Source organism: Tiliqua scincoides, chromosome 2, assembly GCF_035046505.1.
Source record: "Tiliqua scincoides isolate rTilSci1 chromosome 2, rTilSci1.hap2, whole genome shotgun sequence".
NCBI classification, from domain to species: Eukaryota; Metazoa; Chordata; class Lepidosauria; order Squamata; family Scincidae; genus Tiliqua; species Tiliqua scincoides.
This window is the reverse complement of record NC_089822.1, coordinates 212,321,402-212,393,490: the sequence shown is the minus strand read 5'-3', so window position 1 is coordinate 212,393,490 and position 72,089 is coordinate 212,321,402. Positions and strand designations below refer to the sequence as shown.

Sequence of the window (72,089 nt, the reverse complement as noted above, 5' to 3'; positions counted from 1 at the left end):
AGGTTTTTGTGCCTTCAACATCTCTTTGTGATTTTGCCTCTCTGCTTTTTGGTTCCCATTGATAACGCATGTGCTTAAGGAACTAATACAAGATAGGACAGACACAGCACAACCTTCCATAATGTACTGTGGGTGGGTGCATGGGTCCTCAGGTAGCGATCCTTGTAAATCTTTTTATTGATTGATTGAGTTTTTCAACCATGATGCGATTTATGCCTGGGAAGTGTTGGGAACGAGGCATTACTAGTGCTGTGCAGGTCCCAATCAGATGGAAGCTGTGACTTTGCGACAGTGGCAATGCATGCATTTATCTTGGAACAGACCCTTAATTATTATTAGAACTGCTGAAATGACAACCTATGTTTATTTAATAGCGATTCAGCAAAGCTCACTAGAATTTTGTCTAGGTTCATTTACAGCAGTGTCTGCCAAGCCATTCTGCATGAGCATAATGTCGATATTAAACACCATTTACTAAAGCTAAACTGAGTTTCCCATGAGTCAGGGCACCCAGCTCTCAAGACCTATACTTTTTATTAGTGGCTTTAGGCAAACTGAATGTCCCTCTGTTTCTTGCATTCACGGTTTATTTGAAGTCTCAGCCAGATTTGGCATTTGTACAAAAACACTAGAGTATGGTGGGGGTTAGGAGTAACATTGTTGCGACAGCCCATTAAGTTTTAGTTCTGCAAACTTTCCTGATTAATGTACCATGGAGGATGTTCTTGTTCCTCTGGCTATGGCTTTTGTCAATTACACTGTTCCCTAAAGCATAGATCCTACCCACCCCCTGCCCCAGAGTCAAGCAGTAATCTCAACAGGAACCATCCAGTACCCCTTGTGCCAAATTCATGTAGCTCTCTCTAGAGGAAGAATATCTGACTTTACACACTTCCCTTGCTGGATAAGCACTTACTACTATTTAATTCACTTGTAATGGAGATTGAAACAGCAACAACAAAAAATGAGAAAATGAAATGCAAAGACAAAAAGCAGATTAACAAAAAGCAACAAAAAGCACCTTGATCTGAACAGCTTACTCTCGTGGGTAGCATTCTAAGAAAATAAGAGGACTGTTTGCTTTTTTTTTTTAATTGTATGTGTATGTTCATTTTGGTGCTAATTGGGGTCTCTCTGAATGTTTAATGTACTGATCTAACAAGGGACATTTTCAATTAAATGTATCCGAAGATCTAGGCACAAATGAGCAGTATAACTTTCTTCCAAATTCTGCCACCTTGCTCAGTTTGACAGTTACGTTCAATAACATGAAGCATCTCAGAGAAAGATAATTAACACTGCAATATAAAAACCTTTGGGAAACATGCTTTGAAAAGGCAAGACTGATTCAAACATTGTGTTGTATTGTGACTGGGTTTAAAAGAAGAACACAGTAAAGAAAAATCTTCACTCAGTAGGGTTTTCACACTTGCTTTCTCCATAAGGAATCTCCGAACACACAGACCTGGCTTTATCACATTCTAGGTAATCTAGAAACTCAGAGAACTTTCACACAGTAACTTGTAATGGAGCGTGGAAGTGGTGGGTTCAGGGATTCCTTCAAATGGGGAAGAAAGCTTCATCGTGTACCCACATGATATTCTGCACACATGATAAAATCTCCCGAGATCAGTGTTTCCTAAATTGTGAGTCCTGACAATGTGCGGTGACAATCACAACCTCATGCTGAATGTTCAGTTGCAAAGCCTTGATGGGAGCCCCAGAGGCCACTTTCTGATTGGGCCAGGTCTGCGACACACTCCATTGCCCTTTGTGGTTCCCAGAATGCCACCTGGAAGTGACTAGAAGTCACTGAAGCAACCAGGAAATAAGCCAGAAGTCACTTCTGCAAACTAGAAGTAGCTTCCAGTCACTTCTGCAAGGCATTCTGGGATTCACAGAGACCAATGGAATGGGTTGCAGGCCTGGTGCAATGCAGAAGTGGCCTCTGGGGATTCCCAGAGTCTTTACAACTGAGCATTGTGCATGGGGTTGCAGCCCACTGCAGAAGATGAGGTAGGTTTTGGTGGGCAACGTTTGGTGAGCTGCTCCAGTATGCAGGCCAAACCAACAGAAAGGGATGATAGAGACTTGTTCTGAGTTGTCTATAGACTGCCTTTGCCTTCTGCTCCCCACATTCACATTTAACTTCTTAGGATAAGGTTGCCAGTTCTCCAGGATTCTCTGGGAGTCTCCCAGAGTCAGCAGCTCCTTCCAGGAGACCAATGAGAGCAAATGAGAAGACAGTCAAACTCTCAAGTACCAAGCTGTCCTGCAACTCAGTCTTGAGTCTTTCCTGTATGTCTCAACTGCAGGTAGAGGCAGGGGAAGCAGGGGCATCACCACAATCTGTGCACTTGCACCTCTACCCCAGCACATGGAATAATGAACAGAGAGGGAAGACAGGGCAAGAGAGATGGTTGGCAAACTTCAGTCTCGAAAGACTATGGTATAAGCCTACAGCACCCAGTATTCCCAGGCGGTCTCCCATCCAAGTACTAACCAGGCCTGACCCTGCTTAGCTTCCGAGATCAGACAAGATCAGGCATGTGCAGGGTAACAGTTGCAAGAGAGATGCTGAAGCGGGAAATATGGTGAGAGAGTTTATCATTGGCTCAGAGGTAAGGGGACTTACACTCACAGAAAAAGTTGAGAGAAAGCTTTCAATTCTTGGAAAGTGATGGCAATTGAAAACAATGTATAAACTGATGTAGCTCCCTGCAGCCGCAGACTCAAGAATGCACTGAAGCTGCATCCCCCTCGCGTCTCATTACTGTGCCCCCAAACCTACTATTCCCGAAAGGGTGAGGAATGGGTGGGGAGGTCCTGGGTACAATGGGGTGGATATCAGCAACAGTAACTTGCGTCAATATCCTGTTTTTCTCCATCCCTCCCTCTTACTCACCTTGGACCTGTGCCAGTGAAATAGCTGAGGCAGATCTGAAGTGACCCATTAGGTGAATAGAGTCTTACTCCTGGGGAAGGGAACAAATGTTCCCTCAAAGCAGCAGGTGCTTTCTTAAATGATCCTAGGTAATTGGCAATAATTGTTCCCTTACCTGTGGGAGGCCTCTGTGACTGCCCCTCCCCCCCACAATGCAGCACATGTTCCAGTGGAGCAGTAGCATCTGTGGGGGGGGGGATTTAGTTAGGATTGGGCTTCCTGTCTGAAATAGGTTTTCTTTGCAGTTTCCTATTGCTGATGACAGCTAGTTCAGAGGATACTAGGCATGCTTAAGTTCCACGGAAGGCAGTCATAATCACACCTGATCAAACGCATGTTTATTTCAAAGTAACTAAAATGTTGAAGTTATGTATTTGTGTGTCTGTATGATGGATACAGGCAGTTCTCAATTAACAAGGTCTTGATTTGCCTGTTGTCAAAATAGTGCGATTTGCAAATTAGTACTGGAAATCTAATTGAGTGCTAGCGAGCAGCCTCTTAGATGCTGTCAGATTCCTGCAAAAGGGGGGGGGGTCTCCTCTAAAGGCAGAAAATAAAAATAGAGAAAGAAAATGCGTCCATAGAACTGCTGCTTATTTTCTTACTGGCTTCAGCATTGCTTTCTCAGCCATCACCGCTAGCAGCCATAACCACTCCCAGTAGTCTCCCTTCTCAACCCTGTTAATATGCAACTTTTCTTCCAAAACCTTTTGCAGTTTAGAACTTACACACAGTGTCAGTAACAGGACTGCTTATTGAGTGAAGAAATCATGAATTGTGGCCCAACGAATCAAGGATTGCCATCTGCTGAACCTTGAGTGCTACCCTTCTTGTGAACTGTGATGCCTTCTTAATATTTTGACTAATTACTGTGGTCATTCAGTCAGGAAAATTCATTCGACAGAGTGCAGTGAACTGAAGGAACCTAGAAATAATTCCCCAGCAGAACCTGACACTTCTATTTAACTCTAGAGAGATATTTATTGGTGTACTCACTGAAGATTTTTGTCAAAGCACCACAGAGTCACTCTTTAGGATGATAACATACCACTTCAGATAGATGAAGCGACATTTAATCACCCCCTGCATACAAACCTCTGGGGTATGACCATGAAATTGTGCTTATAAAAATCAATAGCACAGTTGCCTGGCAACCAAGTGTGGTGCAAGCAAAAACAAAACAGTGATGAAGCAGCTTTTCAGGAATTTTTGTGGACTCAACCTATTCTTCTTTGTCTCATAAAACCAGTTCTGTGCTCTGAATGGTGTGTTCTGTGGCTGAAAAATAACCTTTGTCTTTTCAGTACTGCCCTTGAAAAATATAGTCACTTCATTGGTTTTTGATAGTATTTTTTCACTGAAATGGAATGAGCTATATCTTAACCGTTTAAAGTAGCTTGTAGTCACCTGGGAGCACTGCAAAAATCTGGAGAAGAGCAGGTCCCCTTCTTAAGAACATAAGAACAGCCCCACTGGCTCAGGCCATAGGCCCATTTAGTCCAGCTTCTATACTCTATACTTCCCTGTATCTCACAGCGGCCCACCAAATGCCCCACGGAGCACACCAGATAACAAGAGATCTGCATCCTGGTGCCCTCCCTTGCATTTGGCATTGTCACATAGCCCATTTCTAAATGGCTTAGAAAGGTTTCACCTCAGGAAGGTTTAACCTCAGGAGGCTTCACAAACACATCATGGCTTGTAACCCGTAATGGATTTTTCATCCATAAATTTGTCCAATTCCCTTTTAAAGCCATCCAGGCCAGATGCCATCACCAAATCCTGTGGCAAGGAGTTCCACAGACCAACCACAAGCTGAGTAAAGAAATATTTTCTTTTGTCTGTCCTAACTCTCCCAACACTCAATTTTAGTAGATGTCCCCTAGTTCTGGTGTTATGTGAGAGTGTAAAGACCGTCTCTCTATCCACTTTATCTTTCCCATGCATCATTTTGTATGTCTCAATCATGTTCCCCCTCAGGCGTCTCTTTTCTAGGCTGAAGAGGCCCAAACGCTGTAGCCTTTACTCATAAGGAAGGTGCCCCAGCCCCGTAATCATCTTAGTCGCTCTCTTTTGCACCTTTTCCATTTCCAATATGTCCTTTTTGAGATGTAGTGACCAGAACTGGACACAATACTCCAGGTGTGGCCTTACCATCGATTTGTACAACAGCATTATTATATTAGCTGTTTTGCTCTCAATACCTTTTCTAATGATCCCCAGCACAGAATTGGCCTTCTTTACCGCTGCCGTACACTGGGTCAACACTTTCATCGACCTGTCGACCACCACCCCAAGATCTCTCTCCTGATCTGTCACAGACAGCTCAGAACCCATCAGCCTATATGTGAAGTTTTGATTTTTTGCCCCAATGTGCATGACTTTACACTTATTTACATTGAAAATTACTTACTTATGTTCTTATTTTCACGTCTCTGCCCGCTTCTGCTCAATGGCCGTTTTTCATCCATTTTCGGCAAACGTCTAGCCAGCCTGTCTCACAAACAGCAGATATGGTGCTAAACCTATATCTAGCTTATACCACTTGAGACTGCTGGTGGGAGTGGGTGACATATGATGAAATGTTTCTCACATACAAATAAAGATGAAATACATACATGTTATACATAAGTCAAGGAAAAAATGATGTCACTGACATAAAATATTCTATATGTCTGCGGTTTTCAAACTCTCCAGGAGTTTGAAACCCGCAGTAAGTCTTTGTGGGGGTGGGGAGGGGAGGCAGAAGGGGCAGGGGTGTGATCGCCCCACTCTCCCTTTCCCTGACCTGGGGAGCCCTGCATGAGCGCCTGCACACAGGGATGGCTGCTGCAGGAACTGGAGGGTGCACCCCTGTCCCTGCAGCCCCGTCAGGAGGGAAAGCAGAGCTGTGCTTCCGGTTTAGCGGAGCAGGGCGTGATTGCTCCGCTTTCACTTTCCCTGACCTGGGGAGCCCTGCCGAAGGTTGCGCAGGGCTCCCTGCACCCCTGGGAGGCTGCAGGAGGCTTGGGCAAGTGCACCCAAGCCCCTGTAGCCCTCCTGAGCAGTGCTGCCTTCCCCCTGTCTCCTGCCTGCCCCCGTCCCTTAAGGGGGCAGAGGCCAGGACCCACAGGCTGGGGCGTCGCGACGCCCCAGTTTGAATACCACCGCTATATGTACTGGGATGTGGGGTTTTTTGTTTTTTTAAATAGAGGCGCATGCAAGCATGTGAGCCCACCTGTAGTCTGAAGGGGTTCTGTTCCGCCCCAGATTTGTTTACAACAGTGTTTCTCAAACTGTGGGTTGGGGCCCACTAGGTGGGTCATGAGCCAATTTCAGGTGGGTGCCCATTCACTTCAATATTTTTTTAAATATTAGACTGGATGCTCCCATGGTATGTGACTGCATTTGCGGACATGTACTGTACTGACCTGTACTTTTAACAAACTACTCTGTATATTCTTTTAACAATGATAGTAAATGGGACTTAATCCTGGGTAGGATTGCAGCCTAGGATTGTTACAAAACTTTCCTGCTTTATGATGCCACTTCCAGTTATGACATCACTTCCGCTGGGTCCTGACTGAGGGCCCAATCCTATCCAATTTTCCAGTGCTGGTGCAGTTGTGCCAATGGGGCATGTACTGCATCCTGTCGTGGGGAGGCAATCACAGAGGCCTCCTTAAGGTATGGAAACATTTGTTGCCTTGCCTTGAAGCTGTATTGCGGCTGCACCGGTGCTGGAAAATTGGATAGGATTCTCTGATTCTCATTCTAAAAAGTGGGTCCCTGTGCTAAATGTGTGAGAATCACTCGTTTAAAAGGCTTGGGTGCTGCCTTTCCTTTTAAAAATTAAAATTGCCCACAACAGTTCAAAATCAATAAAAAATACACAATAGATCATTATTGTTATTTTATACCTATATTTTAATTTAAATGGTTTGATTTATTTTAAATTGTGTTTTATTATGTTGTATATCCTTATGAGCTATGGCATAAAAGCAGCATAAAAATATTGAACTAAAGAAATGAAATACAATAAAAACCAGGAATACAAAAGACATTAAAATACAGTGCGTATAAAAGAGCAGAATAAAAATGGGGAACAGTTTATGTGGGGGAAACCATTCTTTGTTTGCTGTTTGCAAGAACAAGGCTAAGCCCTTCCATTCCTAGCTTCAAGCCACCTTTTGCCATGGTGACCTTCGCACCTGAACCAGTCTCCTTGTGTGATCAAGCCATTTTCTTTTCACCTCAAACTGGCCTTCTTCACCAAATTCTTTCTGAACTCAGTAGAATTCACAGTGAGGGGGCCCATCTTCATTATTCTTCTATTTCCCTTTGTCCCCAACTTCTCTTGGGATTATCATTTAAAAGGCATCCGTAAAGGAAATGCACAAGATCCCTTGGGGAAATAGGGTGTGGTGTCAACAGTGGCCGCTTGTCCTGGCAGGCAAGCATGGGGTTAAAACCTAGGCTTTGAGCAGTGGGTGTGCTCCACAGCTGCAGCCACTAGAGGCAGCCAGGTCATTATAGGGATAAAAGCAGCACCTGGATAAAAGAAGGTGGATGTAGAAGGAAGGAAGTGGGCAGGCTGAGGGCTCAATCCCATCCAACTTTCCAGCCCTGGTGCAGCTGCAATGCAGCCCCTAGGGAACATTTGGTCCCTCACCTTGTGAAGGCCTCCATAACTACCATCCCACCACAGGATGCAGCAAAACCCCATTGGCACAGCTACATCAGGGCTGGAAAGTTGGATAGGATTTGGCCCTGAGAGAGCAGCAGCTTGGAGGAAAGAGGCTGGACTGACTAAGTGTATTGAATAAATGGAGACTGGTGTGTGGTTGCCATGCCCAGGGACTGTTCAGAACCAAGGTATTGCTGCAGTGGCTGGAGAAGCTGCTGCTGGGAGAGTGGAAGGTGGAGGAACTCTACAGGTTGAACAGGTGAGTTACCCTAGTATTGGGGTCCAGCAGCGTATTCTGCAGAAATAGGGCTAGTTTGAGTGAAGAGAGCAACAAATGAGCTTAAAGTGGGCATAAGTTCTCTAGACCACATTTGGAATGGGAATTTGGCAAAACAGCATCTGAACAGGATCTGTGCAGTTTCTGTGCTCTGTATAGCAGTGAAGGCTTTCGGATGTTCAAATGCATGATATCAGCTGGACTGCAGTGTTGCTAGAAGGAAGTGAATCTACCAAACAGACAAGAAGTGGACACAAAAATGGGATGCAGGGTGACCTCAGATGGGTCACCCCAGAGGTGATGCCACCATTGGCCTTTTGGACTTAAATTGAAAAGAAAATAAGTAGGGCACAAAGGAAAAACCAGACACAGTGAATAGCCATAGTGTGTGGCTATTCACCCATCTGGCAGAAAGATAACATGCCTGGACACTTGTAGAGTGCAAAAGTCCTGGGTGGGCTGTTGGATGAAGAGGAGGAGAATACAAAATTAAAAGCAGATCTCCCACTGTAGGGTAGGGTTAAAGGTAGGTTCTGAAAAATGGTGAAGACCACTTTGTTAGTTTTGGCAGTTCTTGTCCTAGAGAGCAGAAGTAGTTTAGTTTATTAATGATTTTATTTGGTTCACTGGTTACTGTTCACTGATTTGGTATGTGTTATAAAGAAATATATAAATTATATAAAGAAACTTCTGTTATAAAGATATATATAAATAGTACAGTATTTATTAAAATGCCCTTTATTTATATTTTCTTCTTCAAATGGCCTAAAGATTTCCTTTGCTTTAGGAATGGAAATCAATGGAAATGCAACTAACATTCTGCAAATGTATCATATATATATAGGAAACACATTCCACTTTCCTTAAGTGATGCTTAACTGTAAATGCAATGTTTCAGAAACAAAGCTCACTTTGGATAGCTGAAGTCAATTGCATAAACCTTAAACTACAATTTTTTTGTTTTGTTTTTGGTGACTTGCACCTCTAGAAATGTTCCTGCATATATTCTATTTAAAGGCAGATAATGGGATTTCTGAGTATGACTAAAGGACGCTTGCTTACAAAACAAATTAGTTTCTGGTTTTTCTGACAAACCCTCATCTATATTGTCTTCTTCCTCTCAGGCTTGCGGCCACATTCAGTACCCCAGCATGCTCATGACTCACAAACAGCTCACCAAATTACTTTGTTCTATTTGACAATCAAAGTAATAAGCATACAACTATGTGATTAAACTTAACAAGTGGCTGCTTAGATTCTTACAAACATGGTAGATGCATGAGAGTTTAGAAAGCCTATTGCACTGTTATGAGAATGTTTAATGCAGTGTATGGAAAGCTCCGAATAGATGTTGGAAGTGTAAAAGACAAGAAGGAGCATAGACTTTTTAAAAGAATGCAATAGACTTTTAAAAAGATTAACAGCATGCAGTCTCAAGTTCTTACATAGGCCTCTACTTCTGAAAAAAGACCCTACTGTGGCTGAGAGATCAACATTATCTCAGAATTAAAGCACAAGCTGCTGAACTAATGTTCCTCATAAGCAAGAACATTCATTCCTTCAGGGGCATCTTCCAGTCCCGTAGGGAAGATGTGACCTTATTTCCATTTCTCATCCATTTGCTTTCAGGATGTCTTCAGGATGGGGAGAAAAGTTCCTGTAGGAGAGCATAGAAATATCACAATGCTCACAAGGTCTTATTCATCTAGGCCTTCTTCCGTGATGATACATAACGGAGACATTGGTCCTAAAATGACAGCACTTTGCCAGTGCTTGCAAGATACCCCAGCACCCTATTTTCCCTCAGTGTGGTGCCGAATTGCTGCACTAATAGAGACAAAGAAATGCAGTAACAAGTACACAGAACACCTGCAAATGCCATAGCAACTATCATGTGACTGTCATGTTACCCATAATCCACTGAGCAGCTATGTGCAGAAAGCCTCAATTGCATGCACCGATAGCATGAACACATGGTTGCTAACCTATTCCCATTCCTTCCTACCCTGTTTTCAACCAGTGTGCCATGGCACACTGGTGTGCTGCAAAGGGTCTCCAGGTGTGCTGTGGGAAACTGGGGGAGGGTAATTTATTATTAGGGCCATTGGGGGATGCTAGCCTTCACCAGCAGCATGGTGTGCCTTGTCAATTATCAAAAAGCTGATGGTGTGCCTTGACAATTTTAGCACCTTGTCAGTGTGCCCTGAGATGAAAAAAGGTTGAAAATGGCTGCTCCAGCCATTGTAAGGGGACAATGGCTTTTTTCTCTCTGTGATGTTATCACCTCTGATCACTAGGTATTGGCCTAGTGATTAGTAATATTTTACAAGTTTCCAGAAATCATAATTCAGTTACTGCTCCTGCTAGAGACTGCTAGAGAGAAGGCTAGAGTTGCCTTTGCAACTGGGGTTTCATTGCAATGTAAAATGCCCAGCATGTTCATTTTTATAACCAGAGGCATGGCCTGTGAAGTTGGACATGGATCACTCTCAAAGCTGCCTACCTCTGATCGGTGGATTGAGGGGCTGTAGACTAATGGCCTAAGACTGCAATCCAATACATATGTCTGCAGAAGCAAGGTTTGTTAAACTCAATAGAGATCTTTATGAGTAGACATGCAGGGGATTCTGCTGTCTGAAGCACAGCCCGATCCTATGATGCCAAAACTAGCATTCTAGCAGCACAGCCCAACCTATGGTGTCGCAAAATGTGAAAGTGACACCAATCGGATAGCAACAGTGTGCCTGGAGCCCAGTGCTGGCTGTGGGCAGTGAGTGGGAAGGACTGTGAGTGTAATTCAGCAGGGAGGGGGGAAGAACCAGGGCAGGGAGGAGGCAGAAGGGGGTGGACCTAGAGGCAGTGGCACACACCCAAACATATCCCCTCCATTTCAAACTTCCCTGCCCCTTTTCTTCGACAGTCGCCACCAAAATAGGTGACATACATTCAAGGAAACCCATAAATGACCCCAAAGCTTACATGTAAGCAAATAATTTTTGCTTATCTCCTGTTAGTCTTTGGGTCCCCCCAACCACCACTGGATGAACTGCACACCTTTTTGGCATGGCTGTACATGTGCTGGTGGCAGGGGATAGGATTGAAGCCACAGAAAATATGTTCCAGACAAATCAAAATTTACTCTCCTGGTTCATGTTGCATTTTAAACTTTTGAAAATGTGATGGCAGTAAGAGAGGCTGATCAATACAGTAGCCACAATGAAAGGTTACTTTGCTGGGGGTCACATCATTGTGTCACATCCTTACTGTGTACTGGAGGACTACAATGTCCATGTAAGTGTCCAAGTACATGGTAATCATCTCAGCTGCATCAGCTCCAAGAGGCTGAAGTGCAATCCACGTTTGCAGTGCGTACTGGAAGATACAGTGGTGCTATGGTATCTTCCTCCTGTTGTGATACATGTGAGTTTTCTTTTTCTTTTTTAACCAATGGCTCTGATGGCCACTATTTCTTTTGCAAAAAAAAAAGTCTTGCAGTCTTGACAGTTGGCATGCATTATGAAAAAATTTCATGTTCCTCAACATTACTGTACCTCAAAATTACTTTAAATTTTGTGTTCAGGCAGCACACAAACCTTCATCGTTAGCGAATGATTCATGGACCGCTTCTTGGTATCTGCCCAAATTTCAAGGGATTTTATAGAGGCAAGGACTTACCTAGAGCTTGCCACCATGTTTTGGCAACTGATGTGTAAATGAGAAGTTTGACACTGTGTTACTTCACAGTTTTCACAAAATGCCCTTCAGCTGGAATATAATCTTCATTGCAAATGAAAAAGGCTACAGTGACCCCAATCATATATAGCATATTTCCTGAATGGGTCTTCAGCGATTCTGCCATTGATGCACAAACATTTGACATTCACACTCTGAACTAAATTCCTACCATATTTTCATAAACCTAGACAAGGTGCAGTAGCAGTTCTAGTTCCTGTAGACACTGAATAATAAGAACAAATATTGAACTACAAATAAGGAAGAAACAATTTCAGATAGACATCCCAATAGTAAAATGTTCCAATGCCCAGATCAATGACATGGGCCATACATGGTTGCTGGGAGCCCTGGAACAAAGCCCTACACTTTGGCACCCTTTAATGTCACATTGAATGCTATTACTGCCACCAGTACTGGCAATTAATGGCTCACGCTGGCTAGGTGAGCCCTATGATGGGCACGCACAAGGCATTCAGCCAGTGCCCAACCGATTGCAGACCAGTATTAACACAGGCCAGCACACATTTTGCTTCCTTAAACGTTACACCAATTCCTGGGTATATTTGGGGTGCCAATTCTAAAAATGGCATCCGTTTTGCCCTATCACGTCTAGTTTTGAAGACGCGGCATAGCCTCTTTAGTGAATGGTTCAAGCAGCTTCCTCATGAGGAAGACTACACCATGGCTTCCTCATGAGGAAGCTGCTTGAACCATTCACTAATGAGGCTATACTATAACTCCAAAACTAGATGTGATAGGGCAAAACGCACCCCAAATTCACATCAAACCACCATAAAGTTTGGGAAAAACTTTTCTGACCCTCAATTTTGTAGGCCTGTGTAATTAAGAATGGTGCCAAATTAGATGCAAAGTGCCTTGCCAATAACTGCAGCCTGCCCCATCCCAATTGGGATTGAAAAGCAGAGATTTTGGAGGCAAGTAACACCAAAGTACTGTCTAAGTTTATTTTACTTCTTTTGGACCATAACTGAAGTGCCCTAAATTTGATTCTCTTACAAGGTCCAGTTGCCTGCCCATAGACTTTGTCTGCGGCTGTTTGCTGCCAGAGATTTTTTTTCCCATTTCTCCTCTTCCCACAAGTGTGGGGTGCTACATCAGCTTCGCTGAGTCAAGATTTGGCAATACCCACATCATCTGATATCAGTCCAAACTCACCTTATTCATAGCGTTCTCATCTGCTGCTCTTCCAATCCTACCCTAATTTCACCATGGTCTGGTCTCTGTCTTCTCTCAGAGCACTGCTTTGGAAGTTAAGCTGAAATCACCCCGTATCAGTGGTGTGCGCCAGCAACAAGGGATTCTGCCAGTGCCAATTACCTTTTCATGGCTGCAAGTGTGACTCTTTCCCCTGAAAAAAACACACTGCTGAGTGTATGCCCATCCAAATATTAGTGGTGAAATGTTCAGATTTAAATATGAACTGTGCATTTAGCAGAATTTGGGTGGATTTTGGATATTTCAGTTCCATTCTTAATATGTCAAACAATCTGTTCTCCATGAATTTCTAAACTGTGCAGGAGTAGATTTGAAATCAGGGTGAGTAGATTTTTTGATTTGAGAGTACCGAATTTGACCACATTGAGGCACAGAATTGTATGGAGGGCTGTAATGCATATTTCTTAAAATCTATATATAGCATCAATTTCCTCCTGAAAAGAAGGTATTGTATTTTGCACATAACAATACACATAAAAATAACAAATTAAATAATGATAAAAATCAGCAATCAATTAAACAAGCCATCAAATACAATTGAGCAAAGTTGAGGATATGAACTGAAAAGCTGAGGAATGGGGAGACCTGCAGAGAAGTCTGCAAGTCCCCTGCGCCCTCCAGATGGCTAGTACTAACCCCCAGATACAAAGCTCCTTGGTTGTGGTACTGCTGTCGCTGCGCCCCACCCCTGCTAATAATTACAGGGCTCCCAACTTCTGAGTGGAACCGCAGGTATAGGCGCAGTTATGGGTAAAACAAAAAAGTTTCATATTACACTTCAAAAGCACATTTTAATAGTTTATATACTGACAAATCTTGCATATTGGTCTAGATGTGAACTTCCAAAGTTCCTACAAATAAACTTCCTTCCACATGCAATGCAGTTAGGATGTAGCCCATTGTCTCAAAATGTGGAAGACATCGTTCAAACTTTGTTTTACACCATAACAGCCATTTTAAATCTTCTGTTTGATTAAAGGATGTCACTAAAGCCACTTCACATAATGTATAATATAACCTTTATTTTTTTCTAAGCTCTTGGAAAGTTACATAACAACCGTGCTTTAGTTAGGACACCATTTATAGACATTTAAAATGCTTCTTAATTTATAAATATTTTACATTTGGTCCATAGAACAAGTTGCAATTTTCTAAATTATACTGTACTCTTTTTTTTAAAACAGGCTCTATATATATTTTAGAATATGTATATATTACATATATATTTTTATATAGAGATAAATTTGCTTGGTGTTTAGAGAATTCATTATTGCAAAAGCATATATGATCATATAATTTTTGTCTTTTAAAGGGCAAATACTACAAAAAGATACAGCTATTCACAGTTTACACACAGTAGTTCTACAACACTATTTTTGTGCTATATATGATAAGTTTGTACAGAGTTTTGCTAAAGAGCAAACCTGTCAAACATCTGTCTCAATTGTTTTACAATCAAACATTGAATACTGCGTTTTTCTTAGAACAACATGGGACTTGATTACATAAACAATAAAGAGAACGTTTGAGTGTGTATCTTAAGTCTAATGAAATTCACAAGTATAATGTATATGAAGCATGTGAAGTATGACATGTTTTCTTTTTTCTAAACCCTGAAAATCTACAGGACATTTGGATTTATTTGTGAGTTCATCAATAGACATTTATAATGTATAACAGATTTCTGAATATTTTACAGTTGACCTACTGTATGAAACAGTTTAGAACCTACTAAACAATACTCTTTTATTAGATTTTTACCTGTTAGGTTGAAATATATGTATATATATATTTTCTACAATAATGTGCTTGACATTCTGAGAATAATACCTTATTGCAAGAACAGATGTTTGTCACCTTCAGACAAAAACAACAAAAAAACCAACGTTCACAGTTAACATGTTGTTCACAGAGTAGTTCTACATAGAATGTGTGCTATCTAACATTGTACGCTGCACAAGGTTTTGCTCAAAAGCATGTTTCATTGCACAGTTCTGTCACAGTCATTTGAAATCAAACATCAAATACTTCTCTTATGATTCTCACTGTCTCATAGCTGCCAAACAAGAGTTGTTGTTGTGGACTCTTTGCCATTTTCTGCACAGGAAAAAACCCATTGGCTTTAGACACCTGTGTGAAAAATGCCTACTAGAGCCCAGAGTGGACTTATTTATGGCAAGACCTATTCCTTACATCTCCATCATCACCATGAAACACACATACTAAAAAATCCCATAAAAATAAAATTCTGTCTTCAAAGTGCTTGATAATATGCTTACTAATCAAAGTAATTGTTGATAGACCTTCAACAGGCTAATTTTAAAGCCCTAAATTATATTCAGTGGGAAACAATTTGATATTTAAGCAATTTGTTTGGTTTTTTTTAGGTGGTAAAATATCACACCTGTCAGTGGCGCAGTGTAACACGAAGCACAACCTGGCTGAAATAAAAGGTAATTTGTACAGCTTCAAAAATACCAAAACTTTTGGGAGAGGCTTGAAATAAGTTTGTATCCAATTTTATAGAAAAAAATTCCCAGAATTTTGAAAGATGCTTCCTTTGAAAATATTCTAAAAGATATATCACTACAAAATAATGTAACATAGTGAATTCTAGAGGCCCAAAACAGATAAGAGCTAGGTAGTGTTGCAATTTAGTTTGTGCTTTATTTCTAGAAATAGCTTGCTAATGAATGATTTAATATACTGCTGTATGTAAGGAGATTTTCAAGAAACTTATAAAAACCAACTCAGGAATAAAGTTGGGCAGTATTTTGAGGGCAGTATCTTCATTGTAAATTTTCTTTGTAAAAAATACTTTGCTGGTATATACAAAACAGCTTTCCAATTTAACTGTTCTCAGAAATAACAGTCGGGATTTAAACTGTAAGAAATATTAATAAACTACTAAAAACCAGCTGCACAAGACTTCAGATTGTTGCATTAAAAGGTAGATTAAAAATGGCCAACGTGTGGTGCTTATAAATTCCAAAGGTATTCAGCTCTTACTGAGAGAGAATAAAAATGTTAACAGTCTATGGATCGCCAGGAAACACAAAACATCTAAGCCCACAAAATGGTTTGATCGTACCCACATTGCTTTCCTTTTAGTGGTGATGGTCTTTTGTGCCACTAGAGGTAGGTAATTTTATTCTCAGACATAAATTTGTGGTCTTGTTCAACCATGTTTATTTTGTGTATGCTTCCCCCACCCTCCAGAGGAAGGTTTGTATCATTTAAATGATCCAGATTTATATATATGCTTCTTTGTTTGCAGAGTTGCTCTGCTGGGCTTGTTCAGGTCCATTTTCAGGATGAGTAATGTCTTCACTTGGCTGAATCATTACTTGGATTCGCTGCAGTAAGGAAAAAAAGAGAGAAATATAATCACTTCAACATTGTAAGGTTAAAATATATTCAGCTTATATTAAAACTTACTCTGAACTGTACCCATGTAGAGGTAGTCTCTGGGTACAAACTCTTTCCATGAATGGAAGGAAAGTTCTGCTCCTGTAATAGGTAGTTCTATTCACTGGTAATTGATTAATCCAGTATTTCTCAAACTGTGGGTTAGGACTTACTAGGTGGGTCACTAGTCTCTTTCAGTTGGGTCACATAGCACCTAGCTCAGCCACACTGAAAATACAGAGCTGAAATTACAGGGTGCAGAGCTGCTGGGCAGGGCGGGCTCCCAGTGGGAGAGAGGCCTGGTGCTTTGCCCTGAATTGGTGGGCAGATGGGACACTGGAAAAGGAGGAGGCCTGTGTGGTTGGAAAGGGATCCAGTCTGTGTTCTACTTGGACTTCTGAGCTGGAATGTTTGGATTCCAAGCTATGCAAAATAACAGCACGAGTGCACCATGCAGCGGGACCTTTGGCTGATAGCTTAAGTTTGAAGCCTAAATTGATGCTGTCACTTCCAGCCATGATATTACTTCCAGGCTAATGACATCACTTCTGGTGGGTCCCATCAGATTGTCATTTGAAAAAGTGCATTCGAAAAAGTTCCCAGTGCTAAAAAGTTTGAGAACCACTGAGTTAATCAACAGGAAGCAGAGCATATGAATAATAGGCAATTGTCACAGTGGAGGTAGGTAAGGGTTGGTGTTCCAAGAATCTGCATTGGAATCAGTGCTTTTAACTTGTTTATTAATGAGGTGGAGTTAGGGGTACATAGCAAAGTGGCCAAGTTTGTAGATGACAGCAGGCTATTCAGGAATGTAAAAACCAAACCAGATTGTGAAGTGCTCCAAAAGAAACATTCCAAATTCAGTGAATGGGCAACTGAATGAAAAACATGGTTCAATGTGAATGTCAATAAGGGCGCAATCCTAACCAACTTTCCAGCACTGACATAGCTGTGCCAATGTGGCATGCACTGCACCCTGCAGTGGAGAGAGAGTCAAGGAAGCCTCCTCAAGGTAAGGGCATGTTTGTTAACTTACCTTGGGGCTGCATTTTGGATAGATCAATGCTGAAAAGTTGGTTAGGATTGCACCCTAAATGTAATACACACTGGTGGATTCTGAGCTGTCAGCAACAAACCTGGAAAGAGAACTTGAGGTTGTGCAATGAAAGCATTGATTCAGTATGCAGCAGCTGTGAAGAAGGCAAATTCCATACTAGGAGTTATTAGGAAAGGGATTGTAATAAGACTGCTATTAAGCTTGTGCCCCTATACAGATCTGTGGTATTTGGAATATTGTGTATAGCTCTTAACACATCTCGAACAATCTTGTAGAGCTGGAAAAAGTGCAAAAGAGGGCAACTAAAATAGCAGAGGGGCTGGAGCACTTTCCTTAAAAAAGGAAAAGCTACAAGATTTAGGGTGTTCTCTTGGGGGGGGAGGCGATTAAAGGGGATGCAACTGAGGCTTAAACAGTTGTGCATGGTTTGGAGAGAGAGACACAAAGGGTCACCTGCTGAAACTGTGGGTGGAAGATTTATGTAAAAAGTGGTACATCTTCACACAGCTCATAATTAATTTGTATAATTGGTTGCCACAAGATCTAACATTGGCCACTAGCTTAAATGGCTCTAAAATGAGATGGACACATTCATGAAAGACACGTTCATGAGGGCCAGATCTATCAGTAGTTACTAGTCGTAACAGCTATGTGCAACCTCTGGGTTCAGTGACAGTATGCTTCTGAATACTAGTTTCAGGGGACTAAAGAGGTGCAATGGTGGAAGAGGGCAGTTTGCCTTCTCTCCTGTTTGAGGGCTTCCCGGAGGCAGCTAGTGGGCCACATTCAGAACTAGAGAGACCTTTTGTTTGCTTTGCCTTTCTTATATTCTTATGACGTTATCACCAGTGGTACACTTACCACTGGCTAAAAAGCACGGTCCTATACCTTCTTTTAGGAAAAAACTATCTTACAATTACAAGAATATGGTTTTTAAAATTATATAAAAAAAACAACAAACTTTAAAGGTGCCCAAATTACTTATACTGTATAGTTACAACACTTGGGAAAAGTCTATAACAATCACCTCTTCACAGATACCTATAGAATTCACTTTTGGAAAAGATGGATATTCTATCAGAGCAAAATGAACTTTTCTAAAATTGAGCTCAAGAAGATTCATGTTGCTAATTATATATAAAACTGGGTATGCCAAATAGGATTTTTATATGATGGGGAGGGGCGTATTCGCAGATCCTCTACACACAGTTTCACTGATCTGCAGTTTCACAGATGTGGTGTCTCCCGTGTCTTCCAGTGTACCCTCTGGAGGCTACTCTGAGCCCTGCAGAGACTGCATGAGTCCACCTGCGGCCTCTGTGGGTTTCAGAATGGCCGTTTAGGCCAAAAAAAGCTACTTCTGGTTTTTTGTAAAACTGGATGCGACGTTTTTATGCCTTTAAAAGGCATTAGGAGGGCTGGGGCAGCCCTCAGTGGAGAAGCCCTCAGGCCCCATAAATTATGGGAAGAGGCTCACGCAGGGACCATATTACTGTGGCTAAGATATATCCTATACCAAGGATGTCCAACTATTTTCATACAGCAGGCTAAATAGTATTCGTGGCACCTGCTACGGCAGCCATTTTCAACCACTATGCCATGGCATATTGGTGTGCCGCAAATGGTCTGTAGGTGTGCCCCAGGAGTTTGGAGAAAGGTCATATATTAATAGGGCCATTGGGGATGTGAGGCCTCCATCAGCAGTATGGTGTGCCTTACCAATGGTCAAAAAACTGATGGTGTGCCTTGACCATTTTAGCACTCAGTGTGCCTTGAGATGAAAACGGTTGAAAATCACTGTGCTAAGGGCTGGAAGTGATGTCATTAACCGATTTCTGCCCAGCCCACGTTTGATCCCTGTTGCATATATGCTACATTGGGAAGAAGTGGCTTAAGCAGGAATTGACATCATTAAGCAGGTTATGACAAGAAATAAGCACATTTTTCTCACTTAGAAACTCATTAGCTGCAAATGACACTTGAGAAAATATGCAAATCTTGGCCCTATTTTCAAGATATGGAAAGCCCAATGATTATGAGGGCCACCCTTTTGCTTTTGCTGAGGTGACACATCGCAGCTCAGCTGCCAAGAGGTGATCTGCAAAGTGATGCCTCAGTAGAAACAGAGTTGCTGAAAGGGCAGCCTCTTGTGATAATTGGACTGGTCCCAGTGCCTTGGCAGCTTCTGCCTTTCTCATCCCCTTGGTCTGCTTCTTCCACCATACCGTTCCTCAGCTTCTTCCATCTCTCTTTCCCCAGTGCCTCACCTGAAGCAGTGCTGCTGAAAGGGTAGTCTGCATTATCACTGGGCTCTCCCACCACTGCCTTTTCAGCAGTGCCTCTTCTGATGGTGCTTCACTTTGCTGCTCAGCAGCTGAGAGCACCTGACTTTGGTGATGGGAGAGCTAATTATCATGGGGGCTGGATAAAGTGCTTCTGAGGGCCATATCCAGCCCACAGACCTTGTGTTTGATACTCCTGTCTTTTACTTTAATGTTGTAACTAAAGAAGCAACAATCACTGGTACCTGCTAAAATTGGAATGTGTGGTACCCATAAATATAGTTTACCTGTTTTAAGGAGCCTTTTAAGGTAAGGAACATGTATGCCATGTAACCTGGGATCAGCACCATAGATGATAGAGCCATAAACCAGCCAACACCTTGGCCCCATTTTGGGAATACATAATTGCCCAGGGTGAGAGGAGTCATTTGCACTGCACTGAAGATAAAGACACCCTGAAAAAGTATGATAAAAGAGTTAGGTACCGTCTATAAAAATAACTGGCGGTTTCCCAAAACTGGCTCACTTGCTCGCACAGGAAAATGAAGAGACATTTTCAGACATTTTCATTTCATCATTTTTCAGACATTTTCAGATTATAGTTCTGCTTTTAATACCATTCTACCTAGTAGGCTGTTTTTTAAAATGACTAGTTTGGGCATACAGCAAGTCTGTGGATAAAGGACTTTTTGACAAATAGGCCACAGTCAGTTAGGATGGGCTCTTATCATTTTTCTACTCTATTAAATACAGGAGCTCCCCAAGGCTGAGGCCCTTCCTTTATTCCCTGTATACACATGATTGTACCCATCACATAACACCAATGAAATTATAAAATTTGCAGATGATACTACAGTGGTGGGGCTCGTTAGTGGGAATAATGAGACTGCTTATAGGAAGGAGGTACAGGAGTTGTTATTGTGGTGCAAAGAAAATAATCTCTCACTTAACATTAAAAAAAAACAAACTTATAATTGACTTCCGGAAAAAGAAGGATGTATACACACCATTATATATAAATGGTGAGGAGGTGGAGAGAGTTGCTAGTTTCAAGTTCCTAGGTATTTACATCACGGAGGACCTCTCATGGACTTTTAACACCAACATGTTGATTAAAAAAGGCACAAAAGCGGTTATATTTTCTGAGAAAACTTGGGAAGTTAAATCTGTCACAGTAGCTGCTTGTGTCCTATTATCATTGCACCACTGAGAATGTCTTAATTTATATCTTGGTGTGGTACGGAAACCACTCTGCAGGGGACAAAAAAGTTCTGCAGAGAATTATTAAGATTGCACAGAACAGCATCAAACTTCATCTGCCAGCTTCGGAGGACATCTTTACATCTTGCTATCTGCAGAAGTCACGCAGTATTCTTAGAGATCCCTTCCATCCAGCTCATAAGTTTTTTGAACTGTTGCCTTTGGGTAGACGATACAGAACTATTAGAGCATGCACCACACAATCCTTGAACAGTTTTTATCCCACAGCTGTAATAATGTTGAATAAGGAACTTAAAATTACTACCAAAGAGGCAATATAGTTTTCATGCTCCTGGCAATATGGTCTTGTTTGTTGTTGGCAACCTTCAGTCTCGAAAGACTATGGTATCGTGCTCTGGATGGTTGTTCTGGCACAGCGTCTAGTGTGGCTGAAAAGGCCGATTCGGGAGTGACAATCCCTTCCACATTGGGAGCAAGTGCAGTCTGTCCCTGGTCTGTCTCCCTGGCTGTGGGCCTTCCTTCTTTGCCTCTTTGCCTCGGTCTGTTGGCCAAGTGTTTCTTCAAACTGGGATAGGCCATGCTGCACAGCCTGCCTCCAAGCGAGTCACTCAGAGGCCAGGGTTTCCCACCTGTTGAGGTCCACTCCTAAGGCCTTCAGATCCCTCTTGCAGATGTATCACAGCTGTGGTCTACCTGTAGGGCACTTTCCTTGCACGAGTTCTCCGTAGAGGAGATCCTTTGGGATCCGGCCATCATCCATTCTCACGACATGACCGAGCCAACACAGGCGTCTCTGTTTCAGCAGTGCATACATGCTAGGGATTCCAGCTTGTTCCAGGACTGTGTTGTTTGGAACTTTGTCCTGCCAGGTGATGCTGAGGATGCGTCGGAGGCAGCGCATGTGGAATGCGTTCAGTTTTCACAACAGGAGAGGAAACTGAACGCATCTTGTCTTGTCTTGTCTGAACGCATGGTCTTGTTTATATTGTTTTTATATTATGATGCATGTTGTATAGAATGTGTGGGTGAGTGTGCGGAGTGTGACTGTTGTGATTGTTGTATATAGTTATTTATGCTTGTATCTCAAAAGTGCATCAATTTCGTTGTGCTGTAGCACAATGACAATAATGTAACTACTACTCCTACTAGTACTATTACTACTCTCGTTTTCTATTTACCATTTTTTCATAGCATATTATATGTAATACTGCAGTTGGTGATCCTGTACTTATCGGTTTGGCCACACAACAGAACTACCCATAGACAAGGTAGTGTTCTCTGCCTTCTTGCTAGGTATGTCAAAATATATTTGCTTGTAACAAAAAAAAGAGAAAAGAACTGCAAAAATAGCCAATGAACGCAGAATATCTTCAGTTGTCTCCAGGAGTCATGAAATATAGACAGAGGACATACTATAAGATTTTGTTGTTTTATTTTTATCTTGATTTTCCCCCTCCACGGTTCTTCCTCCAGTCTGTCCTTGCAATGCTCCCATAATTTGGGTTAAACTGAGGGAATTTTGCTGGGGTGATTTATCATCAGATCCTTTTCAGCAGATGCAGGTGAAATAGTGAAATAGTGAAAATGTTAAAAACACCTCAACTATCATCAGAGATAGACTGGAGGACCACCAACAAACTGAAGCTCAGTTGAAACAAGATATTAATTTTGGTATGTAGCTCATCCAATTTGGGAAGTTGCATTCAGCCTATTGCACTCCCTTTAAAGCTTTTGCAATCCAAGTGTGCTTTCAGAATTGTTTTGTCTTTACTCACCAGGAGATGGTAAAAAATATTTTTCTTACCTTTTCCAGGCCTATCAGGCCCATAGAATGCATCATGCACTTCCTTTGCACAGCAACAGGCTATAGCATGGCAGGATATACAACTGGGCTGTTAGACTTTGGAATAGATGCTTTGGCCAAGTCCTCCATCTTCACAAGATCCCACTCATCTGCCTGCTCCCCCCTTTCACTGCACTCACTTTGTTCTCTGCCTTCCCCCTTCTTCTACCTTCATCTTTCAAAACTGAGTGTATGCTGTTGCCATGACATTCTTGCCCTTCTCATTCTGCCCCTTCTATCCTTCCAGTGAACTGGAAGGAGAGACGATAGGAGCATATACTAACTAGCCAACAATAGGTGGGAAAAGAAAACTGTGGCCATTCATCCACCCACCAAGCTCATGAAAGTGGGTCCCATGTAGCAGGCTGGGGGATGAGATAAGTCCGAGCTCTTGATAAGTCAAAAAGCACTTTATTTTTTTTTAATATTATGACAAATATATTTTTTCTTACTGCCACAATGATTGGAGTAAAGAAAGACCAGCAGAGCTTCCACCAGATGCATGGTCGGTACCCAACCATCTCCTGGATATTGTCATAAAATCTGTTTACACCTAAAAAGCAGAGAGATAAAAATAAATTAATGTGGTTGAAGTGAATTGTCTGTCTGTCTGTCTGTCTGTCTGTCTGTCAGAGAACATAGGCCTTCCAGAAAAACTCTCAAAGCTCTTATCATTACTATTTATTACAGTATTGTTGTATTGCCTCACTCATAAAAGTTTGGACACCCCTGGGTTAGAGGAATGGGGCATGGCGAAACAGATTCAACATTGCGGACAGCAACTGTTACCCTGCACATGCCCAATCTTGTCTGATCTTGGAAGCTAAGCAGGGTCAGGCCTGGTTAGTACTTGGATGGGAGACCGCCTGGGAATACCAGGTGCTGTAGGCTTATACCATGGTCTTTCGAGACTGAAGGTTGCCAACCATTGCGGACAGAGTGCAATTTTTCTAGGAACAAAAAAGCAGGGGAATACTATCTGGGTCCAACACCAGTAATAATCTTATGCAGAAAAAAAAAGTCATCTGAAAAGGCCAATAAAGCATAGAAAAGCCACATCAGTACGCTAAACAAAAAGCTTTTCTGGAATGAGAATTTGAAGTAGAATCATCAATTTGATTCTTTAGTATAATACTTCAACAAAAAGGTAAAGAAAACAAAAAAGTCAATAATGGAGCCACTAGAATTTAAGAGACTTATTAAAGGTCTTCTGGAATCAGTATGAAAATACTTTTTTGAAAAACATTTAGGTAATTACAATATGTATTAGCTACTCTGCATCTGAACAGCGACCACAGAATCTTTACAATTTCCTTCTTTGTCTGTAGAACAACTGCCCAGCAGCCCATTATAATTATCTGTACTGCAATCTTGGTGAAAAATTAAGCTGCTTAAATCTCATTAACTTCAGTGGAACTTACGTAATTGGTTTTCAGGATGGCGGTCACAGCTTCATTTCTTTCTAAATATCATTATATCATACAGTTTAGGATTGGGTTATTAAAATGCAAATTCATGTGCCAAATCATTCCACTTTAGCAGCTACAAAATTGCATTAGGGCTACTCAATTCTACGGCAGCCTCTGTGTCGGGCCCCACAGCGACATGGAGCTTAGGATCTGGTGGAGCTGGGCTCCACCAGTCCTGCCACCCTCCCCTGCCTCCCCCCACCCAGGAACACCTCCTGCCACACCCCCACCTACATCTCCACTGCCCAGGGGTTCAGACGACCACGGGGCGGCAGAGCACCGGCGTACCACTGGCACTTGGCCAGTGCTAAGGGCTCACAAACATGCTTTATGGCACATTTGCAACAGTGCATCCTGGTGGTGAGCTGGCACGCACTGTTTAAGATTGGGCCCTTAGAAGTTAACACTTAAAAAAAATCTTCCCTTTCGATGCCTGAGACAGCCCAAAATTCTTTTACAGCAATGCATGTGACAATAGCTTATAAAGAATAATGTGAAAATTGCAGAAATGTACTATTCTAATTTTTGGCAAATGGGTTATTAACCCCCTTCTTTGGTGAATAATTTCGATGGTTTTATTTTCAAAAATAAAGACAATAGCAAAACATCACTTACCATAGCACCAGGATATGGATATACACTCAAAGAACACAAGAAACAAGAGACTCATTCCACTTGCAGAGTAATAGTCGAAAAGTTTGAACACATAGAGTCCACCCTATAATGTATAAACATGAGCTCCGTTCATATTGTCTTATGTATGACCTTTTCCATTTCAGTGTAGTTTTATTACTAGAAAAGTAGTTAGGACCTATGAGCAATCATTAACCATTGGTCCAACTGTAATTTTTGGGGCCACAATAGTGAAATACTGAAATTATTATTAGGAAATATAGCTACTACACATTGCTGGGCATTCTGCATATAACCCCCACCCCCCAAATTCCTGCTGTCAGCTCTAATTCTAAATGAACAAAAAGTCTTGGGCAAAAAAACATGCATTTTGATCTTACAAATTGGCAACATAGAATTTTGGGAACTGTGGAAGGAATGGATGAAGAAGGAAAATTATAACAATATAGTAAGTGGCTCAGGAGTGATTACTCATTCTGGGACATGTACATCAGGAAAAGTCATTTACATGTACATCAGGATTAGTCATTCTGGGACATGTACATTCTTTTCTTTAAGGAAAAGAATGTTATGAAGCTTGCAGAAATGTTGCCCCTTCAACAAAAGTATATTTACATTATTTTTTAAGCACCATCATGTCTTTTTCGATTATACAATATCTGACCAACCAATAGACTGACAGATATCACATGCTATGACCTATACAGATCTTGATTTCAGTAAATTCATGAAAGTCATGCACCGCTTAACAGACTGCAAATATGACGGTGGTCAAAGCACAATAAAGATGCTCTTAATGAGGCAATTGCTTCTCCCATAGCCTGCAGCAGAGTGTCTGTTTACACAAGAGAGAGGCTCTTAATGCAAAGAAGATACAATCTATCTCCAGTAGCTTGTGCAGCCAGCTAGTGTCTGGCAGGGAGTGTCTGTTTATACAACAAAGGCAATAGATTGGACTGAATGTTCATTTAATGACCTGATCGCATAACAATTGGGATCAGGGAACATATCCCTGTTAAGCAGCGCCTGCTCATATGCATTATACTAATCCCATATCTTTTAGAGGATGTTGACGTTTAAAGGTTTAAGTAAAGCTGAAATCTCTCCTCTGAAATTCACAGACATGCAAGAGAATTCTTACTTCTCGGTTCAGTTTGGTAGAAAATGTAGCTATAACAACTTAAAGCCCTGATGTACGACTTACCTGAGTAATATTAGACAGTCCTATCAGATAGGAAATAACACAAACAATGGCAATGAAAATTTCTCTTCGACTGCGTAACAACTTTGGAAATTCATCCACCAGAGCTGTTATGAATCCTTCAACAGTACAGAACTGAAAGTGAAATTAGAAGTAACAAACAAAATAAACCAACAACATTTGTTTCTGTCGCCAAGGCTTTCAGCTTTTCATGTGCATGCAGATGAAATACGCCTCACCAAGTTAAAAAAAGATGTCTGACACATACAACAACAACAACAACAACAACAACAGTATTTATATACCGCTTTTCAACAAAAAGTTCACAAAGCGTTTACTTGGATAAGATTAACATTAGATAAGTAATGGTGTAACTCCTGTATACTGATCCTGCAATCAGAGTAAGGCACAGGTTGTTTATTTCTAGGACAATGTTCATTAATATATCAGAACACATTTTCCCTGCTAACTAGGCATACTCTTAGTAAAGTTAGCAAACTGGACAAAGTGGCACTTCCTCTTATATTTAGTGGGGGAAGAATAGCTGCCCTTCACTGTAGCACAATGTCGTCTAGTGGCTGTTTGCTGCTGTTCTTCTGAATTTTTTATATTGAGAACCCTTTTTGGGATAGGGAGTTCTCTATCTAGAGAGTTGGGATTTAGTTATTTAATTTTATCTGTAAACCACTGTGAGCTTTTTGTTGAAAAGAGATATATAAATATTCTTAATTTAAAAACTGGAAAGACATGATCTTTATCTAGTATGATGTGGGGCAGGTCTCTGATATAATAATTAAATTTACTCCTGATGATCCAACTTCAGTTTAGAAACATAAGATGTCCTAATGATTTAGAGCCTCATGTGAAACTGATGCCTTTGCAAGCATGTTTAAAACTGCGTGCATGTTAAAACTGGCTTTTGGGACCAATAGAACAGCTTGAACGACTCCAGCAAGTCTTTTTTTGGAAGCTTTTAGCCTTACCCCCATGTATAGCCCCTGAAGTTACACGGTTGGAATTGGGAGTTCCAAAGATTTCAACCTTGATTTGGCTACTATTGGATTTAAATACAGACTTAGAATTGCTGAAAATTTTCCTATTTTCACAAAACTAGCAGCACAAGAACACTTCTGGGTAAAATGGAACAACAACATTAATATGAAAACATGTGAGCTGGGCCTACAGTCACTAGAAAAATTCAGTGGAAGAAGCCATTTACTGCTTGTTGAAAAGCTATTAATTCAAGATTGGGATTGACTTCTAAGGGAGGCTGAGCGTAAACGCTCCCCTTCTTATTTCAGAATTAAATTTCCCACTAAATTTTCTTTACCCATTTATTTTTATGTACTGACGGTTCCCAAATTGAGGTGTGCTTATATGATTGCATGATGCAGTGCTTTACCAACGGCACAAATGAAGGGTCGTTTTCAAAGGATTCCTCCTGAGCAGCGTTATTGTGATTGTCCCTTAACTGAATTAGACACCCTGGTGCATATCTTTTTCCAATGCCCAAAATATACAGCAGGGAGAGATCGATTCTTAAAGAAATGGATACATAATTTTTCTATGTTTTCAGAGTCTTTAAGACTGAAATTACTGTTAAGTAGTCTTTGCAAAGAGTGTGTTGTGGATGTAGCCAAATTTTGTTTCTATGTGATTTTATACTCTGGTTTTAAGATTTAGATAAATAGGTGTATGGCTTATGTGCTGATCAACCTAATAAACTTGAACTTGAACTTCAGTTTTTTCTTTAGGGCCAAACAGTTCATTGAATATGGGGATGTGGCGCTGCAAGCTGTCTCTCCATGCTGAGCAAGTGATCACTGCTTTGCAGTCAGAAGTACTTAGCATACTGTGTTCTGCCATCACAGTTTGAATGTTTGCACCCTATACCCACATTTCTGGCAGCTACTGGAGGCAGTGTTAATGGTAGCAATTAATGGTGAGCATTTCAACATGTTACAGCTGGGATGAGCATCATATGTCATAGAGAAGCCATATTCAGTAGCTTCACTGTGGTGAAAGAGGGGTGAAAACATTTCACAGTGATTGGTAGATGAAACAGTTGGAGAGGACAACAAAAATGAAAGAATTCTGAAGTCCTTAGACCAGTGGCTCCCAAACATTTTAGCATCAGCCACCTAAAAAAAGTTTCACTTTTCCAATTGCTCAAGCCTCGGTGGCTATAAAATGATTTGGGGCAGCAGTGCTCCCCACCACCCAAGTAGCAAGTTGTTTAACTCTTGATGCACAAAGACTAATCTGCTGTCAGTTTCACAAACCACCAAAAATTGGGTCATGACCCACTGGTCTTCATAAATGACCTGGAGACAGGGTTGAGCAGTGAAGTGGCTAAGTTTGCAGACGACACCAAACTTTTCCGAGTGGTAAAGACCAGAAGTGATTGTGAGGAGCTCCAGAAGGATCTCTCCAGACTGGCAGAATGGGCAGCAAAATGGCAGATGCGCTTCAATGTCAGTAAGTGTAAAGTCATGCACATTGGGGCAAAAAATCAAAACTTTAGATATAGGCTGATGGGTTCTGAGCTGTCTGTGACAGATCAGGAGAGAGATCTTGGGGTGGTGGTGGACAGGTCGATGAAAGTGTCGACCCAATGTGCGGTGGCAGTGAAGAAGGCCAATTCTATGCTTGGGATCATTAGGAAGGGTATTGAGAACAAAACGGTTAGTATTATAATGCCGTTGTACAAATCTATGGTAAGGCCACACCTAGAGTATTGTGTCCAGTTCTGGTCGCCGCATCTCAAAAAAGACATAGTGGAAATGGAAAAGGTGCAAAAGAGAGCGACTAAGATGATTACGGGGCTGGGGCACCTTCCTTATGAGGAAAGGCTACGGCGTTTGGGCCTCTTCAGCCTAGAAAAAAGACGCTTGAGGGGGGACATGATTGAGACATACAAAATTATGCAGGGGATGGACAGAGTGGATAGGGAGATGCTCTTTACACTCTCACATAATACCAGAACCAGGGGACATCCACTAAAATTGAGTGTTGGTCGGGTTAGGGCAGACAAAAGAAAATATTTCTTTACTCAGCGCGTGGTCGGTCTGTGGAACTCCTTGCCACAGGATGTGGTGCTGGCGTCTAGCCTAGACGCCTTTAAAAGGGGATTGGACGAGTTTCTGGAGGAAAAATCCATTATGGGGTACAAGCCATGATGTGTATGCGCAACCTCCTGATTTTAGGAATGGGTTAAGTCAGAATGCCAGATGTAGGGGAGAGCACCAGGATGAGGTCTCTTGTTATCTGGTGTGCTCCCTGGGGCATTTGGTGGGCCGCTGTGAGATACAGGAAGCTGGACTAGATGGGCCTATGGCCTGATCCAGTGGGGCTGTTCTTATGTTCTTATGTTCTTATGGTAGGCCAAAGACCCACAGTTTGGGAACTGCTGCCTTAGACATATCTACATAGTTTGTAAAAATATTGGTGTTCTTTTCTCCACAGTTTCAGGAAGCTAAAGCCTTACTCAGTTGAGGATATTTTTGACTCAATTAAATTCACAGCAGTTTCTTCAGAATGAATTATTAATGTTGTTTTTAAAGAATTTCAGGCATCATGAAAGAAGTAATGTTCTTTTGTTCCTTTTGAGTTCCATTATGAAATTTTGTGGTAGTTTCTGATAAATTGCACATGTAATATCAAAACTAAATTGGCTTTAAAGAATCAGGTTTGTTTGCACTGATTATTTTTTTATCTGGCTTTCTGTTCTTAATGAGTTAAGGGGCTTTGGAAGAAGTGCTTGTTTTATTTGAACACTGTCTCAGTGATGTAAGTTAGAACTATGATTTGCCCAAGGCCACCCTGTGAATTGTGTAGCTGAACTGTTATATGAATTTGGGTCTCTGGCCTCTATATCTAGCCATGATGCCATCTCCTATATCTATGCCATCTCCTCAGTGGCATAAATAAGGGGGTGCAGAGGGGTAGCAATTGCATGGGACAACGTTTTAGGGGGGAACAAGCTGAGCTTGGCACTAGTGGCCCAAATTGTGAAAACCTTGATAGCATACAAATAATGCTATCATGTTATATATCATTAGAAAGGTAATCTAATGCAAAATGCAATGAAACAAGCTGCATTGGGATATCTGTATTCTATCTAAAGTTATGGCCATATCTAAAGATATAGCCAGTTATGGCCTATCTAAAGTTAACCAGAAAATGAAAACACAACTGCCTTGTGGAACAAAAGTGGATTTCTTTAACTTAAAACTGACCGATGAGACTGATTCTTCTGAGAGCTAATGAGATGTTATTATGATATAGCATGGAACCAATAAGGTGTTAATATAAGTCAGCTCTCATTTCCATGTATCATAATATAGTTACCCCTACTAACTGGGTAAAGAGTAATTTTTTAAAAGTGGTGCTCCTTTTATGTTTATCAGGGGAGAATAACCATCTCTCTTCACCGCAGCACAGTGTCTCTAACCAATAAGGGGCACACTTTTTATTTATTTACTTAATTAAATTTTATTTTGTTATGGAGGAAGAGCTACAAAATCATCTTTGACCCCAGGTAGTAGATAAATGCCTTAGCTATGCCACTAGCTAGGGGAAGGTGGCAGAACAAGTGGGTGGTGAGCTGCTGGGGCGGAGGAGACAGATTATCCCCAATTTTCACTTTTTTTAAAACCCAGGCATGATGTCACTTTTGGTTGTGACATTACTTCCAGGGCCCCTTTAATGTACAATAAAATCAATATCATGATAGTCACTGGACAGGTTTTTTTTATTACTATAAAGTTGTCATTCCATGAAACAGGATAACAGCCTGCAGTCCATTTGAAGTAAATACAAATAAGTATTTTGAAAGGGATGCTTCACTTGAAAGAATGCATCTGCTTAGCATTTAGAAATGCTATATTAAAGGAGCACAACAGGAAAATGTCTTGTAATTTTTTATGCTTAATTCAGCATTTTCAGTACTACATCTCTGAGCAATTTTCTCTGATGACCAATGTCGGGGGTGAACTTAGGTTGATGCAAGTAGAAGCATTAATCCTATTCTCAGTGTGGCTGAGAAAAGGGACTGCAAAAACTTGTTTTTATAAACCAAAAACAGAACTATCAACATGAGATCAAGTGAGAGGGCAGCATTTTACTGAATCGCACATAAAATTGATGCAAACACATTTTAGGCAATGAAATTATGAATACCATCATGTACAGGCTAATTGGTACTGCAATCCTGTCATTGGCAAGGATCCAAGGACAGGGAGAAGTGCTTTTGTTTGCCTTTCTATGTACAGAAGAACTTTAAGACCTGTTCACTGCCTTCCCTCTGTACCCTGGTTAACCTGCTACAACTAATGGATTTAGGTGTAGGTGAATAAGGGCCCAGTCCTATCCATAAGAACAGCCCCACTGGATCAGGCCATAGGCCCATCTAGTCCAGCTTCCTGTATCTCACCATGGCGCACCAAATGGCTCAGGGAGTGCACACGCTGAGTAAAGAAATATTTTGTCTTGTCTGTACTAACTCTCCCAACACTCAATTTTAGTGGATGTCCCCTGGTTCTGGTGTTATGTAAGAGTGTAAAGAGCATCTCCCTATCCACTCTGTCCATCCCCTGCATAATTTTGTATGTCTCAATCATGTCCCCCCTCAGGCGTCTCTTTTCTAGACTGGGCTGAAGAGGCCCAAACACCATAGCCTTTCCTCATAAGAAAGGTGCCCCAGCCCCGTAATCATCTTAGTCGCTCTCTTTTGCACCTTTTCCATTTCCACTATGTCTTTTTTGAGATGCGGCGACTAGAACTGGACACAATACTCCAGGTGTGGCCTTACCATAGATTTGTACAACGGCATTATAATACTAGCTGTTTTGTTCTCAATACCCTTCTTAATGATCCCAAGCATAGAATTGGCCTTCTTCACTGCCGCCGCACATTGGGTCGACACTTTCATCGACCTGTCCACCACCACCCCAAGATCTCTCTCCTGATCTGTCACAGACAGCTCAGAACCCATCAGCCTATATCTAAAGTTTTGATTTTTTGCCCCAATGTGCATGACTTTACACTTACTGACATTGAAGCGCATCTGCCATTTTGCTGCCCATTCTGCCAGTCTGGAGAGATCCTTCTGGAGCTCCTCACAATCACTTCTGGTCTTTAACTCTCGGAAAAGTTTGGTGTTGTCTGCAAACTTAGCCACTTCACTGCTACACCCTGTCTCCAGGTCATTTATGAAGAGGTTGAAAAGCACCGGTCCCAGGACAGATCCTTGGGGCACACCGCTTTTCACCTCTCTCCATTGTGAAAATTGCCCATTGACACCCACTCTCTGCTTCCTGGCCTCCAACCAGTTCTCAATCCATGAGAGGACCTGTCCTCTAATTCCTTGACTGTGGAGTTTTTTCAGTAGCCTTTGGCGAGGGACCGTGTCAAACGCCTTCTGAAAGTCCAGATATATAATGTCCACGGGTTCTCCCGCATCTCCACTGCCTGTTTGCCAGTGCAGAGACCCTCTCTATCATTTATTCTCATGAATGTGGTGTTTCCAGTACCTTTTCCTTACCTCAAGAGCATGTCTGTGTAACAGAATAGAAACATAGCCAAATTGTGGCTATTTGAAGCCAAATTACCCAAATGAGATTAGAATGGCATGTCCATTTATTGAATTTTTAGAGTTTGTTCACATTTAGAATGATAAACTAATGTGTTGTCCTGACACACATTGTGGAAACTTAGATCATTTTCGCCTAGTTTGTATGTCTGATTTGTCAGGAGTTCCCAGAAATTACCTGTTACTCCATGGCATTTTACAGTGCGAGATCACGTGCTGTAGAAAAAAACCTGTCATGAAACATTGAAAACTTGTCTTCCATAGTAATATTTTTTTTAATGCTGCCTTCATTACCTGACTGTCAATTCCAAGCATCAGCAACATGGAGAAGAACAGTATTGCCCACAGTGGCGAGACCGGAAGCTGTGTCACTGCTTCTGGATAGGCTAAAAATGCAAGTCCGGGTCCTGTTGATCAAAATAATGCATAGATTGTCAGGAGGGGAGCAGCTGTGTACATGGTCCTGAGCTCTTTGGAGAAAGGGCAGTATAAAAATGTGAATAAATAAATAAAAGATATACTGCCCTATTTTGCACTGCAGATTTACTGATGACTTTGATTTCTGTTTATTTTATTTCATAGCACAATAATAAAAAATAAAAACAACAAAGAAGCTGCTAATCAGGCCAAGCATTGACAGTAGCAGTTCCAGAAATGCCAATGATAATTCAAGGCAAAAACAGAACCACACGGTTGCCTGAAGTAACATATATTTTAATATCAGAATTCAATCTTGAGAATGCTAATGAGAAAGTGCAGGTAAAGCAGAAGTTCTCTAAAGTTAGCTCAGATTAACTAGGAAAGGATCGGAGTCTATGTCCGCAAATGGGTAGAACTTGAATCATTTTTTTTTCCAAGCCAATCCAAAGCTCAGAAAAATGCTCCTCCAAGCCAGCCCTTTTTGTTCTTAGTCCTTCCTGCCAGCCACAGCCCACCATGCCGTCTTTCCCTTCATCTCCTGACAAGTGGTGGTGGGAACATCAGTGACTGCACATAGGAAAAGAAAAGGAGGGGACAGCCCTAGAGAGAACCACATTCTTCTGCGGTCCCACAGGCTTTTGACTCTGGTGCACCATTAAAGAGCACCGGGGGGACGACGACGACGACACAAATGTTTCTCCTCTCCATTCTGTGTTACACCAGTCCCATGATCCCACTGATGAGGAAAGCGAAGACATTTTGGGTAGTGGGAGCTGGCAAGCAGGTGTGTTTTTGGGGGGGTTGGAGAGAGGGTTGGCAGTGATGAGAAGGATGGAAGCTAGTCATTTTCTCCAATTCTGATTTTGCTCTAAGCTGGAAAAGAATCTGGGGGTGTTAAAACTCTCCACTTGCTTGAAGAGTGCTTATATTAGCCCTGCTTCTTCTTTGAGCCTGACCTGACAACCTTGTTCAACATATGACACTTCTTTATATCAGTTCAGATCTTTGGTCAATATAACCCTATTGAATGTGACTGACAGGGGTTTCTCAAGGAGACTGGTCTTAGCCCTGCTTTTCAACTGAAAATGCAAGCGATTGTACCTAGGGCTTTATGTGCGCAAAGTAAGTTCTCCATCACTGAGCTACAGTTTTTCCATTTTCATTAATAACTGAACAAACAGAGAAATGCAGATGGAATCTGTGGCAGAACAGTTGCTGTATGAAAGCTGCCTTCCTTTCCTAATGTTTATTTCTGAGACTAGTACCTAATTTAATAGCTGCTTAACCCACATCTCATTTGAATGATCACTTTTTGAACTTGGCTATGCTAGCCAAATGTATTTTAACAGTCAAGAACAGCTCGATCTTACTCTGCCAAACTCTGCCAATGGAGCTGTGCCATCAGAACACACACTGCATCCTCTGGTGGTGGTGGTGGTGGAAAGAGGCAGTCCCAGAGGTCTCTTCCAGGTAAGGGAACATTTGTTCCCTTGCCCAGGGACAAGCCTCCATTGGCCAGATGGGGTTTTAGACCTGCACCAGTGGTTTTGGTGGTGTCAATCCCACTAGACCCAGGTAGGTGGATCAAGGCCAGGAAGGGCGATAGGTAGAAGTGTTTGTGTTCGATGAGTAAGATAGGATTACAGCTCAAGTGTTAGTGACCACAATGGACTTACTTCTGAGCAAAATAACTAGAGGTTTCAAACACCTGTAGTGATAGAATATAGGCAGAAATGTTGCTGCCAATATGCACTCCTTCCCACTCTCGACACACCTCTCTTTTCACTCTGTTCCACCCACACCAATGCACCGGTACCAGGGCTCCTGTGAAGGCTGCTGTTCACTGTTTGTGGCAGCAGCCAGGCTGTGCTGTACAGCACACACAATTTTGCAACCACCATAAAGCGCACTGTACTGTTAGAACGCAGGTTGCGGGCCCACAGGGTTGGGCCATAAGACTACTATATCTCAAACTATTAATAAGATTTATATCTTGCCTTCACATGCTTGTTTTCAAGGTAACTTACCATAAAACTTACAACAGAGCATTACTCTATCAATTTTGGATGCAGCTGACTGATCAGTTGCCTGACTACATTGATCTACGTTCTGTTCACAGTAACACTGATATGCAGTTAAATTTTGGCAGTCGGGATTGTTTTGATTACTTTGCTAAAATAATTATGACTCTGCGGAAATAATGCAAAATACATAACCTCTGATATGACTGATAAATATTTAAAATGGCAATATACTATTTAACACAGACACGAGATGTAATACTAACATTTCCAAAAGTAATGATTCTGAATAGGTTCCCATTAAATAAACTTTATCAGTATTATATTTTAAGCCATATATTTATAAACCATATAAATTTGATTAGAAGTCACCAATACAAGGTTATTCCATAGAATGCCCATTCTGTTCAATATTAACATTTTAGGCCAAATTGACTTTTTGGGTTCTCACCTACTGACAAGTTGCTCTAAACATTAAATAGCAACTAGAAAGCTACCCACCAAAAGTACATGGCAATGTAGACACAGGATTCAATAAATAACATGGGGGACAAGCATTGATTGTGGATGGCTGTCTTCCCCTCCCATCAGTTTTATTTGACATTGCTTATGCCTGCATTGTCACTCAACGGTATTTCCAGACCATAACTGCTGGCAGATGGTCAGTTTGGTCAGCAGAATATTCATTCTTGACCCCTTCCAGATCTATTACATATGACAATCACTGTGCTTTTCCTTACTGTGAAAGTTGTGTTGGTTGTTAAACATGCAAATAGGTCTGAGAAGAAATGGAGGTAAAAGCTGCTGATCTCACAAAGGCACTGGCAGCAAATAAAACTACCCATAAGCAGACACCCACCCATAAGTTGTTCTCACAGATAAGTCGGGGCATCAAAACACGGAATTTTCTATGGCCCTTGGATAAGTCGGGGGTTAAACTTAGGGGAGTGTCTGACTATAGTTTTGACTAATATTACCCAAGGCCAGATCCTGAAAAATACCACTAATTGTTACCTAAGAACTGTAGTCTCTAATTTATTAAAAACATAGTAAAAGATCATAAGATACATTTTTATTTTTAAATTCTGGTCTTCACCACCTTTTTGTAAACACTATCTGTGCACTGTAAATAACATACCTGTAGAACAGTGGTTCCCAGCCTGGGATTCATGTACTCCCAGGGGCACTCAACAGGACCTTTAGGGGTACTTGAAAAAGAATGGCATAATGGCAGGTCCTGCTCCAGAATGCTTTGCAGGGCCAGCAAGGCAGGAAAGGAGGTAGCTATTTGGCTATGAAAGCCATACCAATAGCTAGTTTTTGGTCACCAAGTCATGTATGAACCAGTGATTGAAAACCAGCACAGTAAAAAAGCTGAAACGTACTATGGAAAGTGATCAATCACCCAGAATTTCTCAGCACACTTCTGGTGCAAAACAGTGCAAAGGCAGAGTCTTCTGTTCTTCAAACAGATAAAAAGAGAAAACACTGTGATAAATACATGAAGTCTGGGCTTTCATATAGAGGAGATGAGGGCTTGTATTATTAATTACAAACATTTTGCTAATATGAAGGGTACAATTTATGGAAATGGGCTACCAAGGGATATGCAAGTGAAAAAGGTTGAGAACCACTGCAGGAGATCCATGAATCAAATCCACCTTTAAGGTGGACATGAGAAGAACCATTAAACAAATCCACCTTTAAGGTGTCTGGTGTGTTAAGCCAGAAGCTCTACATACAACATACAACCCATAGCACATAACTGAGAGTGTGCAATTCAATTCACAGCAGAGAGATGCAGCTGCATATATTTGCAACCCTTTTTACTCAGAAGTAGACCCCACTGCTTTCCATGGGTGTTATTCTGAAGTAATAGTGCATTGAATTGTAGCCTGGGACTTTGCTTCAAATGGAGAGGAGGATCCCATCCTGGTGTTGAAAAAAACAGATATCTGCTAAATGCAAAACAGAACCAGGCTGCAACAGCATTTGTAAAATGGAACAGAGGACAATAAAAGGTTAACTCTGGCTGGAAACTCTGCATTGCATTGTAATCTCTGCGTTGCTTCTAATGACCTGCTTGAGCAAGAAAGGAAACTTTTCAGAGTTGAAAAGCTCTGCCCTCTGATTGATAAGACGAAGTGAGAATTGGAGCTTGATTACTTGACAGAAGCTATGACTGATCTACAAAATATAGGGAATTAAAATAGAATTATCACTTAATTCTTTGATCTTAAGACTCTGATCTTGTCTTCCTCAGCTCATCAGGCAGCCAGTGTTGGGACAGCTTCCATTGAGTTTCCACGTTGGCAACCTTCAGTCCCGAAAGACTATGGCATCGCGCTCAGAATGATGGTTCTGGAACAGTGTCTAGTGTGGCCGAGTTCCCAAATCAAAGGATTATTAGGTGATCAGTTAGCTTGACAGGGCAACTGAACAGTGATAGATTAGACAAGACACACAATGTTTAGAAAGAACTCACAATGTTTAGAAAGAACTAACTGTCCTATGTATTGGCTAACAATAATGCACTGCACTGTTAAGAAGTAGCCCACCTGATTTTGCAACATCTTCAATGGGCCGTTTAGTGACATGAGCCATGAATCCAACAATGGAGAAGATAACAAAACCAGCAAACATGCTTGTGCAAGAATTTATGCAGCATACGATAATAGAATCCCTGAAAAAGAGAGAAGAAAAAGTCACCAGAAAGCTCCTTGAATCAGCATATAAGGTGCTATGCAGTAAGAATAGGCCCTCAGTTTGGCTGTACTTGTCGTAAGAGGCGACTGAACAGCCACCGGGTAGATGGGACTCATTAGCCTGGGAAGGCAGCTCATCTGAGAGAAGGAAAACTCTGATCCCAAACCTCCGCTGCCTTGCGGCTACATCCAGTTATGGAAAAGGCTTCAGGAGTCAACCTCGAGGCAAAATCCGGAGCCAGAGTCCCTGAGGCAGTTCATGGCTGAACACAGTCACGTTCTGGCAACTCCTACGACGCCGCTGGAACCAACCGTATTGGCCTCTGCCTTTCCATTGGAGCATTTCAGCGACGTGAAGAGGGAGGATTTGCTGCATGGGTAACAGTCTATACTCCATATCTACTTTACCCAGGCTTTGCGCACTGGAGAGGACACTCTGTTCCAGAACACTATTCAGAGTGCGATACCATAGTCTTCCAAGACTGAAGGATGCTAACAACAACAAAACAAGAGCTAATCGGGCAAAACTGATGCCATTTTTGGATTCAGCACCCCAAATATATCCAATAGGTCTAACATGTACGATAACAAGACATGTGTTGGCCTGTGTTATAGAATGTTTATAATATTGAACAATTCCTCTGTATATTCAAAGTCAAATTTTGGTTTCACACACACACACACACACACACACACTGAGACTTGCACCTAAACATGCTGTGTTGCCAATGACTCCTCCTCCCATGCATAGTGTCTTATGACTCCATCTTGGTTCTTTAGCAGCCATTCCAGAAGGTTAGCCATGACTTTTCCTTGGAGGGGCTGAGGCATGGCCTCCTAATCAAGATGATGGGCAATTAATAGGAACAGAAGGCTGAATTATGGAGGGTCATCGTGTGTCAGCCTTCTCTAAGGTCTTGCAAATTTTGGCTCCCCACCTTGGCATAATTTCATTTGCAAGTACACATCCTCCTGAACAATAAACTGACAACCCAATCCTATCCTGGGTCAGTCCAGAATGTGCAGCAGTGCTGGCACAGTGTGCACTGCACGCTATGGGTTGACCCGGAAAAGGCAGTGACAGAGAGGTTAAATAAAAAGCTTACCTACTATGCCATTGCCTCCAATGAGCCTACTTGGATTTGCACCGGCTGGCATAAATCCAAGTGGGCCCAAAGAAGTGAGTTTAGCCTGGACTGGGAGCATAGGATATTTGTGGTGGCGTGATTGACATGCTGCAGCCACTTACCTGGTCCTGGGGAGCGAGCAGCAAGGGCTGTTGGCAGCTTTGCTTGCCGGTTGGGGGTGAGGTCTGGCGTGCATGCACACAGGCCTGCCACCCTGTTAATTATGGGGGAAGTAACGGCCAGTTCTGTTTCCCCCAATTATGGGCCCTTCCAATGGAAGTTTTTTAGCTAGCACCCTGCTGCAGTTTATTTACTGTTAAAAGTTACTGTTAAAATTTACTTAAGTTTCTATTTTATCTCCAAGCCTTTGTTCACATGTTCATTGAGGGTACCTGGGTAATGGAGCACCACTGCTACCACTACTGTCTGCCCTTAGCCCTCTCTTGACACATCCCTGGTTGGCCCTGATCTCCGTCCCTAGGAATGCCCCTTCCTCTGTCTTATATGCTCTGGTGGGGGCTCTGGAGGTAATTGGTGTGCATCTGCAGCTGCTAGCTGATTTCATTCAGCCCTGGCTCACAGCTACTGCTGCACGAGCACATGGGCCTTGGACCGACGGAACGCACGTAAGGCCTGGATAGGATTGGGCCATAAACTTAACTACCCAGTGGCCAGATTAGCTGGGCGGTTTTTCCAAATCCCTTACCAAAAGGTCTCTCCTAAGCATGTCTCCTTACCACATGACATAAGGATAGGTGCTACACATACCCTGCCACACCTTGGGTCCATCCAGGAATCTCAGTTAGGTTGTAATGAAGCCCTTTTGCTGTCCTGGAAACAGCAGTTCAACTTAATCAAGCTCAGGTAACCCCTGGATGCACACCCAGGAGACATTCAGGGTACTGTTATTTGTCCAGGAATCCTTTTGTATTTTTGTTTAGACACCAATAAGCAGGGACGGGAACTTGAGTCAGTGACTCGGACTCGAGTCGCGAAAATGAGTGATTTTTGCTGATTCGTGAGATACACATATGGAAGACTCTGAAAAACACTTGAGTCAGAGACCCCCTGACTCATGACTCGCATTCCACTCCGACAACTTGAGTCATGCGCCAGCTGACACGAGTTGCGCCGCCTCCTCGTTGCAAAAAAATCTTTTGCGTTAATCCAGGAAGCCGTTTTTGGCACGCATGAGCTCCCACACCAGCAGCTAGCAGGGTACACTATGTTCAGAGATGGGCTAGGAGTGTGGAGCTAAAGGTAACTTGTTTTTGTTTGCACTCCAAAAAATTGTCTGGGTCTCGTGATGCTGTACCTGCTGCAGTTTCTGCAAAATGTAACAGTTTTACCTAGGTTTGGCTCAGGCAGTGCTGGGTTTTCCCATCCCTGCTTATAAGTACCCATGCTTTGGAAGCATGACTTTCCCACTGAAAGCATCTATGCTGTCCATTTTCAGTAGTCTCTCCAATAGAGACTTCTGCTCTGTCTGTTTCAGACTTGGAAAGAGTGGTACAACAATGGTAGTACCCTCACCTCTGGAGCATCTGCCTACCCTGCTCACTAAGAATATCTTCTCAGCTGTTTTTTTTTTGTTTTTTTTTTGCCATTGTTCAGGAACTGAAAGCCACACTGTTTTACAGAAGGACAGCATACCCAGATCTACCCAACAGATAAAACTACAGGAATTTAACTTACAATATCTAAAATCTATGTACCTCCCTCCTAAAAACTCAGGAGGAGGTCTGGTCTAGAGGGTAGAGCCTCTGTTATCCCAAAGATAACATCAGAAGGTCCCTGAACGGCTGAGGATGGCGAGACCTTGAAGCAGCTGACAAGCCCAGCTGAGTGATTCCACCTGCTCTTGGTGTGAGCAAGAAACGTCTTGGCTGCCCTCCATGTGAGAGATGGAGCTGCTTGCCAGCCTGCGTGGGAGAACTGGAGGCCAGAAGTGAGACCAAACCAGAAAGATCCATTCTGAAATGTTGTTGGTTCTTGAAAGAGAGAACCTCTATGATTGTAAAAATCCCCTCGAGGGATTTAGAAACGCCTGCCTATGTAAACCGCCTTGAATAAAGTCAGAGGAGAAATCCAATGACCAGAATGGTGGTATATAAATACTTAGTTAGTTAGTTAGTTAGTTAGTTAGTTAGTTAATTATTATTATTATTATTATTATTATTATTAAAAACTCCACTAAAAACAATCCCTCCCCTTTCGTTAAAACATCTCTGTGTCCTAAAACCTTTGCCCTCCGCTCCTCTCTGACTCTGGTTCTTGCTTTAAATTTCCCACCAGTCTTCCTCTCTCTTCCCACTGGGTCACCTCAGGTGCAGGAAACTAGGCACAGCTGGCAGCCCATCCCTCTCTCCCCTCTCTTCTGAGTTAACCCACGCTTATCCTTACCTAACTATTTTCAAACAGTTGTAGGGGGGAAAAAACTCAGTTAAAACCTAATTAAGGGCTGCTGAAGAAGTGTCAGCCAGGAACAGCAATCGTAAGCTATCTTTGCGTAAGTGTTTTGAGGAACTTGCAAGAGGCATTGGCTTGATACTCTTACATTAGAAATGGGAACTTGCAACAAAATATACTGCAACAAGAGTGCTTCCATAAAGAGCTCTAATCAGTCTTGTAGGGCTGTGAAGGGGGTAGGTAAAAGATTGGAGAAGCGAGGATGGAGAAGGGGCACATTTAATCTTTCATCCCGCCTGAAACCTTCTCCCACTATTCTATATACTCCTACAAGGGTCTGATTTGGGGCTGCTTGCCACCCAAACCTGACTCCCCCATTCTTCCTTTCTCCACTAACATTTCATAGATCCTGGAAATAATCATGAATTCTTGTCAGGATATTTATGAACCGATATACTTTTGCCCACCTGGAGGGTTGCTCACTGGAATGACAGTGTGTTGTGCTGTACCATAATGGGAGAGGATAATTTCTTTTGGATCTCTAAGAGACTGTTCATACTGCAACTTTAATCACACTTCCTTTATCTGTAACGTCCAGGATGATAGGTTAGTAGTGAACATTAACTGCTTTACCTGTAAACATTGTTGTTGAAAGGGTTATAACTTCCAAGAGCAATCAGGGAGCCAAGACCCAAGCCATAGGAGAAAAAGATCTGTGTGGCAGCATCCAGCCAAACCTAGTTATCAAAGACAGATATACATATGTCACACTTAGTAGCTTATTCAGACTATCAAACAAGTGAGACTATTATAGTGTAACCCTATGGAGTGTGTGTAGCCCACTATTGGACACCTGGGGCAATTGTTTTTGACCCTGGGAAGTTGCTGTAGATGGCGCCTCCAGAGATTCTGAGGAGACTGAAAGATGATTTTGAAGAGAGAATATTCAGAGGAGAACAAGCCATCTTTGGGGCAGTAGCAGTGGAGGAAGAGAGAGTAGTAGGCTTATGCTCTCATAGTGTAAGTCCTACAGCAGTATCAGGACCAGGATTCAGAAACCAAGGCCTGCAGCTGTATCTCAGAGCTTCAAAATCACAGACAGATCTGAAGGGTCTTGATCTTCATTCACCTGTGAATAACTTTGTGGGTCTCTATCCTCTTCTATTTTGTGTTGAGTAAAAATTCACTTTTAAAATTGTACATCCACTGTCATTATTCCTCTTGCATCTCCGTGTTTGTTTCCCTTTTTGCAATTATGTCCTCCATGTTGCTTTCCCCCTTTTGTTACCTACTCATGCGTGCTGCTCAATATTCATTTAGGATGCATGAGAGCTAGTGGACTGGAATCACTGCACTTTAGTTTGGGCTCTGATACAGTTTCCCATCTCATTAAATCCATTACACTTTAAAAAAACCAGCTCTATCACCACTTCTCCCACAATCAGAGACTGGTGGAGAAAAGAGGGTTACAATGATAATAAATGTATACAGATTGAGCCTACTTATCTGCAGATTTTCCATCTGCGGATCTGGCTCAGTGCCATTCCCCTGCACCCATGTTGAGCCAGACTTGGCCCAAGGTGAACCTTCTGAAGGCCACGGGAGCGCCTCCTTTTTGAAGCCCACAGAGGTCAACCGCATCAGCTGCGGGCTACAGAATGCCTCCTAGAGACCCCCCCAAAAAAGCTACTTCTAGTTTTTGGAAGAAAACCAGAAGTGATTTTTTTAATGCATTTAAAAGGCATTCTGAGGACCAATGAAACCTTGCAGGGAGTGCAGCTCAAGTAGCCTTGGGAGGGTTTAAGGGCCCAAAACCATACATTTGCTTATCCATTGTTTTCCATATCCGCAGGGAATCTGAGAACAAGGCTGAGGCCCCACCTGTGATAGCAACAGTAATAATAATCACATGGTTATTTAGGCTAAATACTCAGATGCTTACCTCAGAGTTTGAGAGCTTCTCAAACTTAGGAGTTATATAGAATAAAATGCCTTCTCTTGCACCAGGTAGTGTTACTCCACGGAAGAACAAGATAAGCAACATGATATACGGATATGTGGCAGAGAAGTATACGACCTAGTACAAAGAATGAGATATACAGTGCTAGGAACAATGGTTATGCTGCGTTCTCTCAGCGTGACTAACAGTGGACTTGAGGGATAAATAAATCCAGTTTGTTGTAATGCTGTACAGACCTAAAATTTGGGAGAGAAATATGATAGTATTCTGTCCTTCCTTCTTACATTCTAGGCACATGGCCACAGAATTCCTCACTCACTAGTTTGTAGTGCCAGAAGCTCCATGCTCCCTTGTTCTACCTGCACACTCTACTCGTCATATTACACAGGCATTACACTCGTCAATTACACAGGCATCCCCAATGAGTGCAGAGAGAGGCATGAATTGATAACTTTATTAAAATTAAACGACAATAACCTGCAGTGGGGAAAACCTAGCTAAGAGGTGAACCCCCACAAGTGTGCTGGCTGCTAGTCATTTTGGGGGAAACGGCCTGGCCATCTGCCTCCCCCAGACCCCATGGATGTGACATACTGACTCAAAGTGTCACCCAGTCGGAGACTGGGTTATCTTATCGTGGCCAAACCTGAAGGGTCGAGGCAGCTGACTAGCACCGACCCACACAGGCAAAGCCTTGAGTTGGCCTTTGCTCAAACCAGCCAAGGGGCTTGCCAGCCAGCCTCACCATCCCAGACAATGGGCTCCCAGGATTTTCCCGCCTCTGCCCCGCACACCCTGTGGGAGCCGTGCAAACAGTGCTAACTGGGCTCTATGCACCCCAGTACCATTATTTCTGCTCTTATCCTTTCTACACACTTCCCCCCAGGGAATCCCTTGGGGAAATGCCTACAGTCAAAGCGTAAGTATCATCCCAAAGTGCCCAAATAACAAAATTTCAATTTTCATGTAATGACAGTTCATATATAGTATTAATTGACAAAGGTATCCAAAAGAACAAAAAGAAGGCTCTATCACTGACAGTAAAGAAATACAGTCAGTTCTCATTATCAGCACATATTATATGTGCTCCAGGGTTCCTGGAAACCCTAGTGAATAGCAAATTTGCAGATAACAAACCACTGATCCACTTCGTAGCAAGGGGTCCCCAAGGGGAAAGGGTACCTTGCCTGCCATAAGAAGAATCCATCAGAGACCCTAAGAAAGCCAGAAGAGAGCAGCAGGAAGTGTCACAGTATCTCTGAATGCTGCAGAAACCTTCCAGAGGCCGTAGAGACCTTCGGAATAGCACCCATGACCAATGTGAACCTTTAAAATGGCTGACGGAAGCTTCCACCAGCCATTTTAAAGGGGTCTGCCCTGGTCGCAGGTGCCATTTTGAAGGTCCCTGCAGCCTCCAGAAGGCATAGGGGATAACGAGAACAGAGGTGCAGATAATGAGCGGCAGGTAGCAAGTCTGTCCCTCGCAGATAAGTGGATTTGCAGGTAAAGAGAATGACTGTATTTGGGAAGAATGTATCAGTAAGACCTGTCTGTCTTAAATACATTTTTCAGATAGTGTACTGATTCAGAAGGGAAGACTATATGGGTTTGCAAAACATATTCTTACCTTTCCTGTCCAGCCTACCCCTTTCCAGATGCAAAAATACACTAAAATCCAGGCAATTGCTAGTGTAATTGCTAATGGCCAACGAATTTGGCCTGGTTTTTCCAGTCCATCTGTCATTTGGTGCATGTTACGCCTGAAATCAGAGAAAAAGTCTATCAACTTATCTAATTTTGCTGGTTTTGCACACGTACTAAGAAATGAACTATGCACACGTATTCATAGGAACAAGAATGAAGGTTCTTTTCAGCTTACTCCCAGAATTCCAGAACAGCACTTGTCATATTGGTGGTATTTGTTATACTGTAATTAGAGAAACAGCGGTCTGTGTTCCAGGGGTTTTCACAGTGACTCCATGGAAGATTCTAACAAAAAAGTGGAGATGAGCAATGAGATTAATAAAAATATCAGAAAAGTCAATTTCATGATTTTCTAAACCTAATAGCTGATGTGAAAACCAGCATGACAAACATGACCTCAGTTTTTCATAAGTTCACATCTGCCATGAATTAGACGATTATCAAGTAGCATCTAATCTGTTAGACCAGGGGTGTCAAACATAAGGCCTGGGGGCTGGATGCAGCCCCCAGAAGCTTTTTATTGTGCCCTCAGGCTCTCAACTACTGAGGTGTTACAGCTGAAATGGCAGCCCACATGAAAATTGAGCTTTCCCAAATCTTGAAATATGACCAAGATTTGCATACTTTCTCTTCTGTCATTTGCAGTTAATGAGTTTCTATATGAGAACAGGGTCTGATTTCTGGTCATTAGCTACTTAATGATGTCACTTTCGTCTTAATGACATCACTTCTGGTCCTCAGTCGCAGCCCTGAATGCTAACTTCGGCCCTCTGTATGAAATGAGTTTGACACCCCTGTGTTAGACGTTGTTGGACATCTACTCCGTGTTGGATACAATGTACCAGTGGGAAAAGCACTTCTATTTGTGCAAGGCAGTCCCTGATTTCCTTTTATCTCCCTGCTGCAGCCCCTGCATCCTATCAGGCTGTTTGAGAGGGTCTTCCAACCCTCACAAGCATATTTTGGGAGGTAGAGGCAGCATCAGACGTTGACTAAATCGGACACTAGTCCAAGGGTCCACCTGGCTAGGCCCTCAACCCTTAAAACTGACAGCAATGTTTTTTTGTGTGTGTTTTAATCATTTATTTTAATAATAGTACTGACAGAAGTGGTTACAACATTTTTTTAGATCCAAAGCATGTTCTAAAATAATTTTCTAAACTGACAGCAAACAATCTGGCAATTCACCCTTAGGTATACAGAAATGATGAATCAACTTCAAAACACTAATCACCTATTTTTATTTTTATTTTCTGACACAGCTTGTGTCCAGCATAGAGCTCACAGTCAACATCTAGTGGCAGGCAGATGTTCCTAACTAGAATTGGGCTGCCCTTTACAACAGTGGAACACAGTTTTGAGTCCACTGCCAGAAATGGTGGTGGGTTTAGAGTCGCTGCACAGCGCTGGCAGCAAAGGTAAGCTGGCCGCAGAGGTGGAGAGTGGCTGGTGGTGGGGGGAATAGGGTGGGGAGAGGGACAAATGGGGGAGTTTCTGGGCAGGGAAGGGGTGGGGAGGATGCAGAATAGGAGAGGAAGGGGCAGTTCTTGGTAGCACTAGCATGCATCCTAACCCCATTCTCCTTGCACTTGTGCCAGCAAAATAGCTGGGGCAGTTCTGAGAAGACCCATTAGGGCAGCAGAGATTTGCCTTGGGGTAAGGGAACAAATGTTCCTTTACCTCAAAGAGACCTCCATGACTCCTACACCCCCCCCCCCCCGGGCAGGATACAGCATGCGCTCCTTTGATGTGGCTGCACTGGCAGTGGAGATTTCATTAGGACTTGGCCCTTAGTTAAGTTACAGTTCTTTTGAAACGCAGCTCCGTTGAAATGTTTTGGAATGTGAATGTACTGTGTCTTTTGAACTGGTGGGATCGCAGGGAAATAGGGAGCTGTATGTAAGATCTTTGGAGTGATTCTTTGTACTCATATCAGTAAGGGTTGCCTAAACTGAGTATAATTTAAAAGTGCAAATTATTTCAGTGGAGCCACTCTTATCAGATTGTTTACTTGTTTTGGTCTTCTGATTCAAGGGAGTTGCAGGCAGCTGTGAAAGTTTGGTTTATGCCACAAACATGCTGTAAAGCACATTTGCGTCTCCTTGGGAGTTGGCCGGGCCGGCGCAGGGATGTGTGCCGGCCCACAGAGGTTGGATACAGCCTCTGCACCAACTTGGGGAGGGAGGGTTGCGTCAGCCGATGCAAGGGTATGGGGAATGATGCGGGAGGGAGGCGTTCCAGGAGGAGGGTGGTCCCGGGGCAGACAGGCAGTGGGAGGCAGGGCTGGGACCTGACTGTTATGCCAGATCCCAGTCCTGAACAGGGTGGAGTGGCTGCAAGCTGCTCTGTTTTCCTCAGACTTATGCCAATTCTGGAGGTTGTCCAAGTCCGAGGAGACCCATTGGAGCTATGGTGGTTACCCAGGGGTAATGGGAATAGTTTCTCCTTGCCTCCAGCTGAGCCACTTCTGGTCCCAATCTTGTGCTGGATGCAGCATAGCACTCCTGGCCTGCCTGTTCCAGCACAAGATAGAATTGCGCTACAAGGTGCCTTATCTTGATAAAGCTCAGCTGCTTTAAGAATCTTAGCAGTATCTTGGATAATCTATTAAGATAAAAGTTATACCGGTGACAGGGGCTATGTTATTGCAGAAACGTTCCAGGCAGCATGGACTACTGTCGTATAAAAAAGGGGGGCTTTAGAGCCATACTTGCAAAATATGGGGAGAGACTTTCCAACTGTCTTGCGAAATGATGTTACATCACTGCAGACTGGGGTGTGGGGAGAACCAGAAAGCTGGGAGGCAAGCAAAATTCTTGCTTATTTTCTTGTAGGCCACCTGGTTGGCAATGAGTCTCCTTGAAACCATGCCAGTTAAGTAGCTGGCACAAATTCAAGGAGAGAAAGGGGAATGTTGGGCAGTAAAAGGAATAGCATCCCATCAAGTCACTGCCACCGGTGTTCCTCACCTGATGATTCTCCCCTTCTTTGTCCTGAACCTCCCCAAACTGCCCACGCTGCCAACCTACCTGTTCCTTCACAACATTTGGGTGGTTCTGGTGCTCATGGGGACCCTCTGGTCATTTCTGCCAGCAGTGCCATCACTTTTAGCACATTTGTCTTTTATGACAGTGAATGAGAAGATCTGTTATTGTACAAGGGCCACAGAAGTGGGCCATATGTTTATGGCATCTGGTGATCTGAAGATCATTTCATTGTCAATACACCAAAGAATGAATTGCCAGATTGTCTGCCATATATTTAGGAAACTGTTACACTTTCAAAAAATTATATTAGCATTTTTGTATTGTATTGTATTTTTAGGTTTTAATAGATTTTTAAATATTTATATAATAAGATAGGATGTGTTATGTCTTCCACCTAGACCTTTTTTTCATTCATACTTTTTGTGTGATCAGGGTTTAATTTCCTTTTCTATGTATGAAAAAAATACTCTGGTCCCATGACACATTATTACTTGTTTAGGTGAAACTGTGTTCATATACCTGAGGTATGATTGTGCTGAATGCAACTAGGCTAGCTAATCTTCATCCCCAAAGAGGCTGCAACTGTGAGGGTACCTGCTAGAATCATAGAAGCCCCAAAGGGTATAGAACTTCTGAAGGCAAAGGATTTGCAAATCTTCTCCAGGCTCCATTCTTCCCCATAAGCCATCATGCCCAATGTCTTTTGCATCACCTACTTCTAATCCTTTCCCTCTATCCTAATGCTTTTCAACACAAACGTCCTTATAAGTATCTCAGATATCTTTTTACTCGAAATAATAATAGCAGCTTAATAACCACTTATTAAATTCCTCTGGGCATGGAGAAAGTACTTCTGCCTAGCAATGGCCCTAGGAGAAGAGGGTTCAAACTCCAGCTCTGCCAAAGACTCATCAGGTGACCTTGGGCAAGTCACTAAACCTCAGCCTCAGTTCCACATCTGCAAAAATGGGAATATCAAAGATTCATCTTGCAGGTTTTTGTGAGAACGAATAAGGAATGCAAAACATTTTGCAGACTGGAGGTGTTATTTAAATAATTTATAATGACTGATAGCATGAACAGAATAAAGTCCAGTTTAAATCAATTTAGTTCTAATGATAGTTTTTAATATAAAAGAGGAAAAGTAACTCACTGTGGTGAAAGAGTTGTATAAATAATATATAGCCCAAGAAATAATCACAATGTAGTAAATATTAAGCCAGAAGGACAAAACAGCAGCAGCTAATCCCACACCTGTAGGAGAAAAATACCCAACAATGTTACTCATATTCTCAGTGGAGGCAGTTCAGAATATATTAGTGAAACAGGAAAGGTTTAACCTGAAATAAGATCAAATTACTTTGTGTTTTTATAATTTCTACTAAGATTATGATAATTAGGCCTGAGTTTCATGACCATTCCTAACAATGCAGAGTTCACATGAACTGCCATTTGGGAAACCACTACAACCCTTGTTAATGAGAGCTAAACCATGGTGTATAAAATGGCACCTTTTGCAAGGGATAGATAGCTAATTTGTCATGAACAGAGAATGACAACAGGAAGAGGAGCTAGGAATTCATCAGTGATTCTCAAACTTTTTAGAGGCCCTAAGGCAGGATGTCAAACATCATAAGGCCTGCTGGCCAGCTGTGGCCCCTGGAAGCAATTTCTATGCCCCCTTCCCATTATAACTGGGCTCTCCCAGCATTACAATTATGCTCTCTCATATCTTAAAATTATGAACAAGATTTGGATGTTTTCTCTTCTGCTATTTGCAGCTATTGAGTTTCTACGTAAGAACAAAGTGCTCATTTCTGGCCATCATCTGCTTAATGATGTCACTTCCAGCCATCAGCAGGCGCCGTGAATACTATTCAACCTGCTGTATGAAATTAGTTTGGCAGCTCTGCTCCAGAGACTGCTGCTTGATTTATTAATGCCAAAGGATGCAGGTATGATAGTGATTGGGCAGCAGTGTCCACGTCCAAATAGCAGCTTGTTTAACCCTTGATGCACATAGCCTAATCTGCCCTGTCAGTTTTGTGAACCATCAAAAATTAGGTGGGTCCAGTAGTCCACAGTTTGAGAACCACTGCATTGGTTTGTTTTGTCTGAAATAATCCCAGGCACCCTGAGGGAAATTATCAGTTCCTTCCATGTCTCGGGGGCTCGTGTCATGCCCTCACAAAGGCAGATGGATCCAGAAAGCAAGGGGAGGAAAAACAGTGACTTCAACGTATTTTGACAGCATGATATTTGTTGAAGGAATAAAAGGTGAAAACTGCATCAAGAGTGACAAGCAGCAGCTACTCTTTCACAGATATGCAGAATTTTCTTTTCTCAGATTTTACAAGTAATATTAGATGAAAGGGAAAATGTGCTAGTGTATGAAATGTGGTGGTTTTACTGTTGTAGTTTTGGACTGAACTGAATCTGTTGGGAATTGTTCTGATGCTATATGAAATGTGATGACATAGGAGATGATAATCTGAAACCTATAAAACAGTACAAACCTAGTCAAAGTTCTCATAACACAGCCATAACATGTCTGGGTTGCTTTGGCTACTGATGCATCATTTGAACATTGGACATGCATACCTTTGAACATTGGAGCAAGCTTCCAAACTCCAAGACCTCCAATAGATGTGTACTGGCCAAGTGAACATTCCAAGAGAAACAAAGGAACTCCAGCAAAAATTAAAGTAAGGAAGTATGGAATTAGGAAAGCTCCTGAAAGGATAAAGAAAATGGACAATTAAAAGGAAACAGGTCCATCATTAAGCAAGAATTCCAACATTCATTTTTCCTTTAAATGTGCAAAAATTGAAATGTATTTTTTATTTGCATGTTCCTCCTGGTTATGGAAGGCTGTCTCCTGCTAGGGCTTTTCTTCTTTACTTGTAAAAGGGGTATTAAAACAATAGTCATGATTCAGACATAATTAAAAACTAAAAACCCACTGACTTATATGGGAAGCACTGCTCAGGGCAAGACCCCTTAGCTTCAGAAATTGTGAGATAATTGTTATAGTTCTCCTTTGACACTGCAGCCCTAAAGCAGTAGTGCTCAAACTTGGGCCTGTTGCATGCCCCGAATGTGGTCCCCAAAGCGTTCTGCTTTGGTACTGTGCAATGTTCTCCTCTGAGGACAGGGACACTCTGAGCAATCACGTCTGCCCAGATGTCCTGTTGCGCAGCCTTCTGGGATGCCAGGCAGATGAAGCGACATTATGCTGAAGTGGACCAGAATGGTCCACTCAGTGAACAGATCTGTGTGAATGCCGAATCCGACCACTGGGCCTGGGTTCACACAGCCCTGCCCTAAAAGCACATGAATATCACCAAACTAGGGCTATGCTGTGTTGTTATGTAGTATGTACTCAACCACCTAACAGAAAACCCATGTGACTGAGATCAACCTGGAGTTATTGGTGAAAGAGATAGAACTTTCTCTTCTGTTTCTAGACTTCCTAGAGGCACCAGTGGGTCACTGTGAGAAACGAGATGCTGAACCAGATGCTGAAAAAAGCCACTTAACTTTTACTAGTACTTAAGAGACAGAACTGCCAGTGTGTCCAAATAGCTGATTGCAGCACTTAGCTTTTTGAAATTAGCTGTGCCTGTTTAATCGCCCCCTCCAACATGCAAAACCAGATTCTGCCGGAGTAAGGCTGCAATTCTATGCACTTTCCTGGGAGTAAGCCCTATAGAATACAATGGGACTTACTTATGAGTAGACATGCATACGCTTGTAATGCAAGATAGGCACAACTGCTTTCCAAAAATTAGATCATGGGGCTGCTGTACAGGATAATAAAATGGTATTGTATGAAGCAGAGGCATTGGGGGGGGCAAAGCAGTAAGTTTCCTCAGGTGTCATAACACTTGTGTAAAGCTCAGCTTCTGAGCTGTTTGAGAAGGCGAGAACTTTTGCAGTCACGATTGGTTCGGAAGCTGAGGGGGAGGGGCCTCTTTATATGGACATCCCAGCGCCTGAAGAAATGTACTGCTTTGCCCCCGCTTCTCCAGGAACAATATGGTATGAAGCAGCTGTGGAGGCAGCATCCTCAATGAGGGGCAAGTGTCAGGACTTGGCTCTCATTTGTCAGGTTTCAAGCACGTAACACAGAATGGTTTGTATTACTCTTGCTCCAAACAGGCAAGGTCAAGGCCAGATCACACTCTGAGGGGGAGGAGGCAGGGACCTTGTCAGGACTCTGCTGTAGACAAGAGTTCCAGAAAGGCTAGGATTAGAGCTTGCTAGTTGCAGTGATGCTCAGACCAATGGGGAAGCCTTTAGGTCAAGGCTTTATAGGCCCAGGTGATTTGGAATTAGCAGACTGGTACTGAAGTTTAGGTGACACACTTGCAAGACTTACAACACAAGCCTATGCACATCTACTCAGAAGTAAGCCCTACTGTGTTCAGAGTAAGCCCTACTGTTACGCCCAGGGAGATACATATAGGACTGCAGGCTCAGGCAGCTGAGTTTGCAGAGAAGAAATAGTGTCAGTGGCTCAACAGATAAGATGCTTAGTTCTGACTACTCAGTGCCCCACTTTGAGACCCACCCCATGACTTCTTCCAGGAAGGAGCCAACAATGCAGTTTCAATGAGCCTCTCTATGGCTGTACAGGATGCTGGGGTGAACAACTCTGCTACCTTCGGGAGGATGCCAAAACCACTAGACAGGAACTAAAATACATGACTTCTGTGTAATATGATAATTCTGGGTTGCGGTGATATTTAAGAGGTTCAGGAAGTATCTAAAGTGTATTTACCATCCTTCACAGAAGACCACAAGAAGTAATCATAAGACCTCCTAGAGCAGTGCTCAAGTAAGACTTGCCACAAGCTCTCCTGTATATTTCACATACTTGTGATTAGTGCATCTGTAGTTGCTGTTCTTATATGTATGTTCTCTAAAGCCTTAAGCAACTGATCACATAAGATGAACAGAACTTGAGTTTTAAGAGGAAGCTTGGATTCCACTATAAAACATTCAGCAGACTTAGTCACAATCTGAAACATGTACCTCCTCCATTTTTTCCACAAAGGTATGGAAACCGCCACACATTCCCTAAGCCAATTGCGTAGCCCACACAGGACATAAGAAAGTCAAATTTTCCCTTCCAGGTGTCTCTCTCTGGAATATCTCCTTTTTTCTTCTGCACCTTCACTACCAAAGTCTTAGGTTTGTCATTGGTGATTGAGGCATCACTGAGTTCTGTGGAGATTTGCCCATCGGCAACTTTTGTTCCATTTGTTGCCATGTCTCTAGGTTTAGATGGAGAGGCTCTTGCAGCTGGACGAGAAACGTCAGCACCAGTCCACGTGGACAGCAGCTTTGCGGCTCTTGAGTACCCAACTAAGGATTTATGGAATTGTTAAAATAATAGAGGTGATGCTTGAACGTGTGAAAATCCAAACAGATATCTTGTAATAGGTGTTCGTATTAATCTGAAAAACAAGATTAAAGTACATTTTCATTGGTTCTCCTATGCCTTCAAGTTGCCACAAAAGCAGGTTCTCCTATGCCTGTGCGCTTGCCACAAAAGCAGTCATGCAATTTTATTTCTTATCCACACATGGAAGCCTTTTTCAGAGTGAGTCAGAGTTCGTTTAGTGACCTTCTTGAAAACTGAACTCACAAAACAAATATGAAACTGAAATTTATCCAAGCTATTTGTGTTTTGAAGTACAGTGGTGCCTCGCAAGACGAATGCCTCGCACACCGAAAAACTCGCAAGACGAAAGCGTTTTTGCAATTTTTTCTGCTGACTCGCAAGACGAATTTTTCTATGCCGTGCTTCGCAAAACGAATTTTTTCTATGGCCGTGCTTCGCAAGACGAATTTTTAAAATTAAAAAGTTGAAGTTTTGTGCTTGAAATTTTTGAAATCCTCTGTACAGTACAGTATGTATGCCTTTAAAGAGCACTTAAACACTTTGTAAAACAAATTTGACTTTGTTCTGACTTTTTTTGCCCATAGGAATGCATTAATTAAATTTCAATGCATTCCTATGGGAAACCGCGCTTCGCAAGACGAAATGTTCGCAATACGAAACGACTTGCGGAACGAATTAATTTCATCTTGCGAGGCACCACTGTATGTCTAAGGCTGCAATCCTACACACACTTTAGTGGAGTAAACTGCACTGAACGCAATGGATCTTAACAGCCAAGTAGATATAGGACTGTGCCATACGTTTCATTCAGTTTTTTATGAAGAAGGGGAAGCACAATCATGAAGTGGAGATGAATCAATTCACATTTCAACAACACTCCTTCTCAAAACTTGAATTATGAATGCTTAACAAATCTTTATACTTTTGTCAAAAATGTTACCCCCGCTGAGTGAGAGCTGTACACATGGTAGGGTCATGTTAGGGAACGTTACTGTAGTCTTCTCGTCAAAAAACAGATCCCATGCACCTAAACTAACACATCTAATCCAGCATGTGATTTTGTTCAGCAATATTTTAAACTAATATTTCTGTTTTAACAGTAGGAAAGGCAAACAAATTTTTTGCATCCATTTGAATTCTGTACCCCAATTTGTAATTTTCCTTGCTCATTGCTGGATTTGTTTGCAGACCTAAAAGGAGACAAAATTCAAAGGGGTATTCTCAGTGTTATCCTAACTGCATGGTAGTAACTTTTTGAGGATGTGCAATACCTGCATGGCAGCAATACCTGCATGTCTGTAATAATGTTTTCAATGCCAATGTATGTGTTAGAGATAGAATACTGCAATGTTGCTTAATAACAGTAATTGAATGTGTAATATATATTGTCTAAAAATACTCAAAACAAGGCCGTTGAGAGAACACAATGCTTATGCCAAACGTGTATACAAATTTACTAACATCCTAATCCAGGGGTGCCCAAACCCCGGCCCAGGGACCACTTGCAGCCCTCAGGGGCTCCCAATCCGGCCCTCGGAGAGCCCCCAGTCTCCAATGAGCTTCTGGCTCTCTGGAGACTTGCTGGAGCCCATGCTGGCCCAACGCAACGGCTCTCAGCATGAGGATGACTGTTTGACTTCTCACCTGAGCTGTGGGACAAGGGCTTCCTCCACTACTTGCTGTTTCACACCTGTGATGCAGCAGTGGCAGCAAAGGAAAGGCTGGCCTTGCTTTGTGCAAGGCCTTTTATAGGCCTTGAGCTACTGCAAGACCTTCATTCATTCATATAAGTTCCATCTCTAATAAATTCATTTATGTAAATTTATACAAATTTTAAATGTAAATTCATTCTTTTTTTCCATGGCCTCCAACACAGTGTCAGAGAGATAATGTGGCCCTCATGCCAAAATGTTTGGACACCCCTGTCCTAATCTGAACAAATAGTTGACTAGCTTTGGTTGTAATTACAACTATAGTTTATAATAATCATGCCATCACATTTATAGTGTCCATGCTAAGTTATACGCCAGTGAGCTTTTTCTACAATTTTACTGAAGTCCCTGTCGTTCATTGGTGGTCGTCCTGCTCAGAGCAAATTACTAAAAATACACCTCCTGCACCATGTAAAGCAGTAACAATCTCTTTTATCAATTAGACTAAAACCTTTCAAGAGATTATATCACAAATGTAGAGCATGTACCCATAATATTATCTTTATTATGATAATAAAGAATTGAAAGATGAGCCAAAAACTAGTATTTACTATTGAACTTATAAGGAGTGCAACAACTTTCAGTTTAAAAAACAACAGCCCAACAGTACTATTGTACTGGTAGAATTACTGATGAAGAACCCTGTTGTTGGCAACCTTCAGTCTCGGAAGACTATGGTATCGCGCTCTGAATGGTGGTTCTGGAATAGTGTCTAGTGTGGCTGAAAAGGCCGATTCGGGAGTGACAATCCCTTCCACACCAGGAGCAAGTGCAGTCTGTCCCTGGTCTGTCTCCCTGGCTATGCGCCTTCCTTCTTTTCCTCTTTGCCTCAGACTGTTGGCCAAGTGTCTCTTCAAACTGGGAAAGGCCATGCTGCACAGCCTGCCTCCAAGCGGGCCGCTCAGAGGCCAGGGTTTCCCACTTGTTGAGGTCCACTCCTAAGGCCTTCAGATCCCTCTTGCAGATGTCCTTGTATTGCAGCTGTGGTCTACCTGTAGGGCGCTTTCCTTGCATGAGTTCACCGTAGGGGAGATCCTTTGGGATCCGACCATCATCCATTCTCACAACATGACCGAGCCAACGCAGGCATCTCTGTTTCAGCAGTGTGTACACGCTGGGGATTCCAACTCGTTCCAGGACTGTGTTGTTTGGAACTTTGTCCTGCCAGGTGATGCCGAGGATGCATCGGAGGCAGCGCATGTGGAAAGCGTTCAGTTTCCTCTCCTGTTGTGAGCGAAGAGTCCATGACTCGCTGCAGTACAGAAGTGTACTCAGGACGCAAGCTCTGTAGACCTGGATCTTGGTATGTTCCGTCAGCTTCTTGTTGGACCAGACTCTCTTTGTGAGTCTGGAAAACGTGGTAGCTGCTTTACAGATGCGTTTGTTTAGCTCGGTATCGAGAGAAAGAGTGCCGGAGATCGTTGAGCCAAGGTACACAAAGTCATGGACAACCTCCAGTTCATGCGCAGAGATTGTAATGAAGGGAGGTGAGTCCACATCCTGAACCATGACCTGTGTTTTCTTCAGGCTGATTGTCAGTCCAAAATCTTGGCAGGCCTTGCTAAAACGATCCATGAGCTGCTGGAGATCTTTGGCAGAGTGGTGAAGAACCCACCAATGATGAATTATGATAATCCAAATGTATTTGTTTCATAATACAGTCTTGCCTCTATATTTCCAATCAAATTTCAGTACTCAGTGCTCTTTCCATACATTCTTAGCTGAATTGTTCTCCCCTTTCATCTCGGATTGGATCTCAGAGCAGAAATGTTGTACTTGGGTAAATCACCTGCATTGATTTTGCTGGGTAAAGAAAGAGATGCAAAAAATACTTTAGTGCGCCTGCATTGTGTCCACAGTTGCATTCTCCCTCTGCATCCAGCACTTTTAGAAATTCGTACATCTCTTTTTGTAGCGCATTCTCTTATTGTTCTAATTATATTACACAACCAAATCCATTTTATATACAGAGCCTGATGGAGCAAGGTGTTGTAAAGACAAGCCATCCATTATAGTGATACTAGTTCAAATCCTTATGTGTTCTTGCGCCTCTTGTAGGCTTCAAGGTGCCATCTTCTTCTGTACATCACAATCCACACTTGATTAAATTTTATTTTTTACTGTGGTAACCTCCCATGTGTCTTGACATATTTGATATTTCTTGCACTCATTCTATTGTATCAGCCACCACACAAAAATGAACAGATAAACTGATAAAATGTGAAGACTTTTACTTGGTACCTATTTGGATTTGTAAGAATTGCTGACCCAGAAATCCAAGTGAGGTTCAGTTCTGCCAGAATCTCTGGGTTCCGCTATATTCTGCAGTAAAGTGGAAGTAGTAAGATCACTTTCCTTAACATTTTTGTAATGTCAACCAGGCTTGTAAGTGCAAAAAAAGTATCTGTGCATGCTTTTTTTTTTAGGGTAAGGGAAGAAAGGCATATTAGCTGGATGTAAAAAAACAAACAAACAAAAAAACACTGTAGTACAGCTTCCTGTAGACTGGGGTGCCCAAACCCCGGCCCAGGGGCACTTGTGGCCCCCAGGGGCTCCCAGTCTGGCCCATGGGGAGCACCCAGTTTCCAATGAGCCTCTTGCCCTCCAGAGACTTGCTGGAACCTGCGCTGGCCCAACGCAACTGCTCTTAGTGTGAGGACGACTGTTCGACCTCTTACCTGAACTGTGGGACGAGGGCTCCCTCCACTACTTGCTGTTTCATGTCTATGATGCAGCAGTGGCAGCGAAGAAAAGGCTGGTCTTGCTTTGTGCAAGGCCTTTTATAGGTCTTGAGCTACTGCAAGACCTTTATTCATTCGTATAAGCGCCATCACAAATATATTCATTTATGTAAATTTATTCAAATTTGAAACATAAATTAATTCTTTTTTGAGAGAGATGATGTGGCCCTCCTGCCAAAATGTTTGGACACCCCTCCTGTAAACAATGAATTACCAAGCAATAATCTCAGAATATTTCAAATGAGATTATAGAATAACACCCAGCCTCCATATTGCCATGCACATTTTACTTATCGGTTTGGTCTATTGTTAGTTCCTCTTCAGGCTCATGTTGTTGTTGTTGTTGTTGTTGTTGTTGTTGTTGTTGTTGTTGTTATTATTATTAACAGTATTTATATACCGCTTTTCAACTAAAAGTTCACAAAGCGGTTTACAGAGAAAAATCAAATAACTAAATGGCTCCCTGTCCCAAAAGGGTTCACAGTCTAACAAAAGGGCTCACAATCTAAAATGCTATGTTAACAACTGTTCTTCCAGATTTGTTTCCAAGATGCTGCACTGCAGTTTTCTGTCCAAGTTTTAGGTTTTCCCAATAGCTCATTTTTCTCTATCCCACCGCATAATTTAAACAATATTTATTGTAAAACCATGAATTGTTTTACACGTACGTTAACTCAACTTTCTGCATGTATAATGATGTCTTCATATCTCAGATAGTTAGAAATTCATGTGGGTTTCTTTTCCTTTACTGGGATAAAGATTCATGACATCACAGGAATAGTCAACGACAATTTTCTAGCACCACCTATTGAGGAAAACTAAGAAGTGCAAATTCGGAACTGCTATTTTTTATGAAGTACAGTATATTGTATTGAAAGGAACTGAGTTATAGCCTAGTATTCTAGAACTTTTAATATGAATCCAGTGTTAATCTTTTTGTTTTCAAGTTTAGAATAAAATATAATCTAAATTGCACTTTTCAAAATTTAAAGAACACAGCCTATACCCTCTTGAAAATGCGTATCTATACGAACCATGAATTGGAGTTTTCTGAGCTCTATGCAGTTTAATGTGACATCTTTGTGCATTTCCCTGCATTGATCCCAAAGAGTCAAAGGTAATTCACATGTAGTTGCATGCCCTACATAATGTTGAATATCTTGAAGAAAAACAACCTTCCCCAAAGAACGGTTGTACATATAACCATAGTGCCTTTTGTCAGGAATCTCAAGAATTGAAAAAAGTTATGCAACAGACACAGATGAATTTTTAATGGGTTTTGATTTTTGTCTATGATTTAAACTAGATTAGCACTGCAGAATCAGAACTCCAATTTTTGAAATTATTATTACTTACAACAAAGACAATACCTTTTTTTTAAAAAAAATGCTTTTCAACAGTCTGTCATATATATTGGTTCCACACCAAAAGTTTACATTTTCTGCATCAAAGAAAAGTTAAGCGAAAGCAGAAGTGGGCAAACTTTCAACTTTAGGGATCCTGGACCTTTAACAATTGTGTAGGAGGGAATCTCAGCAGGTGCAGCTTGTCATCTGTGAGATGACAAGCTGCACCTGCTGAAATTTCCTCTCCTACATAATTGTTAAAGGTCCAGGATCCCTAAAGTTGAAAGTTTGCCCACTTCTGAGCTAAAGCAAAATATTCTGCTACTTCTCTAAGCCATTATATACAATGCTGCATTCAAACATTCCAGCTAAATATTTGTTTTCAGCTAGGGCAGTAACTGAGAACTAACCCAGGATTATCTCTTCAAAAAATAATGACCTTCAAACAGCATCACCTTATACTAACCATTAAACTACATGCAGCTGGGTTCAAACTATATGGGACATAAGAAATTCACCATATTCAAAACAACCCTGTCCATAATAGCATGATGGGAACAGAATCTAAAATCCTGCTCTTTTATTATTGATCCTGTAAGAAATGCTACCCCCATACATTAAAGATCATACTCTTTACACATTCACTCAGCTGCACTGCCAAGGTCAGTTCCAGATTTGAGGGAGGAACTGGCAAGCACAAGTGAGAAGGAACTGCACCAGAGCAAGAGTGCCTATGCAACTGGCTCTTGCAGGCTCAGTGCTATCATGGCTGTGCAAAAGCACAAGGTCGGACATGAAAACACCAAAGCAGCTGTTCATAAGTCAGGACATCACTCAGTTCATAAGTTGGGAACTACCTGTATATAGCTGGCCATAGTAGTGATGCAGATGATAAAAGGACACTTGGGCTGTGATCCTATAAACACTTTCCTGGGAGTAAGCCCCATTGAACACAATAGGAGTCAGTAGAATGCAAAGGATAGTGCCCTTAGAGTATAGGAGATTCAAATGAGTTAAAAAATCTCTTTGCAAGATAACAATTCTTCAAAGTTTTGGTATCCTTAAAATGCTAGATTCCAAAACGACATTTTCAATTCCTTCCAAAGCTGAACTTTCTTTATTCATGATATTGAATACAAAGCTTGGGCTAATGTGCACCTGAAACATTCAAGACACAAGGAAATGAGCAAAAAGAACTGCAAATGATAATATTTGGAGGAAGTTGTGGAGTTTAATTTCAAGAACATTTGAATATTAGAGCTTGGGGAGGATGAATAACTTAAATTAGATAAATGAACATAGTCTGTACCTTTGCATGTCTTGGGAACCATGAAAAATCGAGGCCTTACTTCCCGAGGCTATATGAATGTTTCGTCTCAGACTGAATTGATTCTCTCCAGCTCCTAGCAGTAATAAACCCCAGGCTTCACCGTCATGTCTCTCCACAGCAATTCAATTACTCAGACTGCTTCCACTCCCGTTGGCTGCTTTACTGCTACACGAATGACTCTTTATATTAGCTGCAGCTGGGCTAGCTGGTGCCTAAAGGCAAGGGCGGGAAGTAACAACTGGAACGACTTTGCATGAAGCTGGAGAGTCAAAGCCCTGCAGTTTTTTGATATAAGCTCATGTTCGAATCTGCAGAAGAATAGTTTGCCTGTGACTGCTCCAGAGTGTGCCATCTCTTCTAATGTGAACTGGCAGTGAGGTCAGTCACAGACAAGGAGGTGGCACTGGATGTGTGTATGCATGCACATCCTTGCAGAAAATATTCACTTATATTCACTCATATTTTCTCACCAAAAAGGAACATTACGAACGTAAACCCAGCTTAGGGGCTGGTGTGCCAGCTGCAGTTGTATCTGCATCATTCATGCCTAACTAACCGCAGTGGTCCACACCTTGGTGACACAGAAACTCACCTATTGCAATGCAATAGTTCTATGTGGGGCTGCCCTTGAGGACTATCTGGAACTTACAGTTAGTGCAGAATGTGGTGGCCTTGGGGCCTAGGCAATTTAATTTAGTCCACTGACTGCCGATCTGTTTACAGGCCCAATTCAAAGTTGTGGTTTTTTGACCTTTAAAGTTCTATGTTGCTTAGAACCAGGATAGTTGTAGAATGGCCTTCTCCCATATAAATTGACCTGTCTGCTAAACTTAGCAGAGGAGGCCCTCCCACACATGCCGCCTCTAGTGGAGACCAGATTGACAGCAATGAGAAGAAGGGTCTTCTTTGCGCTGGCATTTTTATTATAGTTCTCTCACAGTGGGATTAACAACTACAGTACCTCCTCCCTGTTAGCCTTCCAGCAATGGCTGAAGTCCTTCATTTTCTACCAGGCCTTCTCTTCTTTATTAGCTGCTTCAGGGTTTTGTGATTGTATTTTGTTTTAATAATTTTCCCCCTATAATATTCTTTATGATTTTAATTATTATTGCACTTTATATTTGGTCCTGTTTTGACATTTTACTTTTTTTATTTCTGTACTGTTTTCTCTCGCATCGGTAAAGCAGCTACAGCCTCCGACGCATCCTCGGCATCATCTGGCAGGACAAAGTTCCAAACAACACAGTCCTGGAACGAGCTGGAATCCCTAGCATATATGCACTGCTGAAACAGAGACGCCTGCGTTGGCTCGGTCATGTTGTGAGAATGGATGATGGCCGGATCCCAAAGGATCTCCTCTATGGAGAACTCGTGCAAGGAAAGCGCCCTACAGGTAGACCACAGCTGCAATAAAAGGACATCTGCAAGAGGGATCTGAAGGCCTTAGCAATGGACCTCAACAAGTGGGAAACCCTGGCCTCTGAGCGGCCCGCTTGGAGGCAGGCTGTGCAGCATGGCCTTTCCCAGTTTGAAGAGACACTTGGCCAACAGTCTGAGGCTAAGAGGCAAAGAAGGAAGGCCCATAGCCAGGGAGACAGACCAGGGACAGACTGCACTTGCTCCCGGTATGGAAGGGATTGTCACTCCCGAATCGGCCTTTTCAGCCACACTAGACGCTGTTCCAGAACCATCATTCAGAGCACGATACTCTGAATGATACTTTCGAGACTGAAGGTTGCCAACTACTACAACTACTACTACTGTTTTCTCTGTTTTTCTCTCTTTGAGTGTTCTGTTTATTTGGATGGAAAGATTAAATAAATAGTTTGTGGAATTCATTGCCATAAGACATAAGATGTCTTGGATGGCTTTCAAGGCAATTGGACAAATTCATGGAAGATAGGTCTATCAGTGGCTACAAATCACTATAACTATGGGCGCAGTCCTAACCAACTTTCCAGCACTGACATAGCTGGGCCAATGTGGTATGCACTGAATCCTGCAGTGGGGAGGTAGTCAAGGGGGCCTCCTCAAGCTAAGGGCATGTTTGTTACCTTACCTTGGGGGCTGCATTGCGGCTAAGTAAGTGCTGGTTAGGATTGCACCTAAGTAAGTGCTGGTTAGGATTGCACCCTATGTCTATCTTTGCTTCAGAGGCAGCTTGTCTCTGAATTCCATTTGCAGGGGAGCAATAGTGAGAGAGAAGTATGGCTTATGAACTTCCCAGAGACAGCTGGCAGGACACTGTGGGAAAGAGGATGCTGGTCTAGATGGACATTTGGCATGTTTGAAAAGGGTTTTTCATATGTTTTTATATAACTTTTGCACAATGAGGATATTGTCTCACAGTCCAATCCTAACCAACTTTCCAGAGCCAATCCACTAGAACTAGTGTTGCACCGGCACAGGCTGCTTTATGACAGTCACAAAGTAGCCTCTGCTGGCATGAGCTGCAGGCTTGCTGCAGAGGAGGCCAGACTGACCTCCCACATGCCAGTGGATCCACAAAGACCCTGGAGCAGGTAAGTCCACACATGGGGTTGCATGGAGGTAGGGAGGGGTTTGAACAGGGCAGAGTGTGGAATAAGGCAGTGATGGGGTGTGGGAGAATGAGGATCAGGTCCAGGACGCGGCAGGTTCAGCAGTTGCAGTGCTCACCAAATCCAAACCCCCTTCCTGGGCCTGATCTACTTTCACAGATCAACATGCCAGAGATTACACTGGTGCAGGTCCGAATTGAGTCATAGTAACTGCTGAGGCTTTTCCAGGGCAAGAGGACAAATGTCAGCTTACACTGAGGAGACCTCCAGCAGCTGAAAATCCTCTGTGGGATTGCCACACAGGGATTTAGGTAGGACTGAGCTGTAAGACTGCTAGTATTATATTACTTCTATACAAGTCAATGGTATGACCACATTTGGAATACAGTTCTGGTTGTCACACTTCAAGAAGGATTTTGTGGAGCTGAAAAAGGTGCAAAAGGGAACAAGCATAATGGTCAGACTGCTGGAGCATCATCCTTATGAAGAACAGCTACAGCATTTGGAGCTTTTTAGCTTGGGAAAAAGGTAATTAAAAGGTGTGCATGCATTATGCATGGTGTGAAGAAGGAGAAGTGTGTCATCGTCATCATCGTCCCCGTCAAAATTAGAACCAAGGAATATTCAATGAATGATTAGTGGAATACTTATGATAGACAAAATAGGCACTTCTCCACACAGTGCATAAATAGTCTTTGAGAATCATTGTCATAAGATGTGGTGATCGCTACTAATTTGAATTCCTTCAAAAAGAATTGCACAAATTGACAGAAGACAGGTCTATTAAGAGCTACTACTCATGATCGTTATGTGCTCATTCTAGAATCAGAGGCAATACATCTCTGAACACAAGTTACAGGGGAGCAATAGTTGGAGAGAACTATGCCTTCCTCATTTGGTTGTGGGCTTCCAAGAGGCAGTTAATGGGCCACTGCTGGAGACAGCATACTAGACTAGATGGGCCTTCGGTCAGATCCAGCAAGGCTTTTCTTATGCTTTCATGTTCTTATGCCATTTAACACTAGCAGGCCTGCTACATTTACATTAATAATATTGAATTAGCACTTTATGGCATATATGTGCCTTCAAAAAGTGCAGCTTTGGGTTGTGAAACACTGAGAGCACAATCCTAACTCCTTATGTCAGTGCTTTCCAGCACTGACTTAAAAGGCAATGCAGCTCTGAGGTAAGGGAACCAACATTACTTTGAGGAGGCCTTTGTGAGTGACACCCAACTGCAGGATGCAGTACATGTCCCATTGGCACCGCTATGCCAGTGCTGGAAAGCACTGACATAAGGGGTTAAGATTGCGCCCTGAGGCATATTGCATTACGATGCAGCCAAAGGAATCAAAAGGAATACCTTTTAATTTGACATTTTCCCAGTTTTAAGAAATGGGATCAACAGCACAGAATTGGCATGAAGATAGCTAGGAAGTTATTTTAGAAAGTTTGACTGTTATTAATATAAATATTTTATTATTATAATACACATGTAGAAAAATCTAACATAAAAATCGAACATATGCTGAATTTTCATTCAAAATTAGATGGTTTCTAACGCTTTCACGCTAACAATGGCAATCTAGATCAGCTTTATCTGAGTGATTCCATTCTGCTGACTGAATTTCACTCTGTAGGTTCAGTTGCATGTTTTTTGGTCTATTATCCATGACTAAAGTAATGGCACAGACCAGCTGTGCAATGTTAAAGGGCTGCCACCTTTTCTGACTTGATGCCAGGGAAGGTTTATGTGATAGATTGAAAACAGCTAAATGCTTTGCACCTTTGGCTAGAGAAAGAGTTGACAGGGCATTTGTGTTTTATTTCTTTCGATGATTTGCTGATGCTGTTGTGCAGCTTATACCAGACTAGCTCAGAAAAAGCCTTGCTTATCTTTTATTTTATGGCTAGTAATTCTGCTGGAGGATGGTGATACAGAAGTGCATGCCTTTGGGGTGCTTCCTGGAAGGACACTGGCTGACCCATATGAGCATCCACTCATCCAGACATATAGCTACACAGTCAGTAATGTTCAGTGCCCAGAAGCACAGACAGGCAATTCTGTTGGAAACACTGCAACAAGAAGTCAGAGGTTCTAATTTCTGTCCCTCCAGTGGATGGGAGATGTAAAGGTAGCTTAGAGAGTCTTGGAACAGCTGCTCATTCTTAGCTGACCCCCTATGAAAGGAAGACAAATCCTCAGGCATAGCAAAAAAGTTGCATCAAGACAAGACACCCTGTGGCACAATAGCATATTGGATAGTTGGTACTTCTGGAGGCAATATTGCCATAATGAATTAGGCTATAATACAGAACATCCCTCTAGGGAACACAGAGCTCAGAGACAACTTGCCCTCTTTTATTGCTATAGGGATCTAGCAGCCTGCAGAGCCTGGCAGATGTGGAATGGGGGCAAGCTTCCAGCATGTGGAGGGAGCCAGTCTAGCAGTTGCCCTTTGGCCCAGTCTATTTCCAAAGGAGAGCAAACAGATTCACAATATTAAGAAAAAAACAAAAAACTGTGTGCTTAATACTGTACTTGCTTCATACTTGCTTGAAGTCCATTACCATTAGGTATAACTTGGAGGGAACACAGTTTGCAAGCCAATTTTAAAAGCTGTAAGCAGTGGTGGCTCCTTGGCTCATGTTGTTCTGTGAAATTACTTTTGGAAGCATAGAAAACCTTCCTCCTTCCTAAAAATCTGACTTGAATTATGCATATTGTTTGAGCACATTCCTCCATACACCATATTGATTTTTGGACATTTGTTCCATGTTTATAGTACACATCATAGCAAGAATAGTATGGTAAAAAGTGATACCGTGATACCAACTTGGGCAGAAGAAGTATAACATTTGCTATGAATTACTTCTTGGTGAATACTAATCAACTACATTCAGTTTCACTGGAGAAGAAATGTTGAATTTGAAATGCATGTGAACTATTGATTGCTATTGCTATACTTACTGTATCCTAGGGAGGGCTCTGACATTTCCCTTCAAATTCTCAGTTTAATTAACATGCAGATGACAATATCACTTGCAAGACACTGTGCAGATGTTGCTTTCTGGATGCTGTGAATGGTGCTTGAAATACAAGCTGAGCTATCAGAGTGGCAAGCACTTGCTAAGTGGTCCCAAAGTGCACATACATAGTGTAATCTACCCAGCATCCCAGCTGAACACATTCATTGTGTGTCAGCAATAGTTTGCAGAATGCAAAGAGGAAAAAACATTTCCAGAGTTACAATCTGGTACTCAACAGAGATGCAAAAGGATATTTGGGGTGGGGGAGCGACAGGAGACATATACACTTTACTGAAGTTTAGGGGATTATATTGAGGCCATCTCATGAGTCTTGTTATGGAAAAAAACACACATAAATTAAGTCCATACGAATAAGTTTAATTATTTAAATTGTTAAACCCACATTCACATGTTGTTAAAAGGTATTCTCTTACTGAGACATTTTGGGTTCTCCTGGCAATTAATGGGCCAAATTACAATGTAATGCAAAACAACTGGAAGAATGCTTTCTAAAACATTGAAATAATAGTTGTTTTGTTTCAACAATAGCCAGCTAACTAGCACATGATGGGCATCCTGAAAATACAAGCAGGCTCTTAAGTTCTAGCTTTCAAAGAGGGACACTACAGCTGAAAAACAATCTGTCACCTCAGTTTCTCGGATTTGGCCAGTCTAATTTCAACCCCTGCTAACTGGGTTAAGAGGCACATTTTAAGTGGCTGTTTCCTTATATTTAGCAGGGGTAGAGGAATGGGCTGTGCTCATCCCAGCATACCATATTCTCAGCTGCTGATAATGAGGAAGTTATTATTACGAATTATTATTAATCTTTATATTAATTATTATTAATATCTATACAGGTGTGTTCCTGTATCCACGGATCCCATATCTGCAGTTTCAATTATTCGCAGATACAGGGGATACCCAACACAGCCATTACTTGTTTTTTTTCATCATCTCGATGACAGTGCGGGTGTTTTGTGCTTTAATTTGCTTAAACTGATGATGTGACATGCAGGCTGCTAGTCTGCACACTAGAGGGAGACTAACAACATTAACAGGAAGCAGGAACTTCTGCTTCCTGTTAAAGTTGTTAGTCTGCCTAGAGCCTGCAGGCAAGGAGCCTGCACCCCATGTTGTCAGTTTAAGCAAGAAAAACCTGTGCTGTCATTGTGACATTGAAAAAATGAAGGTAATGGATGTGGGGGGGCTTCTATTTTTTTAGCATCCTCCGTATCCACAGTTTCTGTATCCTCAGGGTCTGTGGAACAGGCCTGCATAATGTACTGCTTTTCAACAAGAAAAGTTCATGAGATGTTTTACACAGAAATATAAATAGCCAATTCAAAGAGCTCAAAGGGCTCACAATTCGAAAAACTGGGAGCTGTCTTCATTTTTTCATTCTGCAAATGGACGTGTTCCATTTCTTGTTGCTAGTCCAGGGCCATTATCTGGAGCTCAGGATCTATTTCTGAAACTGGATTGCTTATGCTGAAATCATGGTTTGGGGTATGAAGCCATAAACTACTTTTCTTTCTGAAAAGGCGAAACCTGGGAGGAAAGACAATCATATTACAATCTTGTGTGTGCGTGTTGGATGGGGGAAAGAAGAAACTGTCTCTCCAGCTCCCCGGATTTCTATTTTGTATTTTCTGAAAAAGAATGCTTAAAGACCCTACCAGTAGTTCCCAAAGGTTCAGAACACACTCAGTGGGTAGGAACTTGATTTATGGTGTGTCATGAAAATGACAACTTGATCTGTTGGCAACCTTCAGTCTCGAAAGACTATGGTATTGCACTCTGAAAGGTGGTTCTGGAACAGCATCTAGTGTGGCTGAAAAGGCCAATTCGGGAGTGACAATCCCTTCCACACTGGGAGCAAGTGCAGTCTGTCCCTGGTCTGTCTCCCTGGCTATGGGCCTTCCTTCTTTGCCTCTTAGCCTCAGACTGTTGGCCAAGTGTCTCTTCAAACTGGGAAAGGCCATGTTGCACAGCCTGCCTCCAAGCGGGCCGCTCAGAGGCCAGGGTTTCCCACTTGTTGAGGTCCACTCCTAAGGCCTTCAGATCCCTCTTGCAGATGTCCTTGTATCGCAGCTGTGGTCTACCTGTAGGGCGCTTTCCTTGCACGAGTTCTCCATAAAGGAGATCCTTTGGGATCCGGCCATCATCCATTCTCACAACATGACCGAGCCAACGCAGGCGTCTCTGTTTAGGCAGTGCATATATGCTAGGGATTCCAGCTTGTTCCAGGACTGTGTTGTTTGGAACTTTGTCCTGCCAGGTGATGCCAAGAATGTGTCGGAGGCAGCGCATGTGGAAAGCGTTGAGTTTCCTCTCCTGTTGTGAGCAAAGAGTCCATGACTTGCTGCAGTACAGAAGAGTACTCAGGACACAAGCTCTGTAGACCTGGATCTTGGTATGTTCCGTCAGTTTCTTGTTGGACCAGACTCTCTTTGTGAGTCTGGAAAACGTGGTAGCTGCTTTACTGATGCGTTTGTTTAGCTCGTTATCAAGAGAAAGAGTGTCGGAGATCGTTGAATCAAGGTACACAAAGTCATGGACAACCTCCAGTTCATGCGCAGAGATTGTAATGCAGGGAGGTGAGTCCACATCCTGAACCATGACCTGTGTTTTCTTCAGGCTGATCGTCAGTCCAAAATCTTGGCAGGCCTTGCTAAAACAGTTCACAAGCTGCTGGATATCTTTGGCAGAGTGGGTAGTGACAGCTGCATCGTTGGCAAAGAGAAAGTCATGCAGACATTTCAGCTGGACTTTGGACTTTGCTCTCAGTCTGGAGAGGTTGAAGAGCTTTCCGTCTGATCTGGTCCAGAGATAGATGCCTTCTGTTGCAGTTCCAAAGGCATGCTTCAGCAGAACAGCGAAGAAAATCCCAAACTAGGTTGGTGCAAGAACACAGCCGTGCTTCACTCCGCTCAGGATGTCAAAGGGGTGTGATGTGGAGCCATCAAAGACAACAGTGCCCTTCATGTCCTTGAGGAAGGATCTGATGATGCTGAGGAGCCTGGGTGGACATCCAATCTTGGGGAGAATCTTGAAGAGGCCATCCCTGCTGACCAGGTCGAAGGCCTTCGTGAGATCTATGAAGGCTGTAAAGAGTGGCTGTCGTTCCCTGCATTTCTCCTGCAGTCGTCTAAGGGAGAATACCATATCAGTGGTCGACCTGTTGGCTCAGAATCCGCACTGTGATTCTAGATAAATGCTCTCTGCAAGTACCTGGAGTCTCTTTAGTGCAACTTGGGCAAACAGCTTTCCTACAACGCTAAGGAGAGAGATGCCGCGGTAGTTGTTGCAGTCACCCCTGACGCCTTTGTTCTTGTACAGCGTGATGATGTTTGCATCCCTCATGTCTTGAAGTACTCCACCTTCTCTCCAGCAGACAGAGGATTTCATGCAGCTCAGTGACGATGATCTCTTTGCAGCACTTTAGGACAACCTGATCACTCACAAAGAAAATGTATTGAGCCCTATGGAAAGTGAAACTGAGCTGCAGTGTGCATTTAATTGTGAGTAGGTGAACATGCCTTGGTCCACTTAGAAGGGCAGGCCAAGAGTAACATAATGCCACCAGAATTATCCCAATCTGATGGAGGCCCCAAAATACTCTCAAAAGGAAGCCCTCCCTCCAAAGCTGAAAGGAAAATATATTGAGCCATATGCCCCATGGGTGTTTACTCACAAGTAGGCAAGTGTGCCTTGGCTCTTATTGAAGACCAGGCAAAGAAGGACATAAGGCCAGAATGGTCCTGATCTGATGAATGTGGAACTCAACAAATGCTCCAGAAGCCCCCCTCCCCCCACAGTAAAAAGGATAAAAACAGGCGCTTGAGCAGCTGTAAAAGTTTTACTTTTACAAAAAAGTAAAACTTTTTTGGCTCATAAAGCTAGGTGGGTCCAACTGACTGTCGTTTTAAAAAGTGGGTTCTGGTGCTGAAAACCATTGCCCTACACTAATTAAACAGAGAAAAGACATTTTACTACTCTAGTAGAGGAGATGTGTATGAAAATTCCTGTCTTTTAACAGTGAAGAAGTCAGACATTTTCCAGTGTCCTTTCCCTCGCTGCTTCTGGCTATTTTGCTAGAAATCTAGTATGCTAATACAACAAAACTGCATGATCTTCCATAGCATTATTAATTCTAATTCACTAATAGTAACTAGGCAGTAGATTAGCATGTCCGAATAATGCTTTCTAGCAACGGAAGGAAGGATTTAGAGCAGATTTAAAATGTGATTGAGAGACACCATGACAGAGCAGGACAGCTGGAAAAAAAAGTCTCCATACAGAGCAGTTCACACATACTGCATAAATACTTCCAGATTGGAAGTACAGTGTAAAACAAGGGCACTCTTACTCATCAAACTCTTACTAATCCAACCAAAAAACAATGAAAAATGATTTCTAATGAAGTCATAAAGTAAAACCAGGTTTTTTGGGGAGCGGGGGGGGATTATGTCACTGTTTACATTAGAAGTGCTATCCCACAGGTCAGTAGTCTTCCACCAGCAGGTCATGACCCTGTGGTGGCGTAGCTGGAGGGGGGCGGAGCGCTTAGCCTGGCAGTGAGCCTTAGCAGGGTGGGCAAGCTTGGAGCCATTCTTTCCGTGTTGCTCCATTTTGCTCCCCTGCCGGGAATGGCTCCGAAGGGAGGGGCCGCTTGCCCACCCTGCCGAGGCTCCCTCCCAGGCTGAGCGCTCCGCTCCCCCTCCAGCTACGCCACCAATACCCAGAGATGGGTTGCAACCTTCCCTCAGGTTCATTGTAGCAGAGTTGCTTCTGCCATTTTGTTTTTGATAACAAAGAGGGAAACAAAGACCACCATAAGCCCACCTCACATATGCACAGAAGACTGAGGTGAAGGCACACATAATTTAACACGTTCCAAGCCAGAACAGGAAGTGGGTACAGTGAGAGCTAGTCATCAGCTGGCACCAGGGCTGTGAGGGAACTTGAATTGTTATTGCTGATTCCATATGACTTAATGCCCACTGAATCCATTGCCTGGTCTGCAAGCCTTACTGATACTGCATCTGCTACACCAAGCACAACAAGATCTACCACCCACCGCAGTCAAGTACAGGGAGGCTGAGACTCTTGCCAACTCCTCTAGGAGCGCCAACCACTACTGTGCCAGGCACAACAAGACTCACCACCTGCTCCTGCCACTTGCTGCCATTGCTGGTGTGACCGAGGGCACCATGCTCCCACCGTGCAAGGAAGACCAGGAGTGGTTGGGCATGTGAAATGGTGTGCAGCTGCCTGCCATTCACCTGACATTCCTTGACAAAGCAGCTGCCACTCAACAGCCAGTTAAGGGAAGGAGGAGTGAGTGTTTGGGGGGGCACGGACTGTATAGTGAGTGTGTATAGTTAGGGTACTTCAGTGTGTGTGGTGTGTGTTTGTTGGGAAGGGGATGTTTGTGTGTTTGGTTTGGGAACCATGTGTGTGGTGTGTACGTACGTATGCTTGTGTGTTCAGAATGCTGGGTGTGTTTCAGGGTTATTTAAATGTGTGTTTTGAATTTGTGTGTGCGTGTGCACATGAGGAAGAGAGAGAGAGAGCCCATCTCTATCCCCAACCAGCCCACATGATGCAGTGGCACTGACTGAATGCTCACTGCATGCAGTGGGGGGACGGGGGACGACCATGTGGTTCATTTTTAAAAAATCATTTTTATTTACCTCCCCGTAAGTCACCTGGCTGTCAATGGGTCTCCTCAGACCTAAATCAGCTATTTAGCTGGCATAAGTCTGAAGAGCCTCAGGGGGTATGTGGGATTGGGAAAAAGGAGCTAGGATTATGGCATATGCTGCTGCTGCCAAGATCCTCCCCCTCCCACCCCTGGTTTGGGCCAGTCTCTGTCCCAATCCTTCCCCTGAACCATCCCTGCTACCACATTATCTACTTCAGTTGGGCACCTGAGAGCCACCAGTGCACATGCAAATCCAGTGATTTGTGCCCACAGCTCTGAAGTGCACTGTCAGACTAGGGCTTAATGCAGTGGATCATGATAGCTGATGCCATCGGCCTGATAGGCTTAGGCCATTAATCTGTATATCTATGCA

At 42.5% G+C, this 72,089-nt stretch overlaps 1 protein-coding gene and 2 pseudogenes across 1 annotated transcript; 1 reads left to right on the top strand and 2 right to left on the bottom strand.

Moving 5' to 3' along the window:
- Positions 1-2,454: 2,454 nt before the first annotated feature.
- LOC136642541 (5S ribosomal RNA) lies at positions 2,455-2,571 on the bottom strand (annotated as a pseudogene).
- Positions 2,572-16,109: 13,538 nt separating this feature from the next.
- SLC6A1 (solute carrier family 6 member 1) lies at positions 16,110-53,172 on the bottom strand. The gene is made up of 14 exons (XM_066618271.1): positions 52,935-53,172; positions 50,499-50,630; positions 49,051-49,151; positions 45,086-45,195; positions 44,834-44,966; positions 43,189-43,323; positions 41,880-41,983; positions 37,564-37,688; positions 32,859-32,971; positions 25,976-26,107; positions 24,754-24,856; positions 23,122-23,222; positions 19,893-20,060; positions 16,110-16,214 (listed from the first exon to the last, which is right to left on the bottom strand). The coding sequence occupies exons 1-14, from the start codon at positions 53,170-53,172 to the stop codon at positions 16,110-16,112; spliced, it is 1,800 nt and encodes a 599-aa protein (XP_066474368.1).
- LOC136643118 (5S ribosomal RNA) lies at positions 23,441-23,560 on the top strand (annotated as a pseudogene).
- Positions 53,173-72,089: the final 18,917 nt, after the last annotated feature.

What these genes read in the sequence shown, in the direction of transcription:
- SLC6A1 (XM_066618271.1), bottom strand. Translation starts at nt 53,172, where the DNA reads ATGGCAACAAATGGAACAAAAGTTGCCGATGGGCAAATCTCCACAGAA. An exon ending in GGGTAGGCTGGACAGGAAAG is followed by an intron (nt 43,324 to 44,833) that starts GTAAGAATATGT and finishes TCTTTGTACTAG; the next exon opens with GTCGTATACTTCTCTGCCAC. An exon ending in TGCTTGGAATTGACAGTCAG is followed by an intron (nt 26,108 to 32,858) that starts GTAATGAAGGCA and finishes TTTCACTTTCAG; the next exon opens with TTCTGTACTGTTGAAGGATT.